This window comes from Nannobrachium achirus (genome assembly GCF_963921795.1).
Source record: "Nannobrachium achirus genome assembly, chromosome: 11".
In the NCBI taxonomy this organism is placed as follows: Eukaryota; Metazoa; Chordata; class Actinopteri; order Myctophiformes; family Myctophidae; genus Nannobrachium; species Nannobrachium achirus.
In genome coordinates, this window is record NC_137820.1 from 27,427,765 (window position 1) to 27,499,853 (window position 72,089).

Sequence of the window (72,089 nt, forward strand, 5' to 3'; positions counted from 1 at the left end):
TAAAAAGCCCCAAAAAACAAATCTTTAAAAAAGAAAAAAGACGCTTCCATCGCTGAGCTCCGTCTACTGCTGTTTACATGAAAGCTAGCGTTAGCTGAGCTCTGGTCCCACCCCCGACCGGATACAGAAACCATATCCGGTCGGATACGGAAGCACTTTTTCGCAGGTGATTAGAGCCCGATTAGCGATAAACAGCGATTATACTTTTAGATGTTTTATAGCGATTAAAGCATATTAAATTCTCGAACATAGGCTTTTTCTTGGGATTAAAAAGTTAAAGTTATACCATGTAACTTCTTTTATAAAACAAATCTTAAAATTGTCCTAACTGTTAAATCGCTAAAGTTTTAGAACCCCCACTCCGTTATTTTCAGCTTCTAAAGCCTTCTCTTTATGTTTTCTATGATCCCTACCGGGGACCGGTTTTCGCGGAAATATTGCGACATCACACTACCGGCCAATCACAGCGAGGGTTATACACTGCCGGCCAATCACAGCGCATCTTGAAGTGGGGTCGCTATGGCGGCCATATTTGTAGTCGCCCGTGTGTCTCTTTACTCAAAAGGTAATCTCGCCTACCAGGCAGGGTGAAGTAGTCCGTTTCTCCGCAATGCCTGAACGCACAGGAACCAGGGACCCCTCTAAAGATAGCTCTCGGCGTTGTGGAGGCAGACGCGGGGGTGTGAAGGTACGAAAAACGGCCGAAAGACGCGGACGAGACCGCGGTTTGCTATAGGGCTACTGACCACTAGTTGGGCATCTTACACAGTATAGCTTTAAACCCAGAAATCTTTACAACTTTCAACCTGGCATCCCTAATTTGCGGTCTTATTTCCTTTCACCCAGAACAGTGCTTTTGTCCCGGTCGGTAGAGAAGGGCGGAGAAGAACGTGATCTGGATAAATCCATTTTCATGAATTTCATAACATGCAAAATGCAAAACCGGATTTCCTGATTGAGTTATCCACCGATGCATTATGGGAATTCAAGTTTTTCTTCAGTTACACGCTACGGTTTATTATACAATCTCATCAACTTCGTCAGTCTCGCCAACGGCACTCGGTGACATCAACGAGTTTGACGAGGCGCCTCGCCGTTGGCATCGTTTGAGTTAATCACACATATCTCGCCCCCCTAGTGGCGAAAAAAGGACTTCTGGGAACTCCGATTAATCACACATTAAGAAGATATTTTCTAATACTCGTCATGAGTCGATTCTCATACACTGTCAGTTGTTCTGCTGGCACGTCCACATGTGCACATGTGTGACGTCATTAAATGACCTGGGAATAAAACACCATGTGAAACTGCTTTGCATCACAACACATTGTGAGCATTTTACTTTCAAAATTCAACTTTGATGTGTAATTTGTGGTAGGACATGTTCTTGTTAATGGAGTAATGAGGCTCATGCCTACAATGACTATGAATCAATCACCCAGTAGTAACACAAGCGTAATTTGGTAGGGTTTTTGGGTTTTAAAAACCCAAGGGCCCCCCCTAGTGGCGAAAATAAAATGTCATTTTTGTAATGTGGCCCACCGGTTCAGAAGTTTGAGTATCCCTGGTCTACGTTACTGACACCATTGTGACCCATAGCAAGCTGTTACCATAGGGGGAGCCATTTTACAGGAGACCCATAGACCAAGGAGAGCATAACACGGGTGGCCCAATTATACTTCGTCGCATGCCGCTGTGTGACACATCTAGAAGCTCACGAAGCTCCTCATAAAAAAAATATATGATTTCCCTAAAGAATCTAGCCGTGGCAGCCCAGAATCAAGGAGCGGTGGCCGCCATGGTAAAATGCATATAGGGGAAACACTGGTAATAGTTCACTAGTAAAGACTGCACCTTCAAACAAAAGAGATTTAAGTTTAGAATGAAAAGGCATCATGTGTGAGGATAGGATATCCGTGGTCAGTATGTTGTGGTAGGTAGAGTGCAAGGAAGGATGGAGGAGAGAGAGACACACTGGAAGAGAAATTCTGAATTGAACGTCATTCCCATCTGAATCCCATCTTTTAAAAAAAAGAAATGAGACGGCTGCAAATCAAGAGTTTATTTGTGTAAACTGTAAAAACGTGCCCTTATCTTACACGTCCTCTGTATCATTTAACCGGCCGCTGTAACTCAATAAGTCGGATCATGTGGATCTCGAGATGCACATCGGGAACGTTGTGGTTCCATTATGGATCTCACACTTAATGTGGCCAGCTGCCTGTGATATGTCAATCATCGATGTCGATGACACATCTATGACATATGAGTCCTATGACTCCAAATGTGTGACTCCCAAGATTTGAGCCTATTCAGAGCCTTCCATTATAAAAAGATTAAACGTGTGCATATTTCCTTGTATGGCCTGTTCTGTCCGTGACATCAGCTATGGTGATATGTACTTTCTATGACGTTAGTTCTTGTGTGACGTTGGTCTCTTACTACGGACAAAGGGACACGGACATAGGGACACACAAAGCCAGATGTAGGAGCGGTCCCCAGTTTGACTCCTGGGTCGGATGGACCATTTGTGTCTTTCCCCTCCCCCTGTTTCCAGTATCTCTCCACTGAGAATAAAGCAGGAAAATACATCTTTACAAAATATATAGATTTCTAAAGTTTAAAACGTGAAAAGATACTGTATATAATTGTGGAGGTACCTCTGTGGCCTACTGGCAGCATCCGCAAGACATTTTGGTGCAGATCGGTCGACCGATTTGCAAGATTAGCTATAAATCAAGATGTGCATTAATTTGTTTAAAACTCTAAATTCATGCTCTCAAACTTCCTCAGTATTGTTTTAATGCTGCTGTAACAAATACAAAAAGATACAGTTTATTATTATTATGCAGGACCAGCATCCACACATCCATCATCATTCTTTAGCGTTCATATTCAGGCACAGCTAATGTATTGTTTCACTAATGCTTTGACATTCTCTCCTCCCAGCTTCTACGGGACGGGTCTGATTGCCGGCCACGGCTTCACGAGCCCAGAGCGCACCCCGGGGCTGTTTGTGCTCTTTGACGAGGACCGCTTTGGCTTCATCTGGCTGGATTTAAAGTCCTTCAGCCTCTATAGTCGACTGACGGACCAGCTAGCGCACGCTCACGCCCCGACCATGGAGCGCTTTGAGGCCATGCTGCGCAACATGCAGTCCTGGACATCATGATCGGCCCAGGCCCCAAGCCCTCGCTGAGATCCCCCCCCCCCCACACACACACACACACACAGCGCAATGCCGACGGGATAATTCATACTAAAGCCTGGTTTATGCTTGGTTGCTCGGATCTACAAGCTCACAAACGTATCACACTGCGACGCGTTGTGAGCTTACAGTGTTTTCAGCACGCAACACCTGTGCGCAACCACACATTTTAAGCATAAGTCGGAACAACCGCGCGGATCGATTGTAGTGTTTTCAACTGAACAAAGCGCGTCAAGCACTTTTCTTCAATCGAACATATCGTCGTTGCCGGGTGGAAACCTCGTATCTCCAAGTTTCAAATGAGTCGCAAAGTAAAGCCCTGCTTCATCGTACAAGGCCGTTGTGCAAAAGTAGTGAAAACAGCAGAGGCGTTGTAGATCGGCTGTGTTCACTAGTTTAACTCATTTTTAAAATGATAAATGCAAAACGAACGGTTTTGGACATACAGGGTTTTCACCCGACAACGACGATATGTTGGCTTTGTTAAGTCGTTCAGCGCGGTTGTTCCCACCAAGTATGAATTCGTCTTGAATTCCATCACGTGCACACAGGTCACCTTTTTTTTTTTTCCTTTCCCTGAAAAAAAAAAAACCACAACCACTATTAGCTAATGTTCTTAATCTTCCGGGGTTGCAGTTACTGCCCCCATGGGCTTTTTACAGTCTGATGAAGCTACTCATATTAGCCACCCCTTGTACATGCACTTTGAATGGCCTCTCTCTTATTATCACCTCACCTCCGTACAACCTCAGTGTCGCGGGCGCAGCATGCTAACAGGTCACATGACTGAAGAAGTTGTCCTCAAAAACAGCTACAGTATTTATTTATTTATTTATTCCCCCCAGCCCCGGAGAAGTGGACTGAAACGAACGGTGTGTGTTGTATGGAGCAAACTTGTATGTGCCTCTGATTCCATCATGTACACCACGTCTGTACCGCGCACAGTGCTTAAAAAGAGATGTCCTATATATTCTGCTCTAATGGCACTATAATTATTTTAATGGCCCACATATTTGCATGCTGCATTTTGTTTTAGACCTAATTGCATTGTACTAAAGCCCATGTCTGCAGTATGACAATATGCCATTTTCTTGTTTGTAAGGCAGCTAATTGCCTCACTTTTGATTTTAGTTTTGTTGCTTTAAAACCCATTTAGAACGGGTACACATTATTGTGTATCATTATTTTATGCTTTAACTATTGAAAAATAGCAGATATACAAGCTCACAGCTGCGAGCTTGTAGATCTGCTATTTTTGAAAAATCGTGAAACTTAATTTTGACCCGATTCTATAAGTGTCTTTTGAATCCTTCTAAGGTGTTTTGAAAAACCTATGTTTCTCTATCAGCAATCTGGCTAGCCATCGCCAAAGAAAAGGTCCTTTTCACTTAACTGGAGCTCAGTTAGTCTGTTCTTGAGAGACTACTATGTCAGTGGTTCTCAAACCTTTTCATGTGAAGGACCACCACAATTATATTTATTTGGCCAGGGACCCCCATCTCAAAATATTTAGTTCCAGGGACCCCCCAGAAGCAAAATTTGAGTTACAAAAGTTCTCTTTAAAAATACATATATTCAAAGATTTGCACACATTTTCACAACTTTTTCAAAAATAGCAGATCTGCAAGCTCGCAGCTGTGAGCTTGTATATCTGCTATTTTTCACTGGTTAAAGCATTCAATAATTCTAGGACTTCAGAGAATTCAAAAGGCTGCATCTCAGGTGCTTTTCCTTTATGCCCACAGTCGCATAGAAAGATCAATTTCAACCATTATCACATTGCATTAGTGCATAATTTGCATACTAAACCTTTTTGGGGATATACTTGTCGGCTAGAAATGCCGAATGACGCGAATAAGTGTGTGCTGGCATAGTATCTAAACAAGTAGTCCTATCAGCCAGATTTAGACTGATATCATCTTGGCCTTTGAACAGGAGCTGTAAAGATATCTGGGTCCATTACATGTATTGGTTCACGGTCCTATGTGTAAAATGTGCTATTAACGTCACCATTACATTCTATTACTGGACTACATACAGTATAAGCTGAGGTTACCATGCAATATTGTAGCCGAACCAATGTATAAGTAGTAAGTACTGTAAGTTGGTTTTAATCAAAGCATAAAAAGTAAAAACATGTCTGTTAAAGTCTCTGTTCTTAGATACTTGCCCTTGAAATGTATTTGTTGTCCGGTTAGGGCTGGCATAGGTTTGCTTTGTCTTTGTACCTGTAAAGCTATGGCCTCTGTTTTTCCAGTTAATTTAGAACTGGAAGTTGAGTTGTAACACAATCAACTTAGAGGTGTGCATAGTTGATCCATGACATGCCAAACATGAATATCAATTTATAACGCAGTGAAACAGTGATGCAGTCATTTTAGTTATGTACGACAATGTGTTAATAATTTACCTTCTCTTGACTTTGAACACTGAACTGCACCATATGTGCAGTTTTCATGTACTTGTGTTGTGACTTGATGATGCAGTGTACAGAGCCGTGGACTGAGTGACATGCATATTGGTATACACAAATAGATTACAGTTGCATTACAATAGGTTCACAACCGCTTCGCGGCTCAACTAAAGAGGCTAACTATGTCTTGTACAACCCAACAGCTCAAAGTGCAAAGTGTCTGTACTGTACCGTACATCTCCTTATGGCCTGATGGTGGTGCCTAGTAGCTCTTAATCTTACTCTAAGTGCACTTGTCTGGGTATTGTGAATTACTTTAAAACCACTGGTCAGCACTTTTGTATCAGACTGCAGCTTTACTGACGTTTGAAGGAAAAACTGTGCAGTAGAACGCGATATTTAAAACGTAATCAGTGTCGTTTTCAGTTATGTTTTGTTTGTTTCTCCATAACTGTTTGGGGTTCAGCTGCCATTAGGGCTGTCACGATTATGACATTTTACATGACGATTATTTGTCACTCAAATAATTGCGATTAACGATTTAATTGTGTTTTTGTCGTTGACAATTACATTTCTGCTTTTAAGTTGCAAATGGTAGATATGACACATAATTACTGACATATTTGACAACTTTATACTTAAAAAAGAACATTGATAGTGGAAATAGCCGATCTACAAGCTCACAACGCGTCGCATCTGTGAGCTTGTAGATCTGCTATTTCCACTATTTTTGACCTTTTATTTAAATATATGAACATTTTTCAACATGGAAACGATTATGACGATTATGAAAAATAATCACGATTATGTCCAAAAATCACGATTAGACGATTATGTAATAATTGTGACAGCCCTAGCTGCCATAGATTCCATCCCATGTGTAAGCCCTCTATACTGTTTGAATGATTTGCCTTTGAAAAGTTGTGCTTTGTAACATTGTCAATGCCATAGGCCTGGTTTAGCAGGAGACCTATGTTTTACCTATTGAACTGCTCACATCTGACTTCAGGGAGCTTTGCAGCTTAAGCATTCTTCTCAGTAATAAAAAAAAAAAAAAAACAAAGAAATGTTTCCCTACTTGTATATTCCTAAATGAACAGCGCACGTGTGCATGCCCAGCCCACTTCTGTCACGTGGAAGCATTGCAAGCATACCAGATGCTTTTTATGAATTCATTTCGTTAAGCGTCCCGCGAAGCTTGGCCAGTGAGCCAAGTGTGGGACATAAATACAGTACATGCATACAAACAGACAAAGCAAAATGTAGGAGTAGTTAGCACCGCTCAAAAAAGTTGAATATAGTTTTAATATAGAAACTGGTGGAGTTTGAAATCGGAATGAAATGTAGAAGAGGATTTAGCACTCTTAACCACTTTACGCCTGTTGTCTTTTGAGCATGCCATTATAGGCAAACATTTCCTGAAATGTCAAAGAATGTATTTCTGTTAAATTTTCATCATATTCAAAAATAGGATATAGGAGAGTGGGCTTTATTTTGATTGTCTTAAGTACCAGCTCGTATGCCTAACTTAAAGGCCTGTCCATACTGTCCCCGACCACCAAACCTTTCGTTGGAAAGATCTGGTTCAACTACAAAATGACGTCACCCGCATCTTCTGATTACCCCGAATTAGAGTTCGGAAAGCTACACGTCGAAAAGACTAAACTGTTCGGTGGTCGGGAGACAGTATGGACAGGCCTTTAAGTTGAGGCATAGGAGCTGGTACTTAAGATAATCAAAATACAGCTCTCAAGCTCAATGTCACAGATCACGTGAGCTTCTTATATTTCTGCTGTACGTCACGTGACATAATTTAGGGCTTAAAAAACCTTTTCCGTTTAGAAATGGGAAATCTGCAATAGTTAGCAGCAGGTAGAATTCTATTGATTTATATAATTGTGTGTGGGGGGGGGGTTCAAAGGGGTAGCAAATGAATGCCATCCAATTGAGTTTTATTCAATGTGAGAAGGAGCCGGACATTTGTTAAAATATTGCCAGGTTGGTTTGTTTTTTCATTAGCACCTAGGCTGCGTGTCACCCCTCCATCTCTTTAACCGTTTCCTGTCAGCCTACTGTACACCTATCAATAAAGGCAGAAAAAGGCCCACAAATAATATTTAGAAAACAGAAAGCGGCATTGGAAATTATTTTTCAGTGGCTCATATTACCATTTAAGAAGAAAATGTGACATCCCACAACGTCCAAAGCATCCAATGCCAAAGTCAGAACAGTCATGGAGAAACTGTGACAGCATCTGCGCAAGTCGGCATTGTTAGGCATGCATGGCAGCTCTCAAATTGTTTTGTGTGTGAGGTCAGATCACGGCGCTTGACCAGCTATATAAATCCTTGCAGTGTGCTCACTCATAGAGCTGCTGGCCTGTCTTTGTCTTATCTTCAAAAAGTGTTATATAGAGTTAATAAAATAGAGAAGAAAAGAGGGATCTGACAACAACACGGCTCACGATGGCATCATCTGACTCATACAAACTCAGCTGCTCTATCCCAGGGCATGGGATGGACGTTAGGGGGATTACAACAGCGATCCTGCCAGATGGAGCTTTTGTGTCCGTCTCCAGAGACCGGACCGGAAAGGTCTGGGTTCCCAAAGCAAGCCCGGAAAAAGGTTTCACGGAGGTGCTCTGCATGAATGGCCATTCACATTTCATTAGCTCTGTGTGTGTCATCGCACCCAGCGAGACATATCCCAGAGGGCTTATTGCCACAGGTGGACATGACCATAATATTTGCGTCTTCACGCTGGATAGCCCACAACCCCTCTACACCCTCAAAGGCCACACAAATGCAGTTTGCACTCTGACATCTGGGAAGCCTGGGACATTACTGAGTGGCTCTTGGGACACAACTGCGAAGGTCTGGCTCAATGAGAAGTGTGTGATGACATTGCAGGGTCATTCTGCAGGTGTGTGGGCGGTGACCTGTATTGTGCCTGAGCAAGACCTTCTGCTGTCCGGATCCGCAGATAGAACAATCAAGCTTTGGAAAGACGGCCGCTGTGAGAGGACCTTCACAGGCCATGAGGACTGCGTACGGGGACTAGCAGTGATCAGTGAAGTTCAGTTCTTCTCTTGTGCCAATGATGCCACTGTAAGGAGGTGGCTCATAACGGGAGAATGCATACAGGTCTATCAAGGCCACACCAACTACATCTACAGCATGGCCGTCTTCCCCAACAGCGAAGACTTTGTGAGCACAGGAGAGGATGGAACACTGAGGATATGGAGGGGTGGGGAATGCTCCCAGGTCATTCGCCTGCCTACTCAGTCAGTATGGTGTTGCTGTATCCTACCCAACGGTGACATATCTGTCGGTTCCAATGACGGTGTCATTCGCGTGTTTACAGAGGCCGAGGATCGCATGGCCAGCCTGCAAGACCTGCAGGCCTTCCAGGACGAGCTTTCCGCAACCGCAGAGCCTGTCAACCTGGGAAACTTCAAAGTGGAAGACCTGCCTGGCAGGGAACACCTCAATGAGCCTGGAAATCGCGACGGCCAGACACGTCTGATTAAAGACAATCAGAATGTGGAGGCGTACCAGTGGAGCGTCGCTGAGAATCGGTGGATAAAGCTTGGAGACGTGGTTGGAAGCCCAAACGCAAATGAGCAGACGTCCGGGAAGGTGATGTACGAGGGGAAGGAGTACGACTATATCTTCAACATTGAATTGAACGGGGGAACTGTGAAGCTCCCTTACAATTTGTCGGAAGACCCCTGGCTGACAGCACATAACTTTCTGCAGAAGAATGACCTCAGTGCTGGGTTGTTGGACCAAGTTGCCAAGTTCATCATAGAGAACACCAAAGGACATGTGCCAGAGCAGGCCCAGCCTGACAACGTTGACCCACTCACTGGGTCCGGTCGCTACATCCCGTCCTCATCTCAGCCTCCTTCAGCAGGCTCTGGTCTGGCCCAGACGTCAAAGAACATCTACTTCCCTAAGACGGATGTTGTGACCTTTGCACAAGCCAACACCACACAGATTCTCGCCAAGCTGAAGGAGCTGAACAGCAGAGCCCCACAGGAGCACAAGCTGTCTGAAGAGGTGCTGGGTTGCCTGGAGACGCTGCTTGTGTGTGTGGGGGCACCGAGCTCCGAGCAGCCCCCTACACTCCAGCAGATAAATCAGCTGTGGAAGGCCTCTCACTGGCCCGAGGACATTGTCTTTCCAGTCCTGGACATCCTGAGGCTGGCAGTGTGCCACCCGCAGATCAACGAGAACCTGTGTGGCGAGGCGCAGGGCGTGCAACTGTGCAACCACATGCTGAGCTTGATGAGACGGCAGGGCCAACCCGCCAACCAGATGCTAGCGCTGAGGACTCTGTGTAACTGCTTCAGTGGCAGGCACGGCCGAGAGCTTCTCATATCGCAGCGCAAGACCGTGCTGTTGGGTGCCGCTGAGCTGGCCTCCGTGTGCAATGAGAAAATCCACGTGGCCTTGGCAACTCTGCTGCTCAACTACGCAGGCTGCCTGCACGGCCAGGATGACCTGGATGCTAAGGCCCAGTGCCTGACCGTAGCCAGCACTGCCCTAGAGTCAGTGCAGGACAAGGAGGCTGTGTTCAGACTGCTGGTGGCCCTGGGAACAACTCTGGCCTCGGACCAGACGGCCAAGGACCTGGCCCGCACCCTGGGCGTCAACTCCCAGATTTCAAAGTACTTGTCAGTCTCAGAACCCCCTAAGTTGGGAGAGTGCTGCCAGCTGTTGTTAAAAGAACTTCAGTGATATGAGACGCACCGATCTTGGTACATAGACCTACTTACTACAAACAGTTCAGATACCTTTAATCCAAAATGGTTGTTTCTATTTTTACCGTTTTGCTCCACAGGTATCAATGGCAGCGTGACAGAGTATGTTTGTCTCACTTCATATGTCATAGATGACTGATGGCTTGTAATGTGAAGTCCTACATTTGAGCCATGCCGTTTCTGTGTGGACCCGGAGATCCAAAAAGATTTCAGAGGGATGAAAACGTTTTGGAATTATAATCCGAGTGCCTAGAACTTTTGGATGCTCTTTTTTTCTTTTCTTTCTTTTTTTCTTTAATTGACTGCTGAGAAGCAGGTTCGAAGAGCTTTACTGAGAATGGCAGCAGGTAAGTACAAAATAAAAGAAAAAATAAACAGATATCAGATTACAATTTGGAAGACTAGAATTTTAAACACTAGCAGATTAGATTTTGAATGTAAAACTACAAATAAAACAACGGCTTAACGGCTAAAACATGGGTGACTAAAGATAGGGAACACTTAGGCTATGCAGAATAATACTTTGTGTGTTAAGCACTTTGAACTTGCTTTGCCATGCCTATTCTATTCAAATTATGTTTTGTTGGCATCAGTGATATGTGTTGTCCCTTGCAAATGTGGATAAATACGTCCTTTAAAAATGTTTTATATAATATCTATCTAATCTAACTATTCATTTAAGCAATGTCTGTCTGTCCGCCGTATGTCGTCTGTCTGCATGCTGACATCACTGATACTAAACAGTGTCGTAGACTTGTAGTGTCGTGGGACGACAGGGCTTCAACCAGCCAAAGTTCTGACATGTCTCTCCCCTTCTCCGGTCCCTCCACTGGCTTCCGGTCGTGGCGCAAACACAATACAAAACACTGATGCTGGCCTAGTGGCCTTCAAAGCAGCCAAAGGTATGGCACCTCCATACCTCCAAATCAACCCCTACAACCCTATCCGTTAACTCAGATCAGTCAACACAGGGATGCTGACAGAACCCAGGACAAAAATGCACTGTCCTAGACAATTTTCCCTCCTGGCCCCCAAACTGTGGAATAAATTCCCTGTCGCACTTAGAACAACAGACTCCCTCCGTACGTAGCTTCTGCCGACCGTGACCTGAAGTCACCTCTTCAGACTCCTCCTAAGCCCATAGCACTCGCCTACCCTCAATGACCATACATGAAAGATAGATAGCATTTTTTGTTTTTTATAAAGTTTTTTTACTGATTGCTGAGTGATTGGTCTACCTACGTTATTTTTCTAGATTGATATACTATTGCTATGCATTTGATGTATTGGTGTAGGCCTATTACCTGCTTATTGTAAATCGCTCTGGATAAGAGCGTCTGCTAAGTGCCTAAATTGTAATTGTAGTGTCGTCACCATGATAACAGTCACATGCTGAAACAATGCCCAAATTTGGAGATGACTGACATCAGTTAGGAACACATTTGGAGATGACTGACATCACTGACTGACATCAGTTAGGAACACATTTGGAGATGACTGACATCACTGATACTAAACAGTGCCCAAATCTGATATAGGCCTGACTTATTACCCGCATGCTGAAACTGACCAAATTTGGAGATGAATGATATCACTGACTGACATCACGGAAGACCATAAATGGGCATAAACAGGTGAAACAGTCCCCAAATTTGGAGATGACTGACATCACTGATACGTCTTAAATCCTACTATCCTATAAGCCTCCTCGGTACACAACACAACCACGGGCAAGGACTAGTAGGCCTATAATACTAGAAAGGTGCAATTGGAAATTGGAAATTGCAAGTGTGGTGGCCAAATTGTCATTGCTAGCTTGACCCTAGCTAATCCTCAAGCCATTATCTCTATAGACTTACTCTATGATGGTGATGTAACCAAGAATGCTGCTTCCTGATTGGCTAAATGTATATCCAGAATATCAAGAAGTAAGCTGGGCTAGAACTATAGTGTGTTGCCTATAGCAAGCAACCACACTAATAATATTCATAATATGTTTTAATGATCTGCTCTCCAGCCCCCTCAGCCCATAATACTACCCATTATCTAAAATCAGAAACTATGGGTCGTAATAACACTGTTGGTAAGGGGAGCACAGCAAGTTGGGTGGTCAGTAGGATACTAGGGTCTCATCATGAGTATTCCTATCGCCAAAATAAAAGTCTGGGTTTCCGAGGCTACATCATGAGCAACCAGTGCACAACAAGTTTGTGGTTGTGGATATAAATCATGACATTTGCAATACTTCCAGAAGGGGGCGACATAATCATGAAAGATAATGAAATCCAGAGCCTTTCAGATGTGTTATTAACACACTATCCGAAGTGTCAGGGGTCTTCAACATTATTCAGGCCAGGGACCCCCAAACTGATGGGGAGATGGAGCAGGGACCCCCTATCTCGTAGGGTGGGGGTGGGGCTACAACATATTTGTATATGTTTCATATAATGTGTATAAACATACCATGTTATTGTGCATTCAATAGGCCTAGGCCTACTATGCTATTAAAAATAATTATAGGCTATTAATATATTCATGCTTTTATTAAACATGCATGTACAAGTGGCCGTACCACTGCCATAAATACCTTATTAACTGAGAATACATGTCAATAGTAGGCCTACTGTATCACTCTATCACTAACAATCTGTCAATTGCACAATAAACATGTAGGCTCTATATAAGCTCTATATAATGTAATATCTGAAAGTTGTGTTTTTTTTTTGCATGTGAGGTGAGCAACAAAAAGACAAATGACAAATGTGTTGTAGTTTATTTATTTTTTATGACAAACTGATTCGTGTCACCGGATGCAGTTAGGTGGTGGTACACTACACCGGAAGTTTGTGTTGTTGTCGTCGATCACGTCGTAGCAGCAGCAGCTTATTTATTTCTATTAGCTGGTGTATGTATGGTTTTTAACTAGCCTGTCATACACACGACGTGACATTAGTCGTCGTGTTGAATTAATTTAAATTGAGGCCACGCTTTTTGTCATTTAGGAGCCTTGTCATAGTTGTAGCTGCGCCCTGGACTGGGCTGAGTTAGGCGTTAGCTTAGCTTAGCATCAACTGAATGCTAGCTGGATAGCTAGCTAGCACTGTCTGAACAGATCACCCATCGGGAATTAAACAAAAGAGTGTGGTTTTAATCGGTTAATATAGATCTATAACGGTCTGTCGTCAACCATGGCAGTTGTCAACGAAGGCGCCCTGAAGAAGATGCTGAAGGTAACGGTCAACCAGTGGTGGAAGTAGTAGTAGTAGTAGTCAAATAGGACTTCACCACTTTTCAACCTATCTTCATATAATTGGTCCTCGACCTCACCGAATAATGTTCATGATAAAATAGCACTTTTTTACCTAGCTGCTATTTTTTACCCTACTCTGTCTGTGTCTCAGAGGAGGGCCAAGCTAATAGAAACTGCAGCTTTATATTGCTGAAAAGTTGCAATGTTATAATGGAAGCTATTGTTCTTGCAATGAATATTGGCTGAAAAGTGAAGTCTTCCTTTATGTAAAAGTATCAATTCTGCAATGGGGCTGAAGGTGGGAGCGTGAATGTTAACCACTATGCCTCTTCTACCATTCAATATCTAGAAAGTAAAGTTAACACGTCCATAAATAATATTATAATCACGGACCAAGCGTGCTTAGAAATGGTATTAAACAGAGAAATGGGCCTCTCTTTGCACTTGATACGCAGTGCTGTTAGTCCAGTGTAAAGTTCTAACATCATAACTGTATTTCATCTTTTGGTAGCAATACAAATACAGAGATCTGACTGTTCGTGAGATAACAAACGTCATCACCAATTACAAGGACCTGAAGCCTGTCATGGATGCATATGGTAAATCTATCCTACATACTACATTTATGCCGCAGGCATGGTTATGTTCTGTTTTCAGGTTTTAACGCAATGTATTATTTTTACTGTATGTGTGTGTTCTGCTTGTGATGGGACATTTAAATGATGTCTTTCAGTGTTCAATGATGGTTCCACAAGAGACCTGATGAGTCTGACCGGAACAGTCCCAGTGAGCTACAGAGGTATGATAAAAAAAATCATTAGTTATTCAATCTAGACCTTTTCATACAGTATATCAGTTTTAACAATTAGACGTGTTTGATCCCATGCGGGACATTTTCAGCCTCACCCAGCTGATTGCTGCCCAAGTGGTCAGATTTGTGGGCAGATGGGGGAGCAGTTAGGGTTTAAGTAAAGTGTCTTGTACAGGGACACCTCGCCACATTGCCGGGCCGGGAATCAAACCTGGGACTTTTTGAGCGGTGGTCACAACGTCTCCTAAGTAACTTTGTCCTTGTGTTACTATGTATGTAGGGCTGTCACGATTATGACATTTTACATGACGATTAATTGTCACTCAAATAATTGCGATTAACGATTTAATTGTGTTTTTGTCGTTGACAATTACATTTATGTTTGGCTTTTAGGCTTTGAAATTGCACAAGGTAGATATGATACATAACCTAAATATACAAAGAAATTACTGACATATTTGACAACTTTATACTTAAAAAAGAACATTGATAGTGGAAATAGCCGATCTACTATTTCCACTATTTTTTACTTTAAAACCTATATAAGAACATTTGTCAACATGGACACGATTATGACGATTATGAAAAATAATCACGATTATGTCAAATAATTGCGATTAGACGATCATGTAATAATTGTGACAGCCCTATATGTATGTAGTCTGAGCTGCAATACCGCTCGCTGGTGACCAGTGGCTGGCCTGGGTTTGAGCAGGCCAGGCACACACACACAGTCACACACAGATTAGTTAGGAAACGTAACTTCTAAATGAACTGCTCACATCCACCACTCACTTCAAACGTGGGTTTGATTTCTTCTTTCCCAGGCAAGCTCTCTACCCCTTCATCTACGTTCGCCCTCAGTTATTAAAGTTAATATACAGATGGGTCGCCCGCTGGCCTACCGGTCCAAGCACATACCACTCAGTGTAGCCTGACAGTGTGTTGCTGGTTCGATTCCCGATCCCAACCAACTATGCTGCGTGTCACTCCCCATCTCTCTCCCCATTTCCTGTCAGTCTATTAATAAAGGCCCAAAAGTTAATATACAGATACTTAATCATGTACGTCCTCAAACCACAGCCGGGCTGGGAGGTCGATCTTTGTCGCTGCATTAGCGACGTGCTGGGTTGGCACCTCACCTGTTAGCTGAGGGTGTGGAACGGGGGGAGTATCCACCCCTACCTAGTACCTGGTAACCCTGTTCTGTTTAAATGCTATAGCAGTGGCAAGTTAAAGAATGTGTGGGGAGGATTAATTGCACTAATGACTAAATTGAGAGGAAAAAGGAGTACAGATTGTTGAGTACTTTTTTTCCTCAAAGAATTTAAACGTATTCTTCTCCAATAGGTAATGTGTACAATATCCCGGTGTGTCTTTGGCTGCTGGATACATACCCCTACAACCCGCCTATCTGTTTTGTAAAGCCTACAAGTGCCATGATGATAAAAACTGGCAAGCACATCGATGCCAACGGCAAGATCTACCTGCCTTACTTACATGAGTGGAAACACGTAAGTCTTATGCTCATACTCATTTGTGTTCAAAGTTTGTATTCTCCATAGTGCATGGTTTACCCGGCCAAAAATAACTGAACTACGTGTCATATCTTAGTGTGTTGTTAGCTTGTAGATCAGTTCAGTTTTGGCAATTGACACTGTGTGATGTCTGTAGTTTAACTGTTACGGTTGACTTCTCTTTTGTAGACTGTTCATTAGATGATGTATGTTGACAGTATGTGGAATTTCTTAACCTCAATGAAGGGGATAAATGCTTTATGTCATGTCCGATCAATCACTTAAACACGGCTACAAAAAAAAACTGCTGTCATGGTCGATATAATTAGCCAGTAGCTATGCCCCTCCCAAAAAGCTTTTGTCCAATGCTAGCTTAGAATAACTTCCTGCTTGCCAAGGTTTGCCTTGGCAACAGCCTTGGCAAGCTGCCGGTTGCTAAGCTAGCATAATTGGACAAAAGCTTTTAGGGGAGGGGCATAGCTACTGGCTAATTGCTTCTATACAACCTTTTAATTTGGTAGTGGAGGGCTATTTTAAAATGGTATTGTTTTGGGGCGCCCGCTGGCCTAGTGGTCAAGGCCCATACCACATACTAGGCTATGATGCCTGCTGGTGTCGCCGGTTCGATTCCCGATCCGGACGACCTTTGCCACATGTCATTCCCTATCTCTCTCCCCATTTCCTGTCAGTCTACTCTCCTATCAAATAAAGGCATAAAAAAGCCCAAAAAACTAATCTTAAAAAAATAAAATGGTATTGTTTTATTTATGGAACATGTGCGTTGTGTACTGTATGTGTTATAACAGCCAGTATCAGATCTGTATGGTCTGATCCAAGTGATGATCGTGGTGTTTGGTGAGGAGCCTCCTGTCTTCTCTCGGCCCACAGCTCAAGCCCCATACCAAGCCTTCCAGGCAGCAGGACCCCCTACACGTGAGTGACAGCTTTCTGTTAAAGTCTGACATGCACAGCTCAAACATCTCAACACATTGGGCCTCATTCACGAAACTCTAAAAAAATTAGACTATTTTAGTGTAGCCCTGCTTTTGAGTAAAGAAGACCAACCAATGTGAGATTCATAAAAGTGTTTTTACATTTCATTTTTTGGGGGGGTTCAAACTTTGGGCACTTGGTTTGAGGTTTGATTGGCACACTATTATTTTGCATTTTCATGTATGTTCTATGGCACATAACATGTAAATGCCTCAGGGCAGTCATGTTTGTACCTAAAGAACAAATTCAGCAGAATGAGATAGCACAAGTGTTTTATGATGGAATAGAACAGTGTGCTTGTGTAATTTGAGTCTGACATGATGCAGAAATATGACCCATAACAAATTCCCACTACTTTATTTGGTTTGTTTGAATCACAGCTTTGTCTAGCCGTAAGCTTTATCAATACCACATTATGTGAGAGTTAAAACAAAACCTTTTGGATCAAACATACTGTCCCTTTAACACACAAAGCTCTATATTTGAGAAGAGATCTACCAGGTTGTCCAGTTCTACAGTGCATATCCACAGAAATATAGTGCCTATAGGCTTATCATAGTCTTGGTATTACATTTGACTGTTGTAATAATTAACTTACACTGTTGGAAATGATATCACCAATGTATGTGGTCATTTCCAGAATCAATGTCATTGCAGTCATGTTCAGTTACAGGCTACATTTTTAGGTCAAGTAGGATTAAGTCACACATGAATCTGAATCTAAGGTAGTGGTTCTCAAACTTTTTTCATGTCAAGGACCCCCAAATTGACACTTTTAGACCCCCATTTGCTTTTGTTTTATGGCTCTAGCAGTGATTCCCAACCATTTTAATTTTAAGGATCCCCAGTTTGACATGCATTAGGCTACGGACGCCCATGTAATGGTATTTCTATCTCTGAGACCCCAATTTATATAGTAAAATCAATGTTAATTTAACTCTTGAGAGTGTACAAATGGAACCAAATGGACCCATTTGTACCCTGAGTTACATATCCAATAAGGGTCCATTTGGTTCCTAACTATCATTTAGCTGGGGATCCCCTGGAACTCCCTCAAGGACCCCTGGGGGTCCCCGGACCCCACTTTGAGAACCAATGCTATAAGGGTTCAGCTCTAGCATTTGTACATCTTACCCATATTATGCATTTACACCTGTCAGCTCCAGATGGTGCTCACACACCATTTTACAGCCCCAAACACCAATGTGAAAGGAAAAGCTTGTATGTATGTATTAGGGTTTTAACGAATAGTTTTTTTTTTAGTATTCAAATTTTTCGACCTCAAAGTATTCGAATAGTCGAATATTCGACAGGACTGGCCAAACTGTCAAATATTATGTAAGCAATAGGCGAACATTGTGAAAATATCCAATCTACAGGCTCACAACGCCTCACGTTGCGAGGCATTGTGAGCATGTAGATCTGCTATTTTCACAATATTTATCTGCGTCACATTAAATGTAATACCTACAATTCCAAGTGCTTGTCAGGGTTCTTATGACTTCCTATCTAGCCAAGCTTTATAAACCATGAAAAAAACATTTTTTTTTTAAAGACAAAACAATAAAAAAAAATATTCGACTTTGGTGAACAACGTTGAATAGTGACTTTGATATTCGAATATTTGGTGAATGCCCTAGTATGTATACAGTATGTATACATACAGTATGGCCTAAGTACCTGTGTGCTATATATAATGAGTGTATGTAACTCTGCTCTCTCAGCCTCCTACATGCCTGGGATACCTGCAGTCTCACCCTATGGACCAAATCCAAGCCCTGGGTAAGATAGATGTTGCATACTATCACACTGCCCCTATAATGTCCACCAACCCTATTCTAGCATGTCTTTAGAATGGGTGGGTTGCAGCTACTGTATATGCTGATTATGTAATATCCTATCATATATCATTGCAGTGGTTACCCCGGATACCAGTACCCTGGGGGGAACAACTATCCAGCCAACGCGGGCCATGCACAGTACCCTACTCAGACCCCCGTGTCCACAGTGGGTAATCTGGGTATGTAACACGACTCAAAGCCTTCTGGATATTGTAGTTCTCCACCTCCTCTGTAGGAATACCATACTCACTCTGCACTCTAATAAAGTGTGACAACATATGAATCCCATCAACTGACAAAAAAAAGAGAACAACTCTGTGCACTCTACAATAACCTCACCTGATTTTTCACGTAAAAATGTACAGGTGTAAACACAAGCCAAAAGACGGCAAAGAAATCTACCATACTTCTGTGTCCAGGTGCAGGACAAACAGAAGAAAATAAAACAATGTCCGGTTTGATGCTTCACTTGTTATTGGTCTTTAGGTCTAATCGTTCTTCAGGAATACAGGCTATTGAAAACATTGATCTGATCAAAACATTGAATGCATTAATCAGTCATCTAACCAGTGTGTAAACACAAGCGACCCATAAATTGCAGTTACTGTAAAAAAAAAAAAAAGAATCACTCACTCACTCAATAAGATAAAGGCTGAGTACCTCAGTTTCTTTTGCAAATGAAAGACATGGCACAAAAAACCATGTCACGCTGATAGTACCAGTGTAATTTGAGCGTGTAAGACTGACATGGTGACACGGCTCAGGGCCTGTTCAGTAGCCTGATGGCCTGGCTGTTGTTTGGGCTCTCTAATCTATCTTTTATACATGGTCATCATATTTTGCATACTGTGGAAAGCAAGAATATAGTTTTAGTAGGCCTATTTGTTATCTTGTCCACCTTCCTGTGGCATTTAGTCAGCAGCCCTGACTTCTGACCTTTGACCTTCTAGCTGGGTCTCTTGCCACTCTGTGACTTGAATGGAGCGCGGGCTTGGCTTTAAAAGGTCACCAGTGTAACCAGAGTGGGGAGCATTAAAGGCCAAAGGGATGATGGACCTAAAGGGAAAGTGCCTATCCATCCACACACACACACACACACACACACACACACACACACACAGAGAGAGTACTATATTTAGGAAGGGAACGGTAAACTCCCACCAGAAAAGATTTTCGATCAGCCGGGTCCGAGTCTAGCTGAGTGAATGTGAAGCTGGTCAAGGTTAAACCCTCTATACTTTGTAAAACGGACCTGAGTTGGCTCTGTACTCGGTGCACTCTTTTCCCCCCCTTTACACCAAATCTCTTGGCATAACTATAAGCTCACAGCTTGTGAGCTTGTAGTTATTTTTAGCGAGTTCCCCCCCAGAATAGGGGGCTCTAGAGTTCAAGTGGTTAAGGGATGTTGGATGCTTACCACTGAGTGATACGTTGTCCTGTAGACTCTTGTGTAGTAATGACTGACATATACACTGCTGACTCCAGACTGTACAGAGGGTGGCCTTGACTATCTTCCCATCCCCCTTGCTCTACCATCTGAGTTAGTCTCTCAAGCCAGACTGCCTCTTATACAATCTTTGAATGCTACATAGGGTCTGTAACTAACTTACAGTTGAGAACAGGATGATGTTATCTGCCCTTAAGACCGGAAGGGTATTACATTAGCAAGGAGTTTATGAAATGTATTTTAAAATATATTTTTGAATTTCCATTTCTGTTCAGCAACTAGCTAGGCTCCCACAAACTTAGTTTCCAGTAGAAGTTATATATGCAACTACGCAGGCAGTGTAGAAATTACTTGGCATCTCCTTTATTTTCTACTCCTGTCAGAGCTTCTGAAGCCAACACATCTGTCTTAAGAGACTAGTACATCACAGTCAATTAAAAAGAAATTTGATTACATAAAGTAGCTTAATAACTGGCACACAACTAACATGTTAGTGTAGACACATAACACATAATTCCGGTAATGTCTATATTTATGATATAAAAAATATCTGAAAACACCTTTAGTGATTTTCCTAGATCAAATTTCTAAATATCTCTCCACATAACCAGCATTAGATTGGATGATAGAATGGTTGGACCATTCGCTGGGGCTCTGTGACGCCATGCCTCGCAAAAATTAAGCAAATGATATGACCACAATATGATATTATTACATGGTATTTCTTTGTCCTAATGTCCCAGCACTAGACTCATGTCCTCTTCCCTTTTCCCTTTGACTGCTCCGTCAGGCCAAAGCAGAGACGGCACAATTGGCGAGGACACCATCCGCGCGTCTCTGATCTCGGCCGTGAGCGACAAGCTCCGCTGGAGGATGAAGGAAGAGATGGACAGAGCTCAGGCTGAGCTGGACGCCCTGAAGAGGACAGAGGAGGACCTGAAGAAAGGACACCAGAAACTAGAGGAGATGATCTCACGACTGGATCAGGAAGTGGTAAGATGGACATCTTCTAGACGGCTAGACTCCTGCAGGGCCATGCCATACAAATGTCATTATATGACTATCTTTTAAGTTGTTCGAAATAGAGCATTGAAGAGAAATAATACTTATTTTTAATAAATCCTGGAAACATTTTTGTTTTATTTTATCAATCATGCAAACAATAGGACAGGAGCACCCACCAACAGTGAAGAGGTGCCGACCACGGGAGATACACTTGTTGAAAAGAAAGGAGGTCGCACAGCTCGTAGCTACGAGCCAATAAACGTTTTATTTTTTATTTACCAACGTTTGGACATTCTTCAGGGTCTCCATACCCTGAAGAAGTTTTGAAACGTTGCATCGTGACTACGAGCTGTGCGACCTCGTTTCTTTTCAACAATTTGATCAATCATGAAAATAATGTTAGATTCCCTGCTCACGTTTCTCACCGCATTTTGCAAAGCCAAAGTGCCTCAAAAGTAAGCGTTAACCACATTAACCCTATTTGGGGCAAATTTCTTTCTAAATATTTTGGGAAAAGATGTGGAGGGGAGGGGGAGCTAAAATAACAGACCTACACAAGTGATATTGTAGATTGGCTATAATAAAATAGTCTTTTTAACTATGGCCTTCCCTGCCAATCGTCTTTTTATCGTCTTTTTAAAAAAAAAGTTTTTTGGACCTCCAACAATGTACTAGGCATGATCGCGATCGCGAAATTGCATGCTTAACCCCCATACCAACCCCATCTTTCAAACATGGCAGCCATGTTTGTTTACATTTGAAGAAAACATAAGGGCTGTTGTCTCCTGAATGCCTGAACGGATTTCCAAGCGGATTTTTTATTTTGAAAGCTGTGAAAAGCGTGCACATGCATAGTGCATGATCTGTGCACGAATTTGTGCACCAGCGTGCACACTATTTTTTTAACCCTTTGGTGGCGAAACGGCAATATAAGAGGTCCCACTTTACATACGGCACCGACTGAGTTAAGCTATTCCTGATATGAAATAAAATAACGAGGCTTAATTAAGTGTTAAAGAAATGCTGCTGCGTCCTGCACAGACTGACGTGGACAGGAACATTGAGCTGCTGAAGAGGAAGGACGAGGAGCTGAGCGAGGCGCTGGAGAAGATGGAGAACCAGTCGGAGAACAACGACATCGACGACGTCATCGTGCCCACAGCGCCGCTCTACAAACAGATCCTCAACCTGTATGCGGAGGAGAACGCCATCGAGGACACCATCTTCTACCTGGGAGAGGCCCTCCGCAGGGGGGTCATAGACCTGGACGTCTTCCTCAAGGTAAACATACTGTATAGGATGGGACCATATGAAGATTTCATATCACGGTTATTGTGACACAAGAAATCGATAATCAAATTCCATTATCCTGGGGTGGAACATTTGATGGGGAGGGGGGAAAAAATATGTATATTATAGTATGTATATTATAAATACGTAAGGGTTTCGGGTGCATATTTTGTACCGGTAATTATTACACTTAGTGTTTTTATGCATTGGTTAACCACATTAACCCTGGCATCCCTATTTTGCCAAAGTAGAATTGTACACCGTACAATACAATCAATCAATATAATACAATTCAAATTAAATATGTACAATTTAAAGTGGTGGAACAGTTTTCATGTATGGAGATTACTCGATAGTGCAAGGATCTATGCACCATGATCGGTGTCACACTGTGGAGTCTTTTTTAGGGTTTAAGTGGTTAAAATGTGTTAGTCGGCACATGTACTAACATTAGCCCAGTAGACTGGGAAACAACTATAATGAAAATTGTTTGTTTAAATGTGAAATGCCAAAAGTTAGTCGTTGTGCACAAACCTATTGTTTACCCTTCCTCGTCATCCTGGCTCATGTCTACACCTTTAAATACAGCATACTCTATTACTATTTGTAAAACGATCAAAGTGTCTGTATTGAATGTATTACGAGGGTCAAATCTTGTTCTTCTTGAGTGTGAGAGCTTCTTTCTTCAAGTGGGTCCGAGGCGACTCGTTCTGAAACGTGGTTTGAATCAACTTTGACTTTGCTTGTCACATCACAAGTTTACACAGATAGAATATTTTTGTTGTACAAGCTACCCACAAACTGACCAGCTCATTGGCCTTGTGGTTGCCTTGAGACTGGGAGGTCGGGGTTCAATCCCCAGCCAAGTCATCCCAGAGACTATAAAAACAAATGTCCCTCTGACATACTAGTGTGATGTCCAAGGGGTGTACATGAACTCACGCTACAGAAACAGGAGATAGGCTCCTGACCTACAGTATGTGCCACATGTCTTGGGAACATTTGGTTCTCTGGGCTACTTATACCCACAAACTACAATGACATAATAAAATAATATATAAAAAGAAAAAATAGAACTATAAAAATGTAAAACTATCGAATATAAACAAAGTATTTTCTCAAAGTGTGTACCTTGGTCACTTGTGCAAGTAAAGAATATCAGGTACGTAGCAGCAGATATCAAGTCAGGAAAATAAAGCCAGAGTGCCTCAGTCTATTGTGGAAGTAGAAGACCTCACATAGCAGCAGATATCACCTGTATAAAATGTGTATGAATGGAGTCTATTCAGTCATACATACGGTACATAAAGTGATAAAGTGATGGGAGCATGCAAGACTAACATGGCAACAGGCCCCTGTTCAACAGCCTGACTGTACTTTTCTGACATGCATTTCTACCATGAAGACGCAGTATGAGTGGCCTTTTTCCCAGCAGTGTCACGCCTCGTGTTTCTTTTGGCGGAGCAACCTGGACACCTCAAGTTGAAACTTGTTGAAATTTCTGAGCCGAGTGCAGCATAATGCAATTACTCTGGGTATTCATATTATTGATTATCATATGCTCAAATTGGCTACAATTATGAAAGACAATAGAAATAACTACTACGCTATATTATCAGTCTCTCTTAGCTTGCACCATTTCACCATCATCAAACATAATGCCCCCTGGCCTACTGGTCCGGGCGCATACCACTTACTAGGCATTGCCACATAGGCATGGATGCCTGGCGGCGTCACCGGTTCGATTCCCGATCCGGACGACCTTTGCCGCATGTCACTCCCTGTCTCTCCCCCCATTTCCTGTCAGTCTACTGTGCTATCAATAAAAAAAAAAAAAAAGAAAAAAAAAAAAAAAATCACTCGGGTTATGCAGTTTGTAACCATGTGGCCTGTATGGTTGAGATGGGCAACATCCCTTAGAATGAACAAAGTTGTGGCACTCATGATGGGGTAAAGACATCTTCCACGGCAGTGTGAAGGGTATAACATCTGCAGCTGTCACTATGACATGCATTGAGAGTGGCTGACCTGTCCTGATAATAAGAAGTTAAGAACAATAATGATAACTGCTGCATTTCACTTTTTCACGCAAATATCATTAAGAGCATTATCTGCATCAAGTTAGTGTAACCACACGTGACTGCTTTTGTGTTGTTACCTTGTTCGGTCAATATCAAGTAATGTTAACGCACGTTTTGTTGAGGGCAAATTTTCATTTTCAGGATGAGTGAGTGATGCAAGGCAGTGACGAGTATTACTGAGAGCCTGCATTTAGTTTTCTTTTTTATCCGCTATCTGATTTACCGAAATTTGGCACAGGTTGATCTAATGTGAAGAGGTACTCTGTAGTACCTACTTAATTTTGTCAGTACCCATAAAAGTAAGAGTTCATTACCCAACCCCACTCCAGTTATCCTCGAGTGTTTTCACCATTACTTTTTTCTTTTTTATAATTTTTATCCCACGGTTTTTGCAACCCATTTTCTCACCCAGTGCCAACTACCTAACCTGTAGTCCTGGCCCCCTCGTTTTCACCATTACTGACTCTTGTCTTGTCTTCTCGCCGCAGCATGTTCGTCTCCTGTCCCGGAAGCAGTTCCAGCTCCGTGCTCTCATGCAGAAAGCCCGCAAGACCGCCGGCCTCAGCGACCTCTACTGACGCACACCAACCCCCTGGAACAACATGCACACCTCTGTCTCTGTCGTGCACATCCTCTCTCTGTCGATTAATCCCTTCCCTGATCCTACTTCACACTTCCTATCCACCCTCCAGCCCCTGAACTCTTGACACTTGGCCAAAGCCTGACCCAAAAACCAACCACCTGAAAACACCTGTTGAGGACCCTTTGAGCAGGGAGAGGAGTTCAACCATGGGATTGAATGCCATATGAGTTAACGGGTTAACCACTTTAACCCTGGCGTATCTATTTTCGTCGAACATTTTCAAAAATGTTCAACATCTTCAAAAAATAGCCACAATGTTTGCATTGTGGTCAAAACTCTCTGGTCGCATCACGACACAAGCTTGTAGATCAGCTATTTTCGCTGTTTGTTGTGTGACAAATTGTATCGGGTTGCTTTAAGTGGTTTAACCCAGAACGGGTACACATTATTGTGTATCATTATTTTATGCTTTAACTATTGAAAAATAGCAGATATACAAACTTGCAGCGCGGCACCGAGTGCCGCGCTGCCAGCTTGTATATCTGCTATTTTTGAAAAATCGTGTCCCAAGTGTCTTTTGAATCCTTCTAAGGTTTTTTGAAAAACCTATGTCAGCAATCTGGCTAGCCATCGTCAAAGAAAAGGTCCTTTTCACTTAACTGGATCTCAGTTAGTCTGTTCTTGAGAAACTACTATGTCAGTGGTTCTCAAACTTTTTCATGTAAAGGACCACCAAAATGATATGTATTAGGCCACGGACCCCCATCTCAAAATATTTAGTTCCAGGGACTCCCCAGAAGTAACATTTGAGTTGCAAACGTTCGCTTTAAAAATACATATATTCAAATATTTGCACACATTTTCATGACTTTTTCAAAAATTGCAGATCTACAAGCTCGCAGCGTGGCACTCGGTGCAAGCCCTCAGAACCCTGGGGGCGCCCTGAAACCAAATGGACATGGCCGTTTTGAGGTACTGCAGTTGGGGCCACTAACCACATGAACGCGCATAGGCTTCTTTGTATTGATGCGCGTTCATACCGGAAGAGCTCGTTCATGAATTTGAGCCCCAGCGCGTCCATGAACAAAAACTATGACGAAAAATTCGTCACAGTGGCCCCACTACGTCACGGTTTTACTACGCGGAAGGAGGGGTGAAAACGCCTCATGCGCTGGGTGAGCAACTCAATGCAAGCGGACGGGCGGGGATGTCTGGTGTCCTCTCTATTCTTATTATAACTATGACTCGGTGCCGCACTGTGAGCTTGTATATCTGCTATTTTTCACTGGTTAAAGCATTCAATAATTCTAGGCCTAAATGGGTTAAGTAGCCATAGCATCCTGGATCCGATTTCAAGCAGATGTACACAACCATGGCTCCCATCATGCCTTTGCGTTATTCATGCTTCTCTGTACTTGACATACTTGATTCAAGGTTATTGCGAAGGAAATCCCTATGTTAATATTTTTATTTCTGTTTCTTATATTTCTGTATTGTTACCAAACTCTTGGGAGTGGGAGTTCTTCGGAAAATATAACCGTTGTGAATAAGGATCGGAGGGTACAACAGATAAATGACTATTGTACTAATCATAATAAGTTAACTTATGTCAAGTTTCCTTTAAATTAGCTTTTTACTAAATGCACTTTGAATTGTATGATAGTACATCTACTGTTTTTGTTAGTTTCCAGTTCAACCATAGACACCCTGTTCTTTTATATCTGTAGATTTATGTAAATCAGTACAATTAAAAGATATTTGATTTGATGTAAAGGTTTTTGTTTTTATTCTACATAGTCTACATAGTACAAATATGTAGGTTGTATTTTGAACAACTATATAGGTTTTTCTTACCATGCCAGAGCAGTTCAGGTAAGCTGCCATTCGGGAAAAGAATTGCTGAATGGACTGACATTTGTTGGTGATTAGCTAAAGGTGCTGAACCACACCCATCCGGCAAAATAAACTGTACTAAGTCATATCGTCGGTAGGAAACCATGTATGTCCAAAACCGTTTGTTTTGTATTTATCATTCATATTAAAATGATTTAAACTAGTGAAAACAGCCGATCTACAAGCACACAACGCCTCGCACTGTGAGGCGTTGTGTGCTTGTAGATCAGCTGTTTTCACTACTTATGTGCGACAGCCTTGTGTGATGAAGCAGGGCTTTGCTTTGCGAAACTTGGAGATACAAGGTTTGGAGATACAAGGTTTCTGCCCGACAGTGACGAATTTGACGCAGGGCTGGTATTCACAGTTATGAATTCCAGCAGTTGCCAAGGCTACACACACTCTTATATTGCACAATGATGTTACTTATGGGTGTTAAACACGCGATGACAGGTGTTTATGTTGGCTTTACTTTCATCTCGTATCTACAGAGGCTTGTGACCCCCAGTGTGACCTGCCCGAAAACGCCCTTGTCTGTCGTATGTATAGAGCTACTGCTGTGTATTGAGAGCAGCCGAGTCAGTGCATTCTAAACACAACAGACACATAATGCACATGCTGGTACAGTTGAAAAGACAAAAGAGACTTGTATCATCGTACTGGTCATTGATTTTATTTGGTGGTAGAGCACAACAAGTCAACAACATCCAGCCGGCATGACTACAGTACAGACACGGTGCCTTTGTAAGTCATGTAGACTGGCCATGCTATTGGACAAATACTCTTAGGTTTCACATCTTGGTGAAGCTCTTCTTTAAATAATAAAAAATAATCTTTGAGTGTTATTTTATGTGCACAAGCACACAGAAAACCAATCGTGAAGGATTGTAAATGTTACATCGTGCCATTTCTATCGGTGCACTAACTATTGATTTTGTGCACGAGAGGCTTCATTGCCAACCAGTAGATGCAGGGTTGGGTTTATTTAATAGTATGGAGTAAGGTACTCTGGTGTCACAGGATATTGGCCTAGTGATAAACTGCAGTGTTGTTATAGCTGGGAGTGGAAGAGAAGTCCTGCATAATAGACCATGGAATGCCTCCATTATACTCCAGACAAAAACAGAAAAAACAAAACGGAAAACTAACCAGGGACACAATCACAGATTGCTAATTAAAACATCGGCTAGATACGAGGAGTGCATGGAAGCAGCAACGGTACACAATGATACGTACACAGACATATTTACGCACAATTTACAATCTGTATACAAACGTGGCGGCAAAGACGCGCCCCCCTTTCTCTCCAAAAGAGAAACGGACTGAACTATAAGGCTATATAGGTTCGAGGTCTGTTTTTCAAAAAATTCAGTCATGGAGGAAGGGGGGGACAGGGCAGGGGCGACAGCGAAGGAAAATTACACCTGTGAATCGCCAAACAGACACCGTTCTAGATATTCAGAGGTGCCATTCGCCCGGCGCTGTCGGGGATACATAGAGGTACATTAATACGGTCGAGTCAATGGACTCAACTTGGGGGGGTGGGCTAGTCAGAGCTCAGGTGGGAAAGGCTGTTTACAAGCCGGTGAGCTCCTTCTGCACGCCCCACAGGGTGTCGGCGCTCTTCAAGAACTGTGCCTCCTCCTGGGGCTTCAGCTGCATGTGAATGACGTCCGTCAGGCCGCTGTTGCTCAGCACGCAGGGGACGCTCAGGAACACCTCGTCCTTCACTCCGTGCATGCCCTGGAGGAGAGAGGGAGAGGTTAGGCATGAGGCGGACAGACACGAGACACAACAGGGTCAGTAGGAGAAACGGATGTATGATATCGTTGCCGTCGGGCAGAAACCTCTTCATCTCTATGATCTAACCTTTTGTGTGTTTTTTCCCGTAAATCAAGAGTCTTCAACAGGGGGTCCGGGACCCCTAGGGCAGGGGTTTTCAAAGTGGGTGACGGGGCACCCTGGGGTGCCGTGATGGCAGTCCAGGGGTGCCGCGAGATAATTTGATAATATTTCGAATTTATTTTGTATCATTTTAAACTTGAAGTTGGGTCCTCAGAGTTACTACAGGGGGTCCTCCAAATCTTTGTATGATAGAAACTTTGTTTGTCCTTTTTACAATAGATTAACCACTTGAACCCTAGCGTCCATATTCTGAGAACTTTAGCTAAAAATAGCAGATCTACAAGCTCACAACGCCTCGCACTGCGAGGCATTGTGAGCTTGTAGATCGGCTATTTTCCGCAAAGAGGTTTGGTGAATCCAAAATACACTGATGATTGTGCTGTCAAACAATGAAACTATATGGAATCTATGGAAAGGTTGTGGGGGTCCCTGCCTCATCTCTCTCTCAACTAAGCGGTCCTCGGCCTGAAAACATTGAAGACCCCTGCCATAAATTAACCATCCTACTTGATCACGCTGCAGCGTCCTGCTGCAGGTCCACAAGCTCCAAACGCAGTGTAAAGCCGCATGTTTTACGCTTGCTAATTTTGCTACGTTTGAATTCGAATCCTGAAAACCCACAGTTTGTTTTTTACATAGGAGGCTTCCACCCGACAAGAGGCAATGTTTACTACCCAGACCTGACATTGAGAAAGCGTGTATCACTTAGTGTGTGGAGTGAGAGTGTCTTCTCACCTGGACCAGGGTGGACACAGGGTGCACCTTGTGGAGGTTCTTCAGCATGCTCTCAACCAGGTCGGCCACAGACATACCAATGGCCCAGGAAGTGTATCCCTTCAGCTTGATCACCTCATAGGCTCTGGTGAACACAAAAATAGTACAACATTAAATTAGAATGAAGCAGTGGTTCTCAAACTTTAAAATGTCACGGTCTCCCCTTAACTCTGAAAGTGTACAAATGGAACCAAATGGTTCCATTTGTACACTGTCAGAGTTACAGACTTGTATTGGTATTGTATTGGTTCCTAAAGGAACCCACAGAGTCCCTGGAATCCACTTTGAGAACCACTGGAAAAGAGAATAACTGTATCTCTGACTGGCCAGGAGAAAATTAAGCTGTTAGAACACAGACTTAAACAAAATATGTTTTTCTTCCATTCCGCGGAACAGAGCAGGAATTGTGCGGAGCGAGACAGGGAAGTGGGAACGGTGAAATAAAAACATGACAGTGACGCTTTGCTGCATCACTGGAAAAGGTGAGGCCAGGCCAGCTTAACTTTTGGCAGCACGTGAAACATGTCATGTCATGTCATGTCACAGCAAGTGTCAGGTGCCAGTTTGTCACAGGCTTCCATTGAAAATGACATGGCCTGTTGCTTTGTCACCACTCATCACCACGTGTGAACGAGTGAGTGGCGCTCACTACTGCGGTCACTGGTTCGGTAACAGCCGCTTTCTGAGTTAAAAAGTAAACTTGCCTTTGATCAGCCTTCCAGTACTCGTAATTCAATAAATACAAACCATATCCTACTATCGCACACACATTGTTGCACTGCCAACCACTGTCACAGTGTAGTGATTCGAGCCGAGCTAAGATCTCCCACTCGGTAAACCGACGCACAACCTACCGTGATTGTCAGTTGAAATTGTTGTGGCCGGTTCTTGTCTGAGGCCCAACAACTGCTAGTTACGCACTGTACAGTATACCAGTCCTTTCATGCCTTTTGGCTCAGCGCCCAGGTCTGAATTCCTCATCTACTATCTAGTATCTACAGTACGTTCCTATAAACTCCACTGGATTCCTTTGAGCCCCTGGCAATTCCGTATGTCCTGCGTTGTATATTAATGGCACACACTGTGGACCCAGATAATTCAACCATAAATATTTACTTCTGTAATATGTCTCCTTTATGGCACTAAGTGGACAGCACAGTCTTGCATCAGTACAGGATGTACTGCGCGCACGATTGCTTTGAAAATCTGATTAACTGTGGATTGGATGAGAAATTACTTCCATGTATGTCTTCAGGCTGGGAGAATCAGATCCAGGCACTCGGGTGTGTGTGTGTGTGTGTGTGTGTGTGCGTGCATGCGTGCGTGCGTGCGTGTGTATGGGGTGTGTACTCAGGACCTCAAGTTGTAACAGGGCTTCCCTGCACAACAAACTGTGAAGTCGCCTGGGTTCAACTCACTAGTGATCGCTAATTTCCTTAAACTGTTACGTTCACGCTTTCGTTCATACCCCCCTAACAGCTCCCCGGCACAAAGGACGGTCGTAATAAAAACGCTCTCGCGATAGTGTCTTTCACGGGACGATCGCGCAATGAACGGTGAACTAATCGTTTGAGCGGATCATTACCGCGAGCGTGAATGAAATGATTGGTTCACTGAAATGAAGGGGATTGCCCACCACTACAACTCACCCGTCAACCACCTCCTTGTGGACTGCCTTCCAGTTCTCGGGGTCGTCCTCATGGCCCATCTTGGGGTTGAGGGACTGCAGGGGAACACCGGCAACGTTCACGCCGCTCCACACGGGCACTGATGGAGAGAGAGAAAGATAAGTTACCTCCATATTCGTGTTTTATTTTTCGTAAATCATTTAGGAATACTTAGTCAGAAAAACAGCATCAAAAGTTGCAGATCCACAAGCTTGAAACGCGGCGCGATTTCGCGACGTGTTTCAAGCTTGTAGATCGGCTACTTTTGTCTACAAGGGCAAAACGTTTTTAACAGAATTTCTTATGTTTGTTTGCTTGCTTTCAAATGTATAAAATGTCTCTTTTTATTTAAAAACATATATTAATAATTATATATATATATATATATATATATATATATATTCTTTTTTTTTTAATGTAGGAAAAGAAGATGGGATCTTTACTAGAGTCGTGACACACAAATTGGTCCCAAAAGTCGGTCACAGGTGTTTGCCAGCGTGATCTAGCATGAGAGTGACAACACTAGTGTCGACTCACATCGTAAGAATGGAATGCGGAAATGCTCATTCTACTTCCAATGTTTGGAACTATCCCTTTGGGACAGAACGAGCAGCGAGATCAAAGCATGACGTGACACTCTGGTGTTAGCGTACCGCTGGAGTCTCCGTGCTCTCCGACGATCCAGCCGTGGCAGCTGGAGGGGTGGAGGTGGAGCTTCTCTCCCATGATGTGGCGGAAACGGGCGGAGTCCAGGTTGGTGCCGGAGCCGATGACGCGGTGACGGGGGAAGCCACTCAGTTTCCAGGCCACGTAGGTCAGGATGTCCACTGTGGAGGAGACAGAAGGTTTAGGAATGGCTATCATTTTGCATTTTTCATCAGCAATCCATATTTCTCAGTTTAGTTTTGATTCGTTTTCAAAGCAGGTTTTCCAGTTTATTTTTTTTCATATGGTTAGTTTATATTTTTTTATATTTTTTATTTTTTAGTATTATGGATTGCCGGTAATCAGGGATGAGATACAACAAGGTCAGAAGATCTACAAGCTCACAATGGGTTACGATGTGACACGTTAAAGATGTGCTAATCTTTAAGATTTTAGCTAAACATTTCTGACACATTTATGGCTTAGCACTGGAAGACCGGTATATCGTCCAAAATAGGTAACATATACACGTATGAAATATTGACAAAGATTGCTGCTGCTATTTCCACTATTTTTGAAAATGTTTGAAAATAAAACATTTTTCAACATGGAAACGATTATGACAAAAATAATTGTGATTACGTAAAATAATTCCGATTAGGCGATTATGTCATAATTGTGACAGGCCTGACGCCACCTGTCCCCTGTCCCTCTGCGTCTCACCTGGGTTGGAGACGACCAGCAGGATGGCGTTGGGGCTGTACTTGACGATCTGGGGGATGATGAACTTGAAGATGTTGACGTTGCGCTGCACCAGGTTCAGGCGGCTCTCGCCCTCCTGCTGGCGGGCGCCGGCGGTGACCACCACCACCTTGGAGTTGGCGGTGCAGCTGTAGTCTGGCAAGGGGGACACACAGCGGGATGCAGTCTGTTAGGGCTTAGCTTAGCTTATTTAGGCCTAGAATTATTGAATGCTTGGTGCCGCGCTGTGAGCTTGTATATCTGCTATTTTTGAAAAAGTCAGGAAAATGTGTGCAAATCTTTGAATATATTATGTATTTTCAAAGCGAACGTTTGTAACTCAAATTTTGCTTCCGGGGGGTCCCTGGAACTAAATATTTTGAGATGGGGTCCGTGGCCAAATAAATATAATTTTGGGGGTCCTTCACATGAAAAGGTTTGAGAACCACTGACATAGTAGTCTCTCAAGAACAGACTAACTGAGCTCCAGTTAAGTGAAAAGTACCTTTTCTTTGACGATGGCTGGCCAGATTGCTGACATAGAAACATAGGTTTTTCAAAAAAAAAACCTTAGAAGGATTCAAAAGACACTTATAGAATCGGGTCAAAATTCTACTAAAAGTATAACATCATGCCCAAAATAGGGATGCCACGATTAAATGTGTTTAAAAGATAATAACATGATATTAAAACGTTTTTGGGGGGATTTTGTACAGGTGGATACTAATCTGTCTGCACACACACCTTTGTCGGCGACGATCTTGTGTGTCTTGAGGAAGAGGGATCCGTGCTGCAGGTCCAGGGCTTCACCCTTCAGCTTCTCCTCCATCACATCGATGAGGGCCAGCTCGTCACACAGGTCCTGATCAGCACACACACATAAAGAGTTACAGACACGGTCATCCTGATCTTTGGCTGTGCAAACATCTTACGTACAAAAGTTATGTCAAACCACGTCGACCCATGATGTCCCAAACCTCAGCAATCACTTTCGTATCTTTTTTTTTTTTTACATTTTAACATAGGGGTGGGCGATATGGTGATAATTATCGTTGAGACGATACAAAGTCTCTACGATATCCCTTTTTAGACATATCGTATATATCGTGATACAATTGTGGGGGCCTTGTAAAACAATCCTGTTAATACAGAGGTTCATTGCAGAATTCAATTTAAACCTGCATTTTGGTCTAAATCAGAAGTTCTCAAACTTTAAAATGTCAAGGTCTCCACTTACAAATGAAACCAAATGGTAAGGGTCCATTTGGTTTCATTTGTATACTGTCAGAGTTACATACTTGTAAAGTTCAATTTAGACCTCCCAAAAGTAACCCAGAGAGTCTACTTTTTGTCAAGTAACTTAAAAAATAACCATAAAAACCAACGTGAAAAAGAATTGTGATAAAATCGTGTATCGTTATACAGCTTCGAAAAATATTGTGATATTGTATCTTTCCATATTGCACACCCCTATTTTAACATACTGTTTGAGATCTGTGCGTCTGGTTTCTCTACTGCTGTGTTCACTATTAAGTTACAAAGGGGCAGCAGTGGCTCAGGGCAGGGTAGAGCGGCCGGATTCCCAGTTCGATCCCGGGCTCCCCCAGAGTTACTGTATGTGCAGGTTGGTGCCTTGCATGGTTTCCTCAGTTTCATCTGTGTATGAATGTGTGTGTGTGAATGGGTGAATGTAATGCACAATCTATGTAAAGCCGATCTAAGTGTTGCTCAAGTTACTCTGTGTAAATGAAAAGGGCAGGGTTAAACAGCACAGGGAACTGGTTAACTGCGAGAATGGTGTTTTCCTCCATTTGCAGAACAGAGCAGGAATTGTGGGGAGAGAGGGGGAGTGGAAATTGTGAAACAAAAACATGTTGATTCATTGATGCTTCACTGCGTCACTGGAGCACTGGAAAGTTGAAACCAGCTCTCAATCACTCTTTTTTTGTCACACCTGTCACTCAGCGACGAGTGACACTCGTCAGCTTGTAGCTTCATGTCACTGGCTTCCATTTGAAAAGGCTGTCGCTTTGTCGCTGCTAGTGTGAACGCAACATAGGCCTCACAACTTGCTCTCACTAATCAATCAAAAGGGGTGATTTCCCTCACGTGAACAACGACACATGCTAATCTGGATCTCCTGTTCCATTCAGGGAGGTTGACCTAACCTCCCTGGATGGAGCCACTTAATCAGGAGACTGATTTGAGTAAATAAAGAAATATAACACAGGGAGATACGATGTCAATTCCATTATGAAATGGGTTTAGGGACAACGTGACTACATTGGGACATATCAAATATCAATATTTGATGTATAAACATTTTGACAATCCCTTTAGGTCATATCAGTATCACTATTCACACTGCAGTTAATCCCCCCAACCATATATCTTTTTTTCTTTTTGCTGTCTTACCTTGAGCAGGACGCTAACGGCGGAGGCCATGCCCACCATGCCAACGCCCACCACTGTCACCTTGTTCCGGCAGCCAATAGGCTCCTCCTTCATCACATGGGTGATCAGCTTCTCCTTGGTGGACATCTGAAGAACAGAAGAGGCAGAAAAGAGTGGGGGGGTGAGACAGAAAAGTGAATGCGATCGTGGTATAAGGAGAAATGGTAGCTGGGCAGGCAGCAGTGGCTCCTATCTCCGCTTTCCGCTCCGCCATCTCTCCGCTCACTATGGAGACAGAATTGTTGCTAAATGTTGCAAGGACCGTTCTGATGTTGTGCAGTTGTACATTAAGATTTGTATGTGTGTATCTTTAATCGCACGCGTGAATTTTGCGATTTGCGCAGTTGTAACTCGGAATTTACACACGTGTATAATGGAATCTGAAAAAAACCCCAAAAAAACACATTCGTGCCCTGCCCTGCACACGTACAAATTTCAGTTTACAACCTCTCGAATCATCATGTACAGATGCTCAAATCAAGCATACAAGCTTTTTTTAATGTCCCCTGCTCGCTTTAGCCAAATTTTGCAACGACATATTGAGGAATATGTTTCAATATCAAAAGCAATGGCTAAACAAATTTGAGTAAGTGTACATGTATGAAGCCCACGCGAGCAGAGACAGTTGCGTGTGTATAATGAGGCGAATCTGCTTTGCTTGGTAATTTTGCTACGGAAGTATGTGTGTGTGTGTGTGTGTCTGTCTGTGTGTGAAGCGCGAGAGCGGAGAGAGATGTTGCAGGCTTAAATAACACACAAAATCAACCAACATTACAACAGCGCCCCGGCTGGTGAAGAAAAATCATTGCCGGTCCTACAAATGGTTTAGCTGAGGTCTGCTTGCGCTCGCTCGGCTTATGCTCTACACACACGCAAATTGATGCAAAAGTCTCTGCTCACGCTCGCCTCATGCTCATTACTGACATGCAAATGTGTCTGCTCGCTACACACAAATCTCAATGTACACTTCCTCAAATCCTTTGCAACGACATATCGAGGAATATGTTGCAATTTCGAGAGCAACAGTTTCAACTAATTTGAGAGAGTGTAGACAGGGATTTGAGGTTGTAAATCGAAATGCGCACGTGTGCAGGGCAGGGAACGAGCAATTTTTTTTTCAGATTCCATTATACACGTGTGAGTTACAACTGCGCCAATCTCAAAATACACGCGTGCGATTAAAGATACACCACATACAAATCTTAATGTACAACTGCACAACATCAGAGCGGTCCTTGCAACATTTAGCAACAAACCTGTTTTGCCCCTGCTTCTGTCACCCTCTGCTTCATCTGCGTGGCCACTTCTGGTCTTAGCGCTTTTCTTATTTCGTCCTTCACCGCCCCCAAGTCGTGCTTTACTTCATGTCTAAATGCCTCCATGTTCATCTTTATATCGGCCAGGCCTTTGATCACCTCCGTCATCTGGTCCGAGGTCGCCATCTTGTATCCTAATAAGCACAACTATGCGTGTTTTAACGAATCTAGAGTCGTCCTAGTCTCTCCCCCACACTTTCTCTTTAGCTATTTTTTATCTTGGATGCGTGTTTGTGTGGTTTTCTTTTCGACTTTCAGGGAGCTAGCTTTTCAGGCGGCTACCTACTCCGCCATCTTCCCGGAAGCCCTGGCAGCAGTGGCTCAGGAGGTAGAGCGGCACTGGACCTTCAATTGCTTCATGGTTTTCCTCCCCGTGTGAATGTAATGCACGTTGTAAAGCACTTCAGATAATGGCACTATATGAATGAATGCACCATTTACCAAAACAAAAGGTTGTTGAGATAGGTGAGAGACTGGCAAAAGAAAGGAAAGGACACATTGAGTAAAACAAACTAAAAACTAGAACAATGGAGGGTTGAGCAAGGCATGCTGGCGAGCACAGACATGCTGTTGCCTAATGTTAACGCTAACAGGCCTCCACATGGCTGTAGTGTACAGTACGTGACTTGCTGTCATTCCTTCCGCTGTCTCAATCTGCCTTCCTTTCTTTTAGTCACTCTTGCGTTTAGTCACACTCTGACACGTTGTGTGACTAAACTCAAGACTGTGTTCTCTTGACATGCACTTCCACAGGGGGTGGGGAAGGGTTCCATTCTAAGGAGTTTCCCGCAGAACAGCTTCGGTGTCTTATACCTCAGACCCTTGCCAGACGCGAGGAGTGGAATGCTCCCCGGTTTTTGCAAAAGGTTTATGCCCCTTGTGGCTTGGCTCTACAAGCTCACAACTTCTCCTTAATTTGAATTTCTGATAAACGCTTTAATTTTCATCTTTATTGCTCATTTCGACGCTTTCTGAGCTTGTAGAGCCAAGCCACAAGGGACGTGAACCTTTTGCAAAGACCGGGGAGCATTCCACTCCTCGCTCGCCAGACAGGCTTCACGTGAGCCATAACAGGAAATTCAATGTCGTTTTATTGCATCCACCAAGGCACCCCGCGCGAGTTTCCATGGCAACCTATGCCTGGATCGCGACGGCCTGTTGCTGTGCAGCACGGCACATCCCTCAGTGACACACTGTTATTTATACTGTATTTCCTGGTTGAGTGCTCACAGGCCAACTTACATCACTGTCATGACTAGGCAGCTTTGCCGCTGTGTGTGTACACAGGCACGTATAGTGGAGAGTGGCAATCCTTATTAATTTGTCATAATACCTCCTGGGGAGGGTTATTTAAGACCACTTCTCTGTGGCTTAGCACAGTTAAGCACACAGGCACTAAGGACACGTGAAGTAGGACAGTCACACACACCTACTAGCCTACTATCCAGTTAAGGAAGCCAATTATCTGGCTCTGTCAGGTGAATGAAAGCTGTAAAGCAGCTAGAACCCGTAGTCAGAGCTGGTGGTGTGTAAAGTAACTGAGTAGGTTTACTCAAGCACAAGCACTGTACTTAAGTACAATATAGAGGTACCTTTACTTTACTTGGGTCTGTCCATTTTGAAATACTTTATACTTCTACTCCAAAGCACTCAGAGGTGCAAGTATTGTACTTTTTGCGCCACTACAATTATTAAATAACGCATCGCGATGCGTTATGAGTTTGTAGATGTGCTATTTTCGAAAATGTGACACATTTCGAAGGTTATTGTACTTTGCTACTGTATTTGCCTTTTTTTTAAATACAGGTCTTTTACTTTCTATACATTGTAGTGTTGCTTTTCCCACCACTGCCCCTAGCAGAGCCACCTGTGTGGGTGGAGGATGCTGCAAGAGTTCCCATTGTCTGCCAACGGTATTGTCCCGTTACATTATAACGGGACAATATGTTCATAACTGTGGTTTACTTCCTGTTTCTAGCAGCCGAGGAAACGTGGCCAAAATAACCGGTAAGAACGAGTCCGTCCCATTGAGGGTGAATGGGGCGAGGATTATTAGCACTGGATGCTCAAATGTCACCCTCCGGGACTGTCCCGATGAGGCAAATACCATGTTTTAAAAGGACGTTACAGAGTGCAGGCTCCTTTCTTTTCACATTTCTGTGACCTCGCCTACTGCGAAACGACGTGCATACCGAAGAACTAAGAACGTTGTGTGACACGGGGGACCATGTATCCCCAGGACACTTTGACATTTTAGTCTACTTAAAAACATGGGGTGACTGAGGGCTCTGCCACTGTGGACGGATGGGGTGTCAAGTGTCAAATGTTCATCATAGGTCATCCACGCCACTCCAGACCAAAAGACCATGTAGGATTTCTCTTTCTGAACTATCTTCACATACAGGCAGAGGTGACTGGTGAACTGGATTTTACACTCATTTCATAAAAAAAATAAAACAAAACAATGGTTAGCCAATAGCCACGCCTCGGGAAACAGGAAAAACAGGACTGATTCACCACTAGTGTGACTCCAAAAGTGGTAGGTCTTCTACCTAATGAATAAAAACTCATTGAATACTCAATGAATTGAGTACAAAGGGCCCCAATGTAAACAAGCCATAGTGCTATAATCCTATTAGTAGACCTTGTATCTGAACTGTACTGTACTAGATCAAGAGCGTCTGCTAAATGCCCTCAAATTTGTAAATTGTCCTGTGATTTTCCTACGCGAACTGCTAATAAAGTATTACATCGATCAACATAGTCCATGATAAGTGTGTGGAATTGCCTGAGCCAGTGTTCAGACAGTCGGACTGTATGAACTATGAACCAAATGGCTTGACAGAAATGCATGATATTATGATCAATGCAGGCTAACTGCCAGATGAATCCCTAGTCCAATCAGTGGTGTAAAGTAACTAAGTATGTTTACTCAAGTAATTTGAGGTACTTTTACTTTACTGGAGTATTTCCAATTTCCAATACTTTTACTTCTACTCCACTACATCCCAGAGGCAAATAGTCTATTGTACTTTTACTTCACTACAATTATATGAAAGCTTTTAGTTACTAGTTACTTTGTAGATTTTTATTATTACAAAACATACATTAACGGTTAACCACTTCAGCCTTATATATATTTTTGACCAAATGAAAATAGCCAATCTACAAGCTCACAATGCGTTGCAGATCTGCTATATTTTCAAAAGATTTTTAGACATTCGAAAACTTGAAATGGGACATTCTGCACAATGAGTAGACCTACATTGTACTTTTGGTACTTTAAGTACATTTTGATACCAATAGGCTACTTTTGTACTTTTACTAGAGTACATTTTGAACGTAGGACTTCTACTTGTAACCGAGTATTTCTACATTGCGGTATTGATACATTTATTTGGGTAAAACATTTGAGTACTTTTTTCCACCACTGAATACATAATATCCCACAGAATACATACTATCCCACATACTGCAACAGTCATCAGGTGGGTGTGGTTCCCATGCATTGATGAGGAACTGTCTGGATGAAAGTCACGTAGGCTTGCCATGGTAACCTGATACAGGCTAGATAGACATGTGTAAGTGTGTCTACAAATAGCAGCATCACTTCATATGAATGGTTGCTTACTTTGATTAACGTTACATAACCTCACAAATTCACAACTCTTTTCCCCATCTATTTACTTTACGTTATGCTTATGCAATATTGCAGCATCCATCCTCACGCGCTACTATACTATTGCAAAGGGGGGGAAACTCGTTGAAAAAACAGCAACACTTTCGTATTTCAGTAGCCTAGATATAACTTGTTGCGTTGGTAAAAAGTAACACACATTATCCTGATTCCTACAGTAGCTAAAATAACCTACACAATGTTATATTGTTCTGTTTCCAATTCCATTGCCTATTATAGGCTGCTGTCGTGTAGCCTGTGTTTTATCATTATCATCATTTTCCAGATGTCTTACCTTGGTTTCGGGTTAGTCTGTGGATGTAGAGGTAAAGTGAGTGTCAGCCTGTCTGGGACCCCTCAGCCTGATGCAGCGCTGCAGCAGTGGCTCCGCTGGAGGAGGATCCCTGCTTATAAAGCGCTGACATGACTCGCATCGCAGCGGTAGGGAGGGGTCTCCACTCTCTCCACTGGCCGCGGCTCGTGTCGTGTTAAATGTCACGTAACTCGAGGCAACGTGACTCAATACGCCAGGATGCGGTTAAAAAGCGCACTATGCAGGCTCAGGCTGTGTACTGTGTAGCCTAGCTACTTTATACACAGTCAGTTCAATGCAATCCAAAGGAGCTTTATTGGCATGAGAAAACGTACGTTTACATTGCCAAAGCAAGTGAAGTGTCAAAATGTAATATAAAAACTATTAAAAATCACACCCAATGTGAAGTGAGCGGTGGTCGTGCTTGCATAACAATTGGTAATTGGTGATGTAATACATACAGGCTACACACACGCACATTGCTATGGCAAAACGCTGAGGAAAAGTGGCCACAGATAGGTCTAGGATGTAATTGGTGATGTAATATGGCTACACACACATATTGCTATGGCAAAACGCAGAGGAAAACGCATTGCTATGGCAAAACGCTGAGGAAAAGTGGCAAAACGCTGAGGAAAAGTGGCTACAGATAGTGGCTACAGATAATTGGCGATGTAATATGACGTAATATGGCTACGCACACACACATATTGCTATGGCAAAAGCAAAACGCTGAGGAAAACACATTGCTATGGCAAAACGCTGAGGAAAAGTGGCTACAGACACACACACAGCCACTCTTAGGAGCGGTTTACCACCGCTCAAAAAGGGGGACATAATTACTCATTAGGCTACTGTATAGTTGGAGGGGGTAGCCATTGTAAACAGAGCTATGTCACTCAGATGTTAGGCCCATAGGCTATATGCCTGATTGATTTATTATTTGTAAACAACAACACCTTCTTATTCCCATATGAGATACAATAATCCATCACACAGAAATAAGACAGGAGAGTGATCAGAGTGAGAATGGAATATTTACTATGGAGAGAGAGTATTCAAGACAGGTATACAGTACATAAATAATGGTTCGTGCTCTCTCTGACAAATTATGTTTTGACATGAGTATAAGTATGGTCATTTCATCAGTCAATGGATGACGTTTCAACAGTTAATAGGATATGTTTCTTGTCCACGAATCACAAGACTAAGAGTCCATATACAGGGTTCCTGGGGGAAGATGTCCTTGCTGGTGTCTGGATGACAGTTGATAAGGTCTGATTTCTACCAGACGGAGACCTTGTGTGTGTACTGTACATTACATGAGTATAACGGGACACAGTCACTGTGTCTTTAGGGTCAAGTGGTCAACAATATGTATTGATAAAAAGATGATATGAACCATAACAAAATACCTATCAAGGCCTATGGTGCATTGTGAGCTTGTAGACCTGCTATTTTCAAAATATTTGTATAATTTTTTATACATTTGAAACTTGGGACATTCTGCATAATTAGTAGGCCTACTTTCTACTTTTAGTAGCCTGTCCTACATTGATACTCATACTCTGAGGCAGTTGTAACTAACCATTGATACAATACTTATTTTGAATTCCGAACTTTTAGGCTACTTGTAATGGAGTTTTTCTACATGTATTGGTAGAACCACCCATTTTCATGTGATTAATATAGTACCCTTTGAGTTGTTATTTGGAAATAAGAAAAAGTCCCCCCCCCCCCCCCCTTTCTGTGTTGCTGGAGGATTGATTTGGGGGTTTGTATTGCAAAGTAGGCCTACTTTATAGTTTATAGTTCAGTATTGAAAATGGGTGGTTCTCCCCTTTAAGTAAAACATTTGAACACTTTTTCCAGATGAACGGAACCTGTGTTTCACAGTTCATAGGGAAGTTCAAGTTAGGCCATTATGTTATGATATCACATCAGAGCCCCCCCCCCCCCCCCCCCCACCTCCCTCACACTCCCTATTGTGAAGCTAAGTTCTCACACACATGGAACAAATAGAGACAATTCTCATTACAATCTCTTTTGGACCCCAATGCAAACGAGCCTAAAAGCTTTCGTCTTTATCCTTTTAGTAATTCAGTTGATCTTGTATCAGTGATCTGTACTGTCCTGTACCTTTTCCTATATGTAAACTTCTGATAAAGTATTCAATCAATATATGCAATCAAAAGGGTTAATCATGTCACGTCCTCCTCGTAGTCATCATGAATCACTTGGTGAAGGTGTCAGTGTCAGACATGTGTCTCAGTGGGTTCCTGAATCCTCCTGACCAAATAAAAGCTCAGCAATAATGGGTTTTCACTCTTGAAATTGGAACACTAAAGACTCAAGAGACATGTCAAGAGACAATATGTCTCACAATACTGGACTCTATTATGGAACCCATGATTTATGCTTGCGAGATGGGGTCCACTTGCTCGAAGGAACTCAGAATGCACAACTAGTAACTTAAACAACACATTGTTTATTCACCGCCTGGAGAAAGGGATAGGTCTACAGTATATGCGAGTGGGCACCTAAAGAATGCTGCTGATGTCACTTTCGTCTCTCTTGACCTTCTGCAAGGAGACTAGCCTTTAAATGCTTCTTTTGGATGCTGATCCCACCAGTGGTGAAGGAAGTATAGGCCCCTACTCAACCCCAGTAAGCTACTGGAGTCAATAGATAGACTCCTGGTCAAGTATTACTCAACTATAAATGAAAGTTTCTCTGTCAAATTTGGAGTAATTGGTATTTAAAAAAAAGTTATTCAAAAGTATATATGTTTTCAAAATTACAAAGTAAATGTTCTTTTTAATATCAATGCATGCTATATTGAACAGATTTCCCCCAAAATGTCCAAAAATATAAATAATAGTGAACATATTAGATCTATAAGCTGTATCGTGTGACGCATTGTGAGCTTGTAGCTCTGCTCTGCTAGTTGAAATGGGGCTTAAGTGGTTATTCATAAATAGCCTACTTTTCCCTTCGTAAAAATGTAGCCTAGGGGAGTCAAAATAGGCTACAATATTTTCTTTGAAATGTAAGTCATAAGTATCAAACAATACAAATAGGCTGCTCAAGTAGGTCTACAGATACTCAAAACAATTACTTAAATACAGTACTCAAGAAAATGCAATTACTATACTCAGCTGTAAATGCTAAATGCAAAATGTTTTATTTGCAAATGCTGACATGATTAATGAATAGTAATACAGCCTATTTGTGGAACTGGACATTTTTCATTGTGTCCATTAAGGTCCAATCTTTTCTATGTTTGATTGTGAAGTAATTTGATTAAAAAGTAAGTAATCCATCTGACCCAACTCTGGTGTAATTAGGCTGTATTAAATTAAATTAACAGCAACATGCCTTGAAATCTAAGCATAAATCTCCACAATTCATATTAAAGGCGATAATTTAGCCTTATTATTAAATATTAGCTGAGTCAAATATATGCTGCACCTTTTTTGTCTGTTCAGTTGACAGACAAAAAGATAACTATGGAAGATAACTAGTTTATTGAAAATGAAACTGTGGAAGATAACTGGTTTATTGTAAATGAAACGTTCTCAAGGATGGAGATTGTGGCTACATTTCTGGCTTATCCATTGCTCGGTGACCTTATCTCTGACTTCTGCTGAAGCAACAGCATCTCAATAGCCCCCTCTCCTGCCTAGTTTTAGTTATTACAACAGGTAGCCATTCTTCACTTGTTTGGAACTAGAAAAAAAGGGCCTTGTTCGGACCATTGAAAGTTCCCCCCCTGCTCCCCCTTCACAAAATTGAGTGTAATCTGTAGGTTAAATTGTACACATAGTAGCTATAGCAATGTAACCACATGAGTGTAAATTCCTAACATCCTTTAAAACTGCTATGAAAAGTCACTTACAGGTGGCTGCAACTCAAAACTGGTAAAAAAAAAAGACAAAGCCTCCCCCTGACCTTTCTGCTGTAAATACCATTTATTTTATGTCTTATGATGATATTTTTTGCATAGTACTATGTTTTATTTGTCTGTCATTTAATGTTGTTTGAATTGAGTAAGGGACCCCGATTTAAACAAGCCTAAAAGCTTTCTTGTGGTCTTTATCCTTTTAGTTGACCTTTTATCAGTGAACTGTACTGTCTTGTACCTTTTCCTATGCAAACTTCTAATAAAGTATTCAATCAATCAATCAATCAATCAATCAATCAATCAAACCTCGAGTCACCAGACATTACAATAGCAATGTGGTTGTATTTTTGAAAAACAGAAGTCCTTACACTTATGAATGCAGGATGTTATTTTATTATCAACATAGAAAAGCATCAGTTTTGCACAATATTATTTTTTATTATAACAATATATAAAAAGGAAGCGTTTGAAGATAATCAAAGGAGCTCCATGTAAACAATGTATTCAGTTAGTTCCTCCCCATCACCTACAATGAAAACTTTAATGCTGCTGGATCACTTTCCCCTGGAGAAGGCTGTGGAAACCCATAGGCTGAGGCAGGTAGAGATGCCAACTCATCTCTTGCCCGAGGGCAGACCTCCATTCAGAAACACCCCCACTTAGAAACATCCCCATTCAGAAATACCCCCACTGAGGTTAGGGTTAGGGTTTAGGTGAAACCTCCATTTAGAATAACTAAGGGCGGCCGAGCGTCTAGTCGGCGACCTGGCCAACTCGGGAACGATGTAAATAGAGAATGAATGCCCCGCCCTTTAATGCAATCCCCATTATACCTGTTGTCATAGGACCCGTGTTGACCATCTGTTTGACTGTGTCCATGTATGCCCATATATGGAGATATCTGTCTGACTGCGTCCAAGTTATGCCCATATTTGGATATCTCTGTATCTGCCTGACAGTCGGCCGAGCGTCTAGTCGAGGACCGGCCTACTCGGGAACGATAAATACGGAATGAATGCCCCACCCTTTAATGCAAACTCCATTTTGACCATCTGTTTGCCTGTGTCCAATTATGCCCATATATGTAGATATCTGTATCTGTCTGCCTGCGTCCATTTATGCCCATATGGGGATCTCTGCAGACACAGTGCCGGTTCTGGAAAACACTAATGTCAGACATTAGCTCCGCATACGGAGATTCCGGACCTTTCGCGCTGGTTCCGGATAACCGCATATCAGGTCAGGTCGAGGCCGGGCACTGCACTCCCTGCTGCGGCGGGGAACGCGTGTGCCGAATTCTGTTTAATGCAAACCCCATTATACCTGTTAGGATCCATTTTGACCATCTGTTTGCCTGAGTCCATTTATGCCCATATATGGATATATCTGTTTCTGTCTGTCTGCGTCCATTTTATGGCCATATATGGAGATCTCTGCAGACACAGTGCCGATTCCGGAAGACCCTGATGTCAGACAACAGCTCTGCATACGGAGAATCCAAACTTTTTGTGCAGGGTTCCGAAAAATCGGAACCCTGCGTGTTCCCTGCTGCGGCAGGGAACACGCGCGCTGAATTTGAAGCTGGTGGGACGAACGTACATATATACATACATACATACACACTCACAGAGATTTTTTGTTGACTCTTGTGGCGTATGTGATGTCAGAGCCTTTTATGAAGTGATGTCACAATGAGTCAGCGCTTGCTCCGGAACGGCCCGATGTCAGTCATCTCCGCATATGGAGATTCCAAACCTTTCTTGCCGGATCCAAAAAACTTTGTATCAGGTCGGGTCGAGGCCTAGCTAAGAACGTAGGCAAAGGTCTGAGCTATCTGCGTGCGAAATTTGGAGTCTGTAGCACCAACCATGTGCTGTCAGGGCTCTTTCATGCGATTCGGGCCAATTCGGATTTGCGTCCATTGACTTCAATTAGTAGTCAGGACTCCGCATATGGAGATTCCGAACCTTTCGCGTTGGTTCCGGAAAACCGCATATCGGGTCGGGTCGAGGCATAGCTAAGAACGTAGGCAAAGGTCTGAGCTATCTGCGTGCGAAATATGGAGTCTGTAGAACCAACCATGTGCTGTCAGGGCTCTTTCGTGCAATTCGGCCTCGGCTTCAATTATTAGTCACGATGGAAGTCAATCTTCTGAATGGAGATGTGTAACCCTCTTGCCCCTGGCCCTGACCTAGTGAGGGATCCTCGACAGGACCCCTCGGCCTCTATGTCTGTCTCTACTACAGCAGTCACTCAACCACCGTGTCCATCATCTGCACCATCACTGTTGTGTTGCTGTTCTTTAGTCTGGCCAGAACCCGCTTGGAGTTTCCTACGTGTAGCATGACTGCTTTCGGCTTCATTTTATGGTCAGGGACTCCAGAGGGTGCCAGTGAATTGAGGAGTTCGGCAGGCATTGCATCCTTGTTGATCGTCCTTCAGAAGTGAGCCGAGTAGTAGAACGTTTCTTCTCCATGGAACTCAGCCAAGCACCTGTTGTTGATGTTCTCTGACAGCCGTGTTCAGAGTAGTGGATACGTACTGTGCCTTCGAGAAGGTTCTCTTTTTGGCCACATCCATTCTGGAGGTCAGGGAAGCTGTCAACCTTTCAAAATGTTTACATGTACATAATGTCAAATGTGGATTTAATTACTCACACACAGGCGTACTACATGTGACTATATTGGATAGGATGCATTACAGCAGTGGTTCCCAAACCTTTTCCAAGCTATTATTATTATTAAACCGTTTAGCTCTCAAACCCAAAAGAGAGATTAGACGCGCGTTTGCCCAGGACCCAAGCTAGTGAAAACAACAGATCTAGCTCACAACGCTTCGCTTTGCACCGCGTTGTGATCTTGTAGATCGGCTATTTTCACTACTTCAAACCAAAATCCAAAACATTTCTAATTTATAGAATTTCTTAGATTTTTCTTTGTTTCTTCATGAAATTACTGGGGAAAAAAACATTGACTTTTGTTTTAAATTCATGAAAAAGTGGGTCCCGACCCAGTGTTTGGGAAACAGTGCATTACAGGGTTAATAGGAAAAGGTGTGGTACAGTAGCTGACCTGTGCCCTCGGGCGGCTCCATTGACCTGCTCCAGCTCTTTCTCTGCCGACCGTCTTCATGATGTTCAACTGAGAAGGAAAGACAGCCATTTGAAATGAGGCGAACATAATGTCTATCTAAGCAACCATTGAGCAAAGATTCACGAGATAAATGATGCTTGCATATATTCATTAAACCTTTTCATCTAAGTTAGGATATAGCGAGATTTTCATAAAATGTTTTAATTAGGCTACTAATATACAGTAGAACAACTTTTAAATTAAAATTATTTTTTCAAGGATATACCTTGTATGTGTGTCCACTAGTGAACACCATGCATTCAAGCAATGGACAGTTTATGGGACTTTTAAAAGGTTTTATATGCAGTAAAGGCAATGAAACACACACACACACACACACACACACACACACACACACACACACACACACACACACACACACACACACACACACACACACACACACACACACACACACACACACACACACACACACAGAGAGAGAGAGTAGTTTGTTACCTGTGGCATCATTCGGCTTCAATAAGCTGATCTTGCTCCTTTTCCAACAATTCTTCTCATGCCCTCTCAGCTGAGAAGTGAAAATAGTTGCACAAATTCTTTGCAAATTGAAAGGGGGAAAAGTAGCCTGTGCAAATTGGCCCGGCCCCTGAGCAATATTTGTGAAACGTTTGGAGAAAATTTGAATTGCATTCAAAACCATAATGCACGCACTCACACATGCGCACGTTTATCTTTTTTGAACCACTGGCCCGGCCCCTGAGCAATATTTGTGAAAAGTTTGGAGAAAATTTGAATTGCATTCAAAACCATAACGCATGCACTCACACATGCGCACGTTTATCTTTTTTGAACCACAGAGGGCTTTGTCTGTGAAGTTGTATGGATGTATGACTGGTAAAATAGACTATTATGGCAATATGGGTATGGGCTAAATCTGCAGGATATTAGATTTGTAATCAATTAACCGTGTATTGGCAGATATCATGCTGTTTTCTTTTTCTATTAAATACATTTAAGGGAGAAGAATCTGATAAATGACAATACTGATTCTAAAGTTAGAACCTTCTGTATCAAATTGAAAATGGGTTTCTTATTAAGGTTTGACACAGTGGGAGATGACTGCTGTTGTAGATTTTGTCCTGCAGATTTGTTTGGTTAACAGGCTAACTGTCTTGTGCTGTGAGTGAGATTAGGAATTAACTGCATATAGCATGCTGTCAGGCCGAAACCTCCTAACTCCAAAATGTTCATTTTCGGGAAAATGAGCTCAAGTGGAGTTAGGAGGTTTTAACCCAAGGGCTTTTTACTACTTTTCATTGGTTCAATATAATTTTAACCAACACACAGACATAAAGGGTGTTCAATAAAAAAAAATCTAAAACCTCAAAAATGGAGTTAAGAGGTTTTGTCCAGACAGTGACGATATATTATATTAAAAAAGAAGAATTGACAGGAAATTACTTTTCATAAACCGGTGGAGATGGTTCAGGCATTTCATTTAGTTGTTCTGACAAACCTTTTTTTGTTAATTCTTTTGTATTGGCAATATTTTTTGAAGGTGGGATACTACGGTATATACGTGAAGGATACAGTGTACTGCTACTACTGCAATACCTGTAGTATGAAATTAAAAGGTAGCATTATTTACTAGAGAGCAATGGATTGCACAAGATCAATATGCTAGTTCCAACAAAGTTCAATAAGTACTCCCAGGAATCTACTGAATTGAAAATCCACTTGCTGATGTTTCTAAAATGCAGAGTTTTTGTATTTACTTCACAATATTTATGATGTAATTTAGCTTTTGATACTGCAGCAATTATGCCAACACCATTGAAGTTCAACAGACAATGTTCTGTTATGTCCAGACATTTTTAACCACAATAACGCATCCTTATCAAGTCAGATCTAGGATCAGATTATTAATCTCCAAGCTATAAAAGTAGGAAACTTTACACTATAGCAGAGGAAGAAATCTTGATTTTAGTGCTCTCACGCATACTCACAAATCTCACGTTGTAATTTGTAGTCCTTTGAGGAGCCAAACCAAACACTTTAGCATGTCCTCTATGTAAACCAGTGCATTCTATTTGGAGAAAACGGCCACAGGAGCGAAGGAGAAAGACACTTTGCTTGTATCCCAACATCTTTGGTTCTGTATAATGTGTATCTGTATAATGTAACTTTCAAGTTGACTGCTGAGCAGATCTAAAATGACTCGCTTTTGACCCACCCATCAAGATACCGGTCTGATAATCCTTTTATGTTTTTCAGTTTATGGACCTATGTACTGTACTTAAGACCTGTTTTATGACCACTGTTCAACTGGACCAAAATGATAACAGATTGATAAAACTAGAGGATACATTAGCACTTAATTGTCTTACACTGGACTTTAAGTTGATTAACTTCAGATGATATATGGCAGCCATTAATCATATTCAGCGGAATGAAAATAATATCAATATAAATTATCACTTTTTAGCCCTCCTGTTCTGTTCAAATTTAGTGACATCTATTATGTTTGGGATGAACTACTTGGTCCCCCACAGCATAAACTATAAGGAAATCCTCTTAATAGTAATTAACCAAACCTTTTATACCCAGGAGTTAAATTGGAGTTCATCTTTTGTGCTTTGAACTTCCATTAACCTGCTCCGTGATTGCTGTATGTTTGTTTTTATGTGAACCCTGTTGTCTGCTAAACAATGTTTCCATAGTTGGGATAATAAAGATAACCTTGAACCACCAAACTTGCTTCAGGGGGGGTGGTGGCTCAGTGTGATTTACTACTGTTTGTCTGCACTGTGTTTTTTCTTGTTTCTTGTTTCCTGTTACCTTCCGTATCTCTCTCTCACAGGGGCTTCATTTGGGTCATCAGGGGAGAGCAAATGCCACCTCATAGTGTTCAAATTTAACCACTTTCAACATGGCATCCCAATTTTGGGAATATCATTATAGGCGAATAAATATCTTCAAAATGTTCACTTTTCAACCCCACACACAAATAGCGAAAGGATCTACAAGCTCTCAACACGTCCCTTGGCAACGCGTTGAGAGCTTGTAGATCCACTATATGTCTTTCTGAAATTACAGCTGTGCTCTCTTCCAGGTACTGCCGCCCATGGCCCCCACCCCCTCCCTCCGTACAGTTGCACTGAGTGATTAATCACACCGGCGCCCATTGATCTCATCAGGGCCTGATAGTGAAAGATCAGAGGAAGTGGGCCAAAGTGGGCCAGTGGGTCATTTGGCAGCACCGAGGCTGTGTGTTGGCTGTGTGGGCAGGTGCAGGTGGCTTACAGTATGTGTGCCCTTGTGTCGGTGGCAACTCTGGGTGTTGTATTGTTTTGTCCATGTGTGCCAGTTTTCTTCTTTCTTTAAAGGCGGGTTTCAGTTTGGAGGCCGTCTGTAAGTTTGATTTAAACTGTAATAAAACACTGTTTTGTTCATACGCTTCTGTTTTCCTTCCTTATTTACCCCTGGGTGTCACTCCCCTCATCACTAGATGTTAAAGTTAACATAAATAAAGCCATCAAAGTCAATGCCCAATGGAATTGGTGCTCCCCAGAATTTCTTGAGTGTTTATTTTGTGATGTTTTGTCTTCTGAGCTACAAACAGTTGACCTTGACCAAAACTCTGGCTGGGTCACCTGGGCATGTGATGTTGCGAGACCCGAAACACCTGATGACCTCAGGCTACATCACTGATGATACGTCCCAGGTGCATCCATGTTTGTATTTTCCTCGCTCTAGTTAAACCTGTATCAGAGTCGGCACCGTGGTGGATAGAGTGCGGTGTAGTCTTTTTGAGTCATAAAACTACAACGTTAACGCTCAAAAAGACTACACCGCACTACACAGAGGTGGATAGCCTTCCACCGCGGTGCCGACTCTGATACAGGCTTTATTCTATTTATAGTGACTCATAGGTATAGACTATGTGACAACCAGGAATATTAGTTTGGTGACAACTGGAGAGACAGTTGACAGCCGGAATGTAGACGGCAACCGGGAACAGAACAGTATGGGTTAGCGTCCCAGCCTGTGTCTTCCGTGTGGAAGAAGCCCAACAATGAAATGTTTGAAACGGGAGTCTGGTGCAACGCACAGGTGCTGGACCTGGTGAGACGTAGGAGGAGCCCGGCCAGGAGTCAACCCACAGACCATAATAGTCCTTCCACGTGCCAGATTGGTTTACCTCCCTGTCCCGGCAGAGTAGTTCCGGAGCAGCGGATTGAGTAGCCCTGTCTTTCCCTATTAGGACTGATCGTGGGAAGCTACTGGGACGCAAGTCGGGTTTTCCCCCCCCCCCCACTCTGACTACTGTAATATTTTCTATTTATGTATTCAAACAAAATGTATGATAACCTCAACAGGTAGATCCCTCTACCTGTCTCGACGTCAGTGTCAGAATAAGTCAGTTAGCAAGGCCCGGCGGCACAAGGGGGACAGCTGGGGCCGAGCCCCACCACGCGGACGCCCCGACCCCATCAGTGAAGCCGGCAAATACTCGAAAACAAAGGCGAAACACTAATTTGCATAGTGGTCGCAACTTTAAACTCACGGGCGGCCCTATTAGCCATTGAGTCCTGCCGCCTGCGCTGCATCCTCCCATGAGACAACATTATCTATTCTTATCTCTTACGCAAGCTATCCCTGTACAGTTCAGAGAAAGGGACAAGCACTAAGCAGATACCCCGATTCATTCTATAGTGTTTTACGCAGAAAAGGGCGTTGCCTTACATTGCACATTTATAGGTCAGTTACTGGGAGTCAGAATTCCACAGAAAAGGGAGTTACTTAGAATCTCATGAATGGGAAAGTGGTCAGGCAGGGTGACAGGATAGGTGGGCACTATAGGGACATATGGGCACCTCAACATAATAGTCTGCATGCTTTGTCCAATTTCATTTTGAAAAAATGGTCTTAAGCAAACTAAAGTAGGCTATACATGATTAGAACATGCTTTAACCTTCAACAATTAAGGTCTAATATTATTTATTTGCTACAAAACCTGTGATGCAGTCATTTTGGGGCTGAATTTAGGATAGAATTAAGTCTGATCATGATGTACCATGCATGTTCACATCATGTATACATTAAGTCAAGACCAATTGTCAAATATGAATTTGTTTAACATTTTGGACAAAATACCCAATTACTTTGAGGTGCCCAGATGTCCCTAGTGCCCACCTATCCTGTATCTCCAGCCAGCACAACAGTGGTCCCCAGGCTGATTCTTCTTAGTCAGGGTGGTGGTCCCTGGTTCACATAGCATAGGCCAGCTACTAGGACGCCAGAATTCCTCAAGAAGGGGAATTGTAGGCTACCAGATATAGCCTATATCCTGCAGAGACATCTCTTTATTGATGAAACGTCTGCTTAGTGCTCACTAGGCCTACATACATTCCTCGCGTCACGGAAACCACACTTAAGTTCAAGTGGAACACATCTTTCTAGTAAAAACGTTAATTTCGTTTCAAATGAAAAAGGAAGGGCAGACTGCCACGTGCAGCGCCGTACCTGGATGTGTATTGAAGTCTTGGAACTCGACTTCCCTACAATTGGGCCTTGAGCTTGTTTGAAGGTTGAAGTGGAGCTACTGGTATACCAACGATGCGCACCAGGAATCGCGTCCTCAATCGCCGAGCGCGGAGCTTCGGGAGGGGACACTCATGGAGCGGTGAGGGAGCGGTGGAAGGGAACACCCGCCTAGCCAGATGAGCCAAATAAACCTAGCGTCAAGGAGGTGACAGATGTCGCAGCCAGATCGCCCTCACATCCGATAGGATAAACGTGCCCCCCAGGTATTTATACCTCTCAATCTCCTAACCACTACCAGTCATGGTTGACCATTAAAAAAATAAAAAAAATAAAAAGATCTATATATTGACTATGTGTTGACCAGAACACGTGTTTACAATTCTAGGCCCAAATGTAGTTCTATTAACATTGTTTTAACCGAAGAATGTCCCGTGATGCATTGTTAACATGTAAATTGGGTGTTTGTTTGTCTGTCTGTCTGTCTGTCTGTCTGTCTGTCTGTCTGTCTGACTGTCTGTCTGTCTGTCTGTCTGTCTGTCTGTCTCTCTCTCTCTCTCTCTCTCTCTCTCTCTCTCTCTCTCTCTCTCTGTGTGTGTGTGTGTGTGTGTGTGTGTGTGTGTGTGTGGTTGTGTGTGTGTGTGTGTGTGTGTGTGTGTGTGTGTGTGTGTGTGTGTGTGTGTGTGTGTGTGTGTGTGTGTGTGTGTGGCACACATAGTTGATAGTTCTGGTCCATAGATGAGAACTCCTCTGATGTGGCCCATTGGGTCATTAGATAACCTTTCTTACAAAAATAAATAGACTACATAACATACACAGTTACATTTTTTTTAAATAGTGATATTATTGTAGGCTACATCTAATCTCAAGACATTTTGATTAGACCCACCTATGGGTCAAGAGTTTGCTGCTAATTGGTTGATTGATTGATTGATTGATTGATTGATTGATTGATTGATTGAAAACTTTATTAGAAGTTTGCATACAGTTTCATCACAGTACAGTTCACTGGTACAAGGTCAACTAAAGGAGATCCAAGAAAGCCTCATTTACATAGGAAACCCACAGCAAGTTTGTGAGACACGCACACACATATATATATATATATGTTACAGTATGTTTGGGTAACTCAGGACGGTAAGAGTAATAGCGCTTGTTTTGTCGTTCACCACACACTAATCACCACCAGATGGCGACGACAGCCCATAGACAGCCATTCACTAGTGCAGGCGCTGACGTCACTCGTTTGCGACTCTCTTTCTTTATTTACTAGCCTAGCTGGGCGGTGTTTAGCCATTAGCTTAGCCATTAGCTTAGCCATTAGCTTACTATGAGCGTTTATCGTGGGCTTGCCCAGGCCTTACGGCCTGGGCATAAATATAACGATTGCATTCACCACGGCTTCGTAACTCGCGCAGCGCTCCGCCGGCCGCGCGGCCCTGGCCCAAGGTCCGCTGGCCTTCGCGCCGCTTGCAATGTCGTGGACAATCGAGCGGCTCCGCCTGGAGGACGTTGTTGTGGGCGACCGCTTGTTCCGCCCCGTGCGGCACCACGAGTGCTCCGTTTCTCGACCGTCCTGTTTCTCTAACAAACCGTGACATATATATATATATATATATATCCACGAGTTTCCTACGCCCCATAGTGCATTGCGCAAACGTCTGCACCGAGGTTCCGCCGCCGATTTACAAGCTCACAACGGGTTGCATCTGCGATGCGACGTGAGCTTGTATGTCTGCTGTTAAACCCGGAAGTTTGGTCCTGATAGTCTCCAGTAAACTCCCGCGGAAACTTGTGGATATTATATATATATATTTTTTCCCCAAATGAACTGTACAAAGACCAAACCACACACAGACAGAGGAGGACTGAACTCCGCCAGATGGTGGCAGCATTGAGTTCACAAGTTAAGTTCACGATGCTGTATTGTGTGAACTCAATACCGCCACCATCTGGCAGAGTCAGGTTAGACCAAACCAATCCCAGCACTCACCTGTCAATCAAGCGTCTTGGTATATATCTTGGCTCCACCCTCTGCCCCATGTTGTTTTGCCATTCCAGGAAGCAGCAGGTAAATTAACTCAAACGTTTGAGAAATGAATACATGATGAATACAACAAATGCTATAATCAAAACAATGTAAACTAAATGTGCATATTAAAACAAACTGGAAGTGTTTTGTGTATTTTAAATGACTGCAAATGAAAATAACTAAACAAAATGGTGGTGGTGGCATGGGTGAGTGCAAACAGATGTGGCATGTGTGACTTTGTGAAGTCTTATTAATGTCTGGCTGTGGTCGTCACAGCCATGACAAATGATTATTATATCTATCTATAAATGCGAGAAGTCTCTGCGTGTCTGTCTGTCTGTCTGTCTGTCTGTCTGTGTGTGTGTCTGTAATCCGCGTATCTCGAGAACCGTTCGTCCCACCGGCTTCAGATTCGGCACGCGCGTTCCCCGCCGCGGCACGGAGTGCAGTGCCGGGTCTCGACCCGACCCGACGCGCGGTTTTCCCGAACCGGCGCGAAACGTTCGGAATCTCCTTATGCGGGGTTGATTGTTGACATCAGGCTGTTCCGGAGGAAATCGGCGAAAGCTCTGACTCATTGTGACATCACTTCATAAAAGGCTCTGACATCACGTACGCCACATGAGTCAACAAAAAATCTCTGTGATTGTGTATGTATGTATGTAATCCGCGTATCTCGAGAACCGTTCGTCCCACGGGCACGCGCGTTCTCCATATATGGGCATAAAATGAATGCCCCCATATATGGGCATAAAATGGATTGCAGACAGACAGATACAGATATCTCCATATATGGACATAAATGGACAGAGTGATTTTTAGTATTCAAATTATTCAACCTCAAAGTATTCGAATATTCGACAGGACTGGCCAAACTGTCAAATATTAAGTAAGCAAGAGGCGAACATTGTGAAAATAGCAGATCTACATGCTCACAACGCCTCGCATTGCGAGGCGTTGTGAGCATGTAGATCTGCTATTTTCACAATATTTATCTGCAGAACCGAGTCACATTAAATGTAATCTATCTATAAATGCGAGAAGTCTCTGCGTGTCTGTCTGTCTGTCTGTCTGCGTGTGTGTCTGTAATCCGCGTATCTCGAGAACCGTTCGTCCCACCGGCTTCAGATTCGGCACGCGCGTTCCTCGCCGCGGCACGGAGTGCAGTGCCGGGCCTCGACCCGACCCGACGCACGTTTTTTCCGAAACGGCGCAAAACGTTCGGAATCTCCTTATGCGGAGCTGATTGTTGACATCAGGCTGTTCCGGAGGAAATCATGTCATTGTGACATCACTTCATAAAAGGCTCTGACATCACGTACACCACATGACCCCACACTCCTATGACAACACGGGCATATTTACATTGTTCCCGAGTTGGCCAGGGCGCCGACTAGACGCTCGGCCGCCCATCTCCATATATGGGCATAAATGGACGTATCGGCGCAAGCGCTGACTCATTGTGACATACAATGGACGCAATCTCCGTATATGGGCATAAAGGGGACACAGATACAGAGAGCTCTATATATGGGCATATGGGCATTCTGACATCACTTCTGCTGACTCAAAGACAAACAGGCAAACAGATGGTCAAAACGGGTCCTACAGAGATCTCCATATATGGGCATATTTACATTGTTCCCGAGTTGGCTAGGGCGCCGACTAGACGCTCGGCCGCGCATCTCCATATATGGGCATAACGGGTCCTACAGAGATCTCCATATATGGGCATATTTACATTGTTCCCGAGTTGGCTAGGGCGCCGACTAGACGCTCGGCCGCACATCTCCATATATGGGCATAAATGGATGTATCGGCGCAAGCGCTGACTCATTGTGACATAAAATGGACGCAATCTCCGTATATGGGCATAAACGGGACACAGATACAGAGATCTCCATATATGGGCATATGGGCATTCTGACATCACTTCTTCTGACTCATTCTGACATCACTCCTGTACTTTGCACGTGTTGAATCTCTATATATGGAGATAACCGACGCATCTCACAAGCCATGGGCATAAATGGACACACGCAAACAGATGGTCAAAACAGATCCTATGACAACAGGTATAATGGGGTTTGCATTAAAGGGCGGGGCATTCATCCCCTATTTACATTGTTCTCTATATATGGAGATAACCGACGCATCTCACAAGCCATGGGCATAAATGGACACACGCAAACAGATGGTCAAAACAGATCCTATGACAACAGGTATAATGGGGTTTGCATTAAAGGGCGGGGCATTCATCCCCTATTTACATTGTTCCCGAGTTGGCCAGGGCGCCGACTAGACGCTCGGCCGCCCGAAGGGCGGCCGAGCTTCTAGTATATCTAATACAGAAAGCGGTGGATGGACACATGACAAACTAAACACAACTTAGCTCTATACTTGTTGTAAGATCCACTTTAAAGCTATACTGTGTAAGTTGCTCACCGAGAGGTCAGTAGCTCTATAGCAAACCGCGGTCGCGTCCGCGTCTTTCGGCCGTTTTCCGCCGCGGACCGGGCCTCACACCCCCGCGTCTGCCTCCACCTCGCCGAAATCTATCTTTAGAGGGGTCCCTGGTTCCTGTGCGTTCAGGCATTCCAGAGAAACGGACTCTTTCACCCGAGTATATGCTGTTGTTTTGTTGAGGCAAGCTACTTCCTGAGAAGTCAGCTAGATGCGCTGTAATTGGCCGGCAGTGTATAACCCTCGCTGTGATTGGCCGGTAGTGTATGATGACGTAATTCTTCCGCGAAAACCGGACCCCGGCGAGGATCACAGAAAACATATAAAGAGAAGGCTTTAGAAGCTGAAAATAACGGAGTGGGTGTTCTAAAAATTTAGCGATTTAACAGTTAGGACAATTTTAAGATTTGTTTTATAAAAGAAGTTACATGGTATAACTTTAATGTTTACATTTTCCCAAACAGAATTCTAAACAAATGTACTGGACACTTTGGACTCGGAGAGAGTGTGGAATGGATGATGGTGGATGACACCCATTCTGGACTTCTCCCCCATTCAGCCCTTGGACTGAGGTAGGATCAGTAGGCCAATATCTTTTTTAAATAATTGGGTTTTAGCATTGATATCGCTTTTATTTGACTGAAAACGGAAGCACTCCTACTTGTCATTTGAAGACTTTTATGGCAACAAGTAAAAAGTTTCAGTTTGTTGCTTAAGAAAACTCCATCATATGGAAAGATAGCCTATAGTTAATGCTACAGAAAAACAAACAAGTTGGGAAACGGGACTCTATAATCATCGCAGGAGACAGTGTAAATTGAACATTTTCTTCTCATACAACCAGTAATATACTTTATTATGACAGTGAAGCCAGTACAGGTGTGCCACAGATTAATTTTACTATATTTAGATTTTTTGGATTTTATCACTACATCAATATAACTTCACTATGCTCAGTAAAACAGACCTGATTTGCACTGTGCTTGATGAGGTCTTTTTCCATTCATGGCCAACTCACTTCACCAAAATAGCAGATCTACAAGTTCACAACTGCTATTTTTGGTGAATCTTCCTGCCAGGAGAGGGATGCTGGGGTTCAAGTGGTTAAACGTCAAGTATAAAGTTATTTTCAGTCAGTTCTGATGGAAACGGTGTATGTCTGTGACATAGCCTGCCCTATCTCAGGTTTACGTAGAGTAATTTACAGGGCTAGCCCAAGTCATTTGCTTTGTTCTAGTTGCCATAAAGCCCCTGATACATGTAGCAATTTGTTCATCAATATCAACCAGCAACTACCAGAGGCGTCAATTGGGTATGGCAGTTGCCTTACCGTGGCTAAAGGTGAAACAAATAAAATGTACTTCCTAAAATAAATTCATGCCTGTTGATAAGGTCTGGCAACATGACTGGTGTCTTGCACACCTACATGGACTGTGGCACACTTGAATATGGACTACTATGTACTTTGACAGATGCCTTTAGTGTTCAGAGACGGACTCAGACGGTACTTATATTCATTTACAGACCGTTGATAAATTGTACATATACTCATCCAGATACTCATTGTTGAAGGTCTGTAATGACACCTGCCTATCCTCCAGCGATCAATAAAGTTCCCTCTTATCGTACGTTACGATAAGATAAGATGGCCTTTATTAAAACAGCGGGAAAGCCGTTTGACACAACTGCAGTAGCAGCAATTCTGGATACATTAAAGCAAGAAAAAGAGCAGCAAATTATAATGAAATTATGAAAATTGCATAAAATACAATCATACATTATAGATTTATGGTATGATAGTGATAATGATGAGGATAAACTCACGTGACTATGGTGCAGAACCTGCAGTTTGTATTTCTCCTTCAAGATAGGGAGCCCCAATTATCTCATACACAGTCAAATCCTCAGTGTTAATTTAACTACGAACTATGTACAAATATTTCTATTTGTACTGAGTTACAGAGGGTCCGTATAGTACCATACACAGACTGACACTGTATTTTACTATGTTGGTGTTGAATTTTTTTCAGTGTGACAAAACATATCAGCCTCGGCAACAATCTCATTAAGTTTGTTCTATGGTGATTAGTTCAATTCAGTCAGTTCCACTAATGTTACGATATGCCTTGTCTTATTGAATATTGCAGTCAGTGTTCTCCACAACAACTGGAGCTTTTCCTCCTTTTCACTCCTTTATTCAACAATTAGCTAATTCTGGCCCAATATATAGTAACTCATTTTTATACCTCATGTACTCAATGTGTTCCTATTGAACACAACTCTAAAGGTAAATGTAAATATTTGATAAACTAACGGTTAATCAGCCAATTTTAATATAGGATATAAACATATAAACTTGCAAGGGTGTCACTGATTTGCAGTGAAAATACAATGTTTAACCATATCCTGATAAAGAAAACATGAATACAACAGATATCTTCCAAGCATAAAAATGTGCATCTGTACAGTATGTAGACAATATACCAAGTAAGACTCCCTAATCGGGAGATAAGTGACTGTCAGGTTGCATACACAAACTTTGGAATTCAATCGTAGCCAATCAGGAGGGAATATGGGAAATGGGACAGATCCATGTTGATGACATGACTTGATACTGTGTACCGCTTTGTGTGATTTTAGGCCAAAATCTGTAGGAGCAGTGTCCAAAAATGTGTTTTGCAAATATCAGCCTGATAGTGGCACTAGAAGAGGGCCATGTGAGAAATGAGGGGTGGAGGTTGTGAGTTGCCATCCAAGGAGTGTGTGTGCAAAGTTTGGCATGGATAGGGGCAACGGTGCCGGAGATAAGAGTAGGGCAAAAGTGTGACGTGAGTGACGGACGGACGGATGGACAGACAGCCGGTGGAGCTTTTCATAGTAACTTGCGACCTGGCGGTCGCAACAAATGACTAGACAGCTTGTTTAACCATTATGATTTTATTTCCATTGCATTGACAGTTAGTAAACTGTATTTAAGTACAGTATGTGTTTCTGTGTTCACTTAGCATTTCTATTAAACAGGTGCAAGGGCTGCAGCTAAATGAAACAAATGATTAACATAATCCCACATTGATTAATTGATTAAATCGTGGCAGGATAATATGCTCATACATTATAGAAAGAATATTTTCGTTATGGTGGTTGTTGTAGTCATGCGCGCAGGGGGTAGGGGGGGACGGGGGGGATTAACACCTCCACTTTTTTTGGGTGGGGGGGATATCCCCTCCAGTGTTCAGGAGCTCTTTACATTTTTAAAATCGCTTCATAATTGCCCGATCTATGAGGAATCAATCTGCAGTTTTGCTTTGCTTCATATAGATGCGTGATCGCTGATCGCGATGCGTCATGCCAATTTAGCCAAATAAGAAAAGAAAAAAAGCTCTCGAAGCACTATAGGCTATACATGGCATGTTGACAGCTTTTAAGTCTAAATATGTTTTTTTCGGACACACACATGTACAGTAGGCCTATGTGCTACAGTTCAAGGACATGCAGCAGCCGTCTGGCTGCCATTACCTAGGCGCTGAATTAAGTAATTAAACAGCCCTATTCTTTTACATCTCTGTCATTTTTGGTCTAATTTTACAAATGTAAATTTCTAAATAATAAATGAAATGTATTTATTATTACTGTACTCAATATCAAACTAAATCAGGTGGGATATGTTTTATTTCGTTTAATTAGGCTACTGGTTCCATCAGATTCCCTTTTTTTTGGCAGGAGGCCGCCGTTCCGTAGCCTATTAATTAATAGGCCACTATGCGTCCATTGTTCACTCAACAAGGCCAGCCTATGTCACACTGACACGCTGGCATGAGATGAGAGAGACAAATAGATATGTGGACGTGACAAAAAAAAGTATTATATTAATATAGCCTTCTCTCTCTCTCTCTCTCTCTCTCTCTCTCTCTTTCTCGCCTTTTTTTCTCTATACGCAAACAATGTCGGTTCTAATAAAACAGACCTTATTGAGTGTGAGATATTTACAAGCATGATATCACTGTGATATGTGAATAAGCATTAGCCCCCCCATCCTCTGGTTTTATGCCAGTTAAATGGAATGACGGACAAGCTTCTGATTGGTGAATGTACCTACAGCGGTCATGCCATCGGTTTCCTCACACGTTTCCATGAAAACACACCCATGAATAATTTTTCACGTGGTGAGCGCACAATTACGATCATCGCAAATCACATAATCAGCTGCTGAGCGTTATTCATGCGTCAAACGCGATCGTCGGCAGTCGGTATCTCCTTAGCACGGGCGTTAATTACCGCCTTCTTAATTGGGCCCTGAGTAGTTCTCATTTCAAGGCGTATTACTGCCCTCTAGAGGCACAGTCCCACCAGTGCAGTGCAGTCAGCTCAGCTCAGCTGTTCTGAATGAGTTTAATTAATGCAACGCGATAGTGACAAGCAGGCAGGCAGTGGCAGAAGGAGACCGTCATTGCAGGTGCTGGACCTGCTGCTGGTGTGTGTAGGCTAGTCTCACATCATTCTCAGTCAAAAAACCAAAAAACGATAACGTCGTTCTTTAAATCAAGCAACAATGTAAGTACCTTTGAACAGATGCATAATGGAAATGCAATTTCGTTTGTCAACACATTTTAAGTTACGTTTCCTCTTGTTACTGTGGGGGGGATACAGTAACAAGAAAAAAAAATGCCTTGAAATCTGCGTAAAACAACTGTGTAATTCAGCTCAAGTGGAGGGGATATGTCCCCCCCTCCTCGGGGCAAAAGTGGGGTGGATATCACCAAAAGTGGGGGGGATACCCCAAAAATTTTCGCGCGCGCTACGCGCGCGCACATACCTCCCAGATGTGTCCCCTTCACTTTTAAAATGCCTCCTGCGCCCTTGGTTGTAGTAGTAGTAGTAGTAGCAATAGTAGCAGCAGCAGTCATAGTAGTAGTACTATTAGTAGTCCTAGATGTCATAATACTACAACTGTGATTGTCTGCTACACCAATTGTACAGTAGATAGTAGTCATAGCAGTAGTTGTATTCCTTTTGGTGTATTTTATCTGCAGATAATGTTGTTGCGATGTGATCTTCTGTTTGTATCTAACAACATCCGTATCCTTGTGAATCACGTTGGTTCTGCATTATTTCATGAAGAATAAAGTCTGCACACTGGATCATGCTCCAAAGTTTAAAATGTAGGCCTAATGGTTTCCACCGTTGGGATACGTTTAGAGACAGGTCTGGTCTGATGAAAATCATGATTTGATGCTTCTTACTATCACCCAGCTACCATACCATACCATTGTATTGATTATGTTATGTACAGCAGTATGTTGTTCATCCAGGTCACATTAGGTCATATAGAATGAAGAAAGTTGCCAGCACTCAAGGAATCTCCTTTTTTATCAAGTTTTATTTACCTCATACAGGCTCACAACACACGGACGCGTTTCGACCGTACAGGCCTTCCTCAGCGTGAGTATTGACAAAAAGGCAGGAAGTGACGGTATAAATAGGTGTGTCACAATCAAAAGTTCCTCTGAGCAGCTGTGTAAAGCTGCCGGTCTATTACATTATACACTGACCAAATACATTTGTTTCCCACAAGGTACCAAGTGTTACATCGTACAAAAAAAAATGTTTTTTATACACTAATTATAATATACCATATCACGTCGTACAGAGCAACACCCTATACGACAAAAGACACTGACAGTTGTATCTGTAGGGTTGATAGACCCCCATTACTGGCACAGTGAAACAAAATAGTCAAGGGATACAAAAATGTACAAAAATATAATATTATTAAAATATATACAGTATATACAGAAATATATACAAGAGGGAAGCCGTAGGGATTTAGTACTCTCTATGTTGACTAGAAATAGAGATTAAAACACACATTCACAAAAAGCAGCCGAGTAACAGCTCCTCATTCAGCCCCTTGGGCTGTTCAGTCTGTAGAGCAGCGCTACTCAACCCGCGGCCCGCGGGCCGCATGCGGCCCTTTCCGCATGTCTGTGCGGCCCGTCATGATCATACAAATAAAAAATTATTTCATTTTCTAAGCCTGTCAAAGGCGGTGATGTTTGAGCCTCAGTGCACTCCGTAGTCAGGAAGCGAATGCAGTCAACACACAGAGCGCAGCCATAGCGCAGCACTGACAGCAGTGCGAGATGCAACTCCACTAGAGCTGGTACAACGAGACAGTCAGACAGACAAATTTGCGGAGATTTCGCAGCAGACAACCGCAGTCGGGCTACTGGAGACTGGGCGCATGGCGGTCGTGCGATATGAACGGTCGCGACTGTCATGTTTCAGGCTAATGAAGAGGGGAACTGCCCTTAGGCACGTTACACGTAATCCTTGTCTCTGCGGCTCCGCCGTCAATGAAAAAAAGTCAGCATCGCATTCCAACAGATAGCATCAGCCAGGGAACTATTCTACCACAAATCTCCTCCAACGAGATGTTGCGTTTTACAAAGCTCAAAGCATCAAACTGTTTTATAAGTACAGTGCAACTGAGGCAGAGTTGAACTGAGCTTGAGTTATTTTTCCATATAACAACTCTCTTCACCAAAAATAGCCGATCTACAAGCTACACATCTTGTGGTGAGCTTGCAGATCGGCTATTTTTGGTGAATGTCCCCCAAGAATAGGGATACTGGGGTTTGAGTGATTGAATAATAAGTATAAACGTCTATTTACAGGTCTGGATCAATAACAGCCTGTCAGGTCATGGCTACAGCTTCAAGTCAAATTATGTAATTTTACCAAAACCCCTAAGAGACCTTTTGTCTTGTTTGAAAAACAAGATTTGTATTTTATTTTATAATTTATTTTATTTGTTACAAGAAGAAAGACTTTCTAGGATATTATTTGAGTCATTGATTTGAATTGTTGCATTCTGACTGTTACTATCTGTTCAATTCAATTCAAAGGAGCTTCATTGGCATGAGAAAACATACCTTTACATTGCCAAAGTTCACAAGCATTGCATACCCAGACACTGTTGTGGATATTAGTCTGGTCCTTCTCAGTGTTATTTAGGGGCGGTTACAAAAAGATTGAACCAGATATGTTCATTTTCACTTCACATTTTGTAAATAAAGCCTAATTTGATAAAATTTGATAATTTCATCATTCCATTTATGACAATCTTTTGGTTCAATGAGGTTTGGCCTGGCTTTAATATATATAGATGGAAATGTGGCTGTTTTCTGTGCGTTTCCTTAATTATTAGACTTGTCATGAAGTGTGTTACAAAATCATTGTAAACGTCCAAAATACAACATCAGTCATTTTTAGCTTGCGGCCCTTTGAACTTTTGGCATTTTGCTGAGTGGCCCCTGAGCCATCTAAAGTTGAGTAGCCCTGCTGTAGAGTATGTATCCAGAAGGCTTCCCTCTGTAATAATGCTTTGTCCCTATCCCCACCCCTCTTCAATGGGTCTACCACTTCTATTCCCATAAACCTTAAGGTGCAGACCTTGTGGCCTACAGAATTAAAATGTCTGGCAACAGATGATTTGTCATCTTTGTTTCTGATTGAGCTTTTATGTTCTGAAAACCTGGTCTTAATTTCCCTGATGGTCTTCCCAACATAACACAGTCCACATGGACACTTTAACAAATAGACCACGTATTTAGTTTTGCAAGTAATTCTGCCTTTAACTAAATATTTTTTTCCAGAGTGTGGATGTGAAAAAGACTCGCTCCTGATCATGGCGTTACAGTGAATACAGTTTTGACAGGGGAAGTTCCCAGAGGGTACAGTAGACATAAAGTGTTTGGGGGGAATGTAAAGATCTGCCCTCACCAGTGTGTCTCTGACATTTTTGGCCCTCTTGTGGGCAAATACAGGTTGGTCTTTAAAGGCCTGTCCAACATTAGAGTCACTGGCCAAGATGTGCCAGTGTTTCTCTATGCTTAATCGGATGTCTCTGGACACTGGTGAGAAAGTGGTTGCACAGACAATTCTATTGTTTGCCCTTCTAGATGAAGGTGGTTTGGGAGACAATAAGGCTCTCCTGTCTAGGTCTCTTGCTCTCTGCAAGGCATTATTTAAAATATCAGGACTGTAGCCTTTTACTCTAAACCTAGAGCACAGCTCAGCAGCTTGTTCCTCAAAGACTGTATCTGAGCTACAAATTCGCTTGATTCTTACCAGTTGACTGTAGGGTAAGCCTTTCTTTAGGCCGGGAGGGTGATAACTAGAGTAAGCTAAAAAGCTATTACGATCTGTTTCTTTCCTATGGACTCTTGTGTCTAATTTATCAGTCTTTGTTAAGACTACATCTAGAAAGGAAACTGACTGCTGGCTGAACTCCAGGGTGAACTTGATAGTGGGCATTCTGCTGTTGATATAAGACTTGAACTCGTGTAACTGATCTAGAGAACCACTGAAAATACAGAACACATCATCTATGAATCTATACCAGCATCTTATCAGCGTAGAGAATGGATTATTTTTGTACACATAGTCTTCTTCAAACTTCCCCATGAAAAGGTTTGCGTAGTTAGGGGAGCATGGGCTTCCCATACTTACGCCCTGGCACTGTAGATAGTAAGAATTCTCGAACTTAAAATAGTTTCTATTGAGAACAAGTTTCATTAACTCCACCAGAAAGGCTGTAGGTGGAGTAGGGTTTTCTCTTTGATTCAAATAATATGCCAGAGACTCTAAACTTTCCTGATTGGGTACATTAGTGTACAGAGCGGTAATATATAGACAGCAAATAAAATCGACAGATTGGACGTTCTCTAAGGCATCTATTCTATTTAGAAAATCAGTAGTGTCTTTTAGGAAAGAGGGAAGCTGAGAGACTAGATGCTTAATCTGTGTATCAATATATTGAGATATAGGTTCAGACAAAGACTGATTACCTGCTACAATAGGGCGACCTGGTACTGGTTCTACACACGATTTGTGAATCTTAGGTAAAGTATGAAAGATAGGTCTAACAGGGTGTTTCTGGTACATATAATCATATTCAACCTGAGCAATGAACCCCTCACTCAAAGCTGTAGTTAAGAATGACTGTATTTCCTGTGAGAATTTAGCTGTAGGATCCCCATTCAAAGGCGTGTAGAACTCAGTGTTACCCAATTGTCTGAATATTTCTTTCCTGTAAGATTCTATATTCTGTATAACAACGGCGCCACCCTTATCAGCGCTCTTGATTACAATGTTTGTGTCTTTGCTCAAAACAGCCAAAGCATTTTTCTCATCAATCTCTATGTTAGAGTATAGTCTTTTTTTATTTTCAACAGAGAGCTTCGAGGACACATCCTGTTCAACCAGTCTGCAAAATGTGGTCACAGAGGGATTAAACACAGGTGGGACAAAAGTACTTTTTGGTTTTAGTCTCTTCACAACATCCATATGGGACGTAGATGCCGAAGCATCATTAATGTCACGCTGCTGAGGCAGGTTGCTACTATTCTGTTGGGGAGGACCAACAGACTGAGAAGAAGGCGGAGTAATCACGGCCCCCTTCGTAAAGAAGGCCTTCAGTTTCACTGACCTAAAAAACTTAAATAGTTCTATCCTTGTCGTGAAGGAGTTGGCCCTGGTGTAGGGAATGAACGATAAGCCCTTAGACAGGATCGAAACCTCTTGTGTGGACAATGTTCTGTTAGACAAGTTTATAACGTTCACTACCTCTGACCCCGTCTGCTGCTGTAGGCTGCGCGGGCGGTGACGCTTACCCCCCCGCCTGGTCCGCCGTCTCTGGACCTGGTGGTGTACCGGCCTGTGGCCGGAGCTGGGTCTAAAAAACGTTGATTTCCTCGCCTTGCAGATGTGGACTGTGTGCCCTCGTTGCCGGAATCATCAGTGGAACGACCACTCGAAGCTGAGAAGTATCCTTGTTGTTGTCGCTCATGCTGGCGGTGATATTGTGGTCGGCGACCCTCAGCGGACTTCCACCAGGTGTAGACACGGTCATGTTTGTAGTCCAACGTATCTCTGCGGAATTTGGACATTTTCATTTCAGATATTTGTTTCTCATAAGTCTCTTTTAATGCTGTGCATTTTTCAGATATTTCTTGTAGTTCTGTGGCACTCAGTTTGTTTTTCATTTCATTTTCCACTTCGGTTTTTTCAGACCGTATTTTGACCAGTTCTGAATATTGTATGATTAACAGCATTAAGTCAAATGAGCATTTATTCAATATTGCCTGCCACTTTCCCGAGAACTCACCGTCTTCTTTGCCCATTGCGGGCTCCTTGATGATTCTCAATCCCCTTGGGATACGTTTGCTGCGTGTATACTGGGCCAACGTTGATCCGTGTAATGATGCACGGGTCTCTTTTTTCTGGAGATATTGTAGTTTCTGGGACAGCGTGGCGGCAGAATCTGGCGCTGGGCACTGAGATAGGAAGTTGTCTTGTGGGAACCGACTCAGAATGTTATCCGAGTCGGAGTCGGAGAACGCTAGCGTGGTAGCTCTCGCCTCCGTCCACATTAGGTCATATACAGTACAGTGAGTAGATAGTATACATTACTTATTGAATCAGGACCACTGGCGCAGTAAAACCTTTTCACCACTGGGAGGTGCTATTATAAAGGCAACACAACATCCTCAAAGCAACTCTTACTTATACATGACACCATGATACAAAACCATTTGTGTATGACTTCACCATTTGACCCACAAGCTCTGAAATTGGGGCCATCCTAAAGCTGTTATCCAGATATTCATTTTTAAATAAAATAAAATACGTGTATATACAGTATAAAAGAGTATGTTAATACAATATAACGGCCACATCGGAAGTTTGACTGTTTTAACTCGTAATATGTTTGTGTTTGTTTGCCTGTGCACTGTATGTATTGGTCAACAGCCCTGTTCTTGTCCACAGTAGCGTTCCTACAAACAGGGGTTCCCAAACGTTTCCATACGGACCCCTGTTGCACAATGATTAAAAAACATATAGGTCTTGGGCCACCGGCGTGGTGGTCCGGGGCCAGGGTGCCCCTAGGCTGCAATGCCTGCCAGCCTGCATGCCAGCGCGCCGATCCCGACGACCTTTGCTTCGTGTCACTCTTAGCAGCTCTCTCCTCATTTCCTGTCAGTCTGTCCTATCAATAAAGGCATAAAAGCCTAAAAAAATAGTGAAAATAGCAAAATAGCAGAGAAAACTTTAGAATTGTTTTTGTGGGGGGAAAGGACAATAATAATTTAGTAGGGTTGAAAGTTAAAAAAAAATATTATTATTTTGTATTGTTCTTTTCTTTCTTTTCTCCTTTTCCTTATTTCCAATTGCCCCTGTGAGTGCCCCTGGTGCCCCCACTACATTGAAAACCACCGCTATAAAGACAGAGACAGATGAGGGTCCATTAGAAGTGTAAGCTTATAGATCATCTTTTTAATGTCCACAGCTCTGCTGTAGCAGAGCACACAACTACGAACTTCCACACAAAAAAAAACGAATCAACCTTTCTTGCTTTCACTTCTGAATTACATTTCCTCTCATGTGCTGCTGTCTGTGGTCTCCAGCATCACCGAACATGCCAATTCAATCATCACCCGCCCTCGGTGGAGTAAAGCATGAACACCAGTTTGTCATGTTAAGGCTCCTTGGGGTTGGGTCGCCAACACGTCGTTATTGCACGGGGCATTTGGGACCGCCACGGATCTGCCACAGGCGATATTCTACCTGTCTCAGCCTGCCGCCTAATGGAAGGGAATCTAATCAGCTCGCCTCAGCCGCCTCCTCCCGCTGATGAAGCCTGTTTTTAGAAGTAGAGCTGAGGCCAAGGAACAGCAAGACCGCATCAATCTTAAAGAGGGTTCCCCAAGAGACACCACGTCTCCTTGTCAGAGTATAGCATCCTCTGGAAGTCCTCTACCTCAGTGGTTCTCAACCTTTTCAGGCCGCGACCCCCCCCCCCCCTCACCCTGATGAGCACTAAAGCCTCTATCATAGTCCAGGGTGAAGAGCTATCACTTCACCGCGGTGTAGTTTTCTAGCTATCACCTAAAAAAAATGTATAACAATGCCTAGGTGATAGCTAGAAAACTACACCGCGGTGAGGTGATGGCTCTTCAACTTGGACTATGATACGGGCGGCATAGCTCAGGAGTAGAGAAACTGTTATTAGAGCCCGAAGGGTTCCCAGTTCGAATCCGGGCTCCCCCTGAGTTAATGTCGAAGGGTCCTTGGGCAAGACTCTGAACCCCACATTGCTCCCGGTGAGGAGGTTGGTGCCTTGCATGGTTTCCTCCGCCACCGGTGTTATGAATGTGTGCGTGAATGGGTGAATGTAATGCACAATCTCTGTAAAGTGCTTTGGATAAAAGCGCTATATAAATGCACCATTTACCATTTACCATTTTGATAGAGGCATAAGAGTTGAGGCATTACATTTTCTATAACACGATTCTATTTTGAAAATAGCCGATCTACATGCTCACAACGCCTCTAATATTTGACAATATGGAGAATGTTTAATGTTTTATTTTAGAGGTATTAAAAGGCTCTTATAAGTCCTTAAATTGTCACTTGAGAAATGTGCATATAGACTCTATACCAGGGGTATATACACTTAAACTTTATGTTGGTTTGTTTACTGTTGAGCGTGAATACAATGTTAAACATTAAGTTAATTATCTGGGGACCCTTCAATCACAGGTTGAGAACCACTGCTCTACCTCACTTTACCTCAGTCCTCCAGCACCGGCAATGCAAAACCCTTTTAACATCCAGACCATCCTAATATACTGTATCTCCTGCTTTGGTTTTGGCCCTTGTGTTTTCTCTGCATTCACCTGGCAACCCTTGCAATCAAACCTCTCATCTAACCTCTCTCTTCTCCTCTCCTCACCTTTGTCTTTCCATAACCACTTAAGCCCTATGTTTAGTCTAGACTTGGTTGTCTGAGGGTGCAAAAATAGGAGGTTTCCTTTCCCACTTTCATTCCCCCCCTTCTCCCCCCTTCTCTCCTCCTCCAGTCTCACTCCATGCTCACCTTCTGTCTGCAGTTGATAAGGGTCCAGAAGGAGTTCCATTATTAACCACCCACAGGCAGATTACCCGGAGCAATAATAGGCCAAATCAACAGCAATTAAACACTGATAAGCTTTGGGAAAGCTTCTCTGAATTGCAGGGTGGGATGGTACCGTGGGGTGACCGGCTAATGCTTTTCTCTCTAAAAACGAAATCGTAGGTTGTGTGTGTGATGATTTCTTTATTTAATTTCCACCTGAAGCTTGCCTTTACCCCTTCATTAAGTGGATAAAGTAGTACAGCACACCATAATCAGATGTGAACTCTTTTTTCTTTATTCATCCGCAGGCTTTGAATCAGTAGCTGATTGAAATGCACTGACATGATCCTGGCCTTGTGTGGCACAGACAGGGGCGTCACAAGGGGGGGCGACTACTTTGTGACCTACGCACCTGCTTGAGAGGAACTACTGGGTGTGCGACTGTCTTCTCTCAACAAATACTTTATCTATTGAAAAATGGCAGTCTGCTATTTTTGAAAAGTCGTGAAAATGTGTGAAAATCTTTGAATATATGTATTTTTTAAGCAAACATTTGTAACTCAAATCTTGCTTCTGGGGTGTCCCTGGAACTAAATATTTTGAGATGAAAAAATAGCAGATCTACAAGCTCGCCCACCCCTGGTCACAGACATCCGCCTTTCGATGGTGCCGCACGCCGGGAAATAACCTCGCATAAAAGTCGGCGTTCGATTCTTCAGACCCGATCAGACAGGTTCTGTCCCTGTCAGACATTGACCTCAAACTTCTCTCTGAAAGGGCGAGTGAGAGCAGTGCAGTCACGGAGGAGGCTCTGAGCGTGGCAGCCGGTCTGGAATCGATTGCCGTGCGATCAGTATTCACCGGGCCGCCTCGATTATGATTGAAGACATCCTCTCACTCCATCATTAGTGCATATCATACCACTTCAGTTGCTGCGCTGGCACTCGTTATTATTTTCTTTTCTTTTTTTGACTGCTCTGCCTATACGGAGGCCTGGCATTGTTATCAGGGACGTGCTGGGCCCCTGATTCAGCCCGGGAAAAAGAGTTGGAGAGGCCCTCATATCTTTTTTTTTTGTTATATTTTGTCGTTGTCGGGTGGAAACCTTATATGTCCAAAACCGTTTGTTTTGTATTTATCATTTTAAAAATGATTTAAACTAGTGAAAACAGACGATCTACAAGCACACAACGCCTCGCACCGCGAGGCGTTGTGTGCTTGTAGATCTGCTGTTTTCACTACTTTTGTGCAACTGCCTTGAATGATGAAGCAGGGCTTTGCTTTGCGAAAAAATGTATACATTTGAAACTTGGAGATACGAGGTTTCTGCCCGACAGTGACGATTTACTTTGTTGGCCGCCCAGCCCCCAAAATGGAACGAAGGCCGACATTTTTTTTTTTTTTTTTCTAATGGCCGGCCTGGACCGGCCGGGAATGAACCGGCCGTTCGGGAGTTGTCCCGCTTTTCCCAATGGCCAGCATGTCCCTGATTGTTATATTGTATTTTA

General features: G+C 42.8%; 4 protein-coding genes across 5 annotated transcripts in view; 3 read left to right on the forward strand and 1 right to left on the reverse strand.

The window, feature by feature from the left end:
* fbxo31 (F-box protein 31) overlaps nt 1-3,217 on the forward strand; it is a 15,329-nt gene extending 12,112 nt beyond the window's left edge. For both annotated transcript variants that reach the window (XM_080737461.1, XM_080737462.1), the window contains one exon: nt 2,950-3,217. In XM_080737461.1, coding sequence (XP_080593587.1) covers nt 2,950-3,172 — 223 coding nt within the window. In that variant the 3' untranslated portion in view covers nt 3,173-3,217. The remainder of the gene's footprint in view (nt 1-2,949) is intronic.
* A 4,869-nt stretch (nt 3,218-8,086) lies between these two features.
* Nucleotides 8,087-10,363, forward strand: LOC308293981 (phospholipase A-2-activating protein-like; the record flags this gene model as incomplete). The annotated part of the gene is made up of 1 exon (XM_080736668.1): nt 8,087-10,363. One exon carries the CDS (start codon nt 8,087-8,089, stop codon nt 10,361-10,363), a length of 2,277 nt encoding a protein of 758 aa, XP_080592794.1.
* Nucleotides 10,364-13,235: 2,872 nt separating this feature from the next.
* tsg101a (tumor susceptibility 101a) lies at nt 13,236-26,959 on the forward strand. Its single transcript, XM_080736796.1, has 10 exons — nt 13,236-13,616; nt 14,148-14,235; nt 14,370-14,435; nt 15,798-15,961; nt 16,771-16,897; nt 18,682-18,739; nt 18,874-18,977; nt 21,036-21,238; nt 22,292-22,531; nt 25,110-26,959. Exons 1-10 carry the CDS (start codon nt 13,575-13,577, stop codon nt 25,197-25,199), a joined length of 1,182 nt encoding a protein of 393 aa, XP_080592922.1. The 5' UTR covers nt 13,236-13,574; the 3' UTR covers nt 25,200-26,959.
* Nucleotides 26,960-28,164: 1,205 nt separating this feature from the next.
* Nucleotides 28,165-40,648, reverse strand: ldha (lactate dehydrogenase A4). Its single transcript, XM_080736018.1, has 8 exons — nt 40,571-40,648; nt 35,245-35,370; nt 33,574-33,691; nt 32,812-32,985; nt 32,097-32,270; nt 31,426-31,543; nt 29,738-29,861; nt 28,165-28,840 (listed from the first exon to the last, which is right to left on the reverse strand). The coding sequence occupies exons 2-8, from the start codon at nt 35,368-35,370 to the stop codon at nt 28,673-28,675; spliced, it is 1,002 nt and encodes a 333-aa protein (XP_080592144.1). The 5' UTR covers nt 40,571-40,648; the 3' UTR covers nt 28,165-28,672.
* Between the last annotated feature and the right edge of the window lie 31,441 nt (nt 40,649-72,089).

Excerpts from the sequence above, each read along its gene's own strand:
- ldha (XM_080736018.1), bottom strand. The coding sequence starts at position 35,370 with ATGTCCACCAAGGAGAAGCTGATCACCCATGTGATGAAGGAGGAGCCT. Across the intron at positions 33,692-35,244 it reads CCGTTAGCGTCCTGCTCAAG|GACCTGTGTGACGAGCTGGC; the intron begins GTAAGACAGCAA and ends TGTGCTGATCAG. Across the intron at positions 28,841-29,737 it reads CTGTGTCCACCCTGGTCCAG|GGCATGCACGGAGTGAAGGA; the intron begins GTGAGAAGACAC and ends TCTCTCCTCCAG.
- tsg101a (XM_080736796.1), top strand. The coding sequence starts at position 13,575 with ATGGCAGTTGTCAACGAAGGCGCCCTGAAGAAGATGCTGAAG. Across the intron at positions 14,236-14,369 it reads GCCTGTCATGGATGCATATG|TGTTCAATGATGGTTCCACA; the intron begins GTAAATCTATCC and ends GATGTCTTTCAG. Across the intron at positions 21,239-22,291 it reads CACGACTGGATCAGGAAGTG|ACTGACGTGGACAGGAACAT; the intron begins GTAAGATGGACA and ends CGTCCTGCACAG.